This window comes from Drosophila obscura, unplaced genomic scaffold (assembly GCF_018151105.1).
Source record: "Drosophila obscura isolate BZ-5 IFL unplaced genomic scaffold, ASM1815110v1 contig_75, whole genome shotgun sequence".
NCBI classification, from domain to species: domain Eukaryota; kingdom Metazoa; phylum Arthropoda; class Insecta; order Diptera; family Drosophilidae; genus Drosophila; species Drosophila obscura.
The window spans coordinates 338,415-408,757 of record NW_024542867.1 but is presented as its reverse complement, the minus strand read 5'-3'; the positions used below and the strand labels follow the sequence as shown (position 1 = coordinate 408,757).

General features: G+C 45.7%; 6 protein-coding genes across 7 annotated transcripts; 3 read left to right on the top strand and 3 right to left on the bottom strand.

Annotated features, from left to right (window-relative positions):
• Positions 1-7,534: 7,534 nt before the first annotated feature.
• LOC121405093 lies at positions 7,535-8,463 on the top strand. Its single transcript, XM_041595691.1, has 2 exons — positions 7,535-8,074; positions 8,191-8,463. The coding sequence occupies exons 1-2, from the start codon at positions 7,642-7,644 to the stop codon at positions 8,238-8,240; spliced, it is 483 nt and encodes a 160-aa protein (XP_041451625.1). The 5' UTR covers positions 7,535-7,641; the 3' UTR covers positions 8,241-8,463.
• A 28,924-nt stretch (positions 8,464-37,387) lies between these two features.
• LOC121405152 (protein FAM184A-like) lies at positions 37,388-39,219 on the top strand. The gene is made up of 4 exons (XM_041595758.1): positions 37,388-37,422; positions 37,515-37,980; positions 38,263-38,827; positions 38,990-39,219. The coding sequence occupies exons 1-4, from the start codon at positions 37,388-37,390 to the stop codon at positions 39,217-39,219; spliced, it is 1,296 nt and encodes a 431-aa protein (XP_041451692.1).
• A 142-nt stretch (positions 39,220-39,361) lies between these two features.
• On the bottom strand, positions 39,362-40,096 carry LOC121405109. The gene is made up of 2 exons (XM_041595708.1): positions 39,995-40,096; positions 39,362-39,937 (listed from the first exon to the last, which is right to left on the bottom strand). Exon 2 carries the CDS (start codon positions 39,929-39,931, stop codon positions 39,407-39,409), a length of 525 nt encoding a protein of 174 aa, XP_041451642.1. The 5' UTR covers positions 39,932-39,937; positions 39,995-40,096; the 3' UTR covers positions 39,362-39,406.
• LOC121405111 lies at positions 39,362-44,374 on the bottom strand. Its single transcript, XM_041595711.1, has 3 exons — positions 44,300-44,374; positions 43,755-44,242; positions 39,362-39,434 (listed from the first exon to the last, which is right to left on the bottom strand). The coding sequence occupies exon 2, from the start codon at positions 44,234-44,236 to the stop codon at positions 43,757-43,759; it is 480 nt and encodes a 159-aa protein (XP_041451645.1). The 5' UTR covers positions 44,237-44,242; positions 44,300-44,374; the 3' UTR covers positions 39,362-39,434; positions 43,755-43,756.
• On the top strand, positions 41,827-43,539 carry LOC121405151 (putative leucine-rich repeat-containing protein DDB_G0290503). Its single transcript, XM_041595757.1, has 2 exons — positions 41,827-42,303; positions 42,586-43,539. Exons 1-2 carry the CDS (start codon positions 41,827-41,829, stop codon positions 43,537-43,539), a joined length of 1,431 nt encoding a protein of 476 aa, XP_041451691.1.
• LOC121405110 lies at positions 43,114-48,630 on the bottom strand. 2 transcript variants are annotated; one of them, XM_041595710.1, is made up of 2 exons: positions 48,041-48,630; positions 43,114-43,744 (listed from the first exon to the last, which is right to left on the bottom strand). In XM_041595710.1, the coding sequence occupies exons 1-2, from the start codon at positions 48,518-48,520 to the stop codon at positions 43,727-43,729; spliced, it is 498 nt and encodes a 165-aa protein (XP_041451644.1). In that variant the 5' UTR covers positions 48,521-48,630; the 3' UTR covers positions 43,114-43,726. The 2 variants fall into 2 exon arrangements, with proteins under 2 accessions (XP_041451644.1, XP_041451643.1); XM_041595709.1 differs by having other exon boundaries at positions 43,677-43,754; positions 48,051-48,630.
• Positions 48,631-70,343: the final 21,713 nt, after the last annotated feature.

Here is a 70,343-nt window from a genome sequence, read left to right as displayed (position 1 = left end):
TGTTCACAGCCAGCTGAAGTCAACTAATCAGTCGCTTAGGAATGATTGTCCAATGACTGCTAGCAGCGATCGATAAGCCACGGCAGAGAGGTAGCTTTTAGTAGGCGATCAGATACCCTACAGTAATGCAGTCCGTAGCCCAACAAGTTAGACGCTTTGGAAACGCAGGGAGGAAGGCTTTAAATAAGTCTACCCTGACCACGGATAACAAGTTCCAGCAAAGACGCATCCATATTTTTGAATTAGTTAAGCGGCAGAGCTAGTCATCAATTGCTTGGAAATACAGCACAATCTCTTTATAAAGAGTTTGTCTAGCCACAGTTGATGGCAAAAGCAGAACACCTTTTCGCAGAAGTGAGAGTGCGAGGGAGAGACGAGAGAACAAAACTGATTAGTTTTGAATAACTCGCACTTGATCTTCCCGTCGTTGTTGGTGTATTGCAGATTGGCGCAGCTGCGCAGCATCCAATGCAAGAAAGCGTTTGGTTGTAGTGGCGAGCGCTGATCAGCTATGCACATGCAGCGGTACTTTGTTTTTATTGTCTTTTTGTTCATTCTCTCTTTCGGTTTGTCGTAAGATCTCTCTTGGGGAACATAGGCGATGCTTGACGGCAAATAAATGTTTTATAATTTCATTTTAGTTTCGTTTTTCTTAGAAAATATTGGAGTTATAATTTTAGATATTATTTATTCTCATTGTTTATCGGTCATTATTATTATTTTGTTTATTGTTCGCATTGGTATTAATTATTTAGGTTTCGGAAACTTGGCAGGCAAGAAGAAAAGAAAGAAGTGAAAAGCCCAGCCGCTGTTCAAGACCAGGTGTGGGCACGAATTTCACAAATCCTGCATTGTGCCCTACTCAAAGGTAAATGCAAAATGTCCCAGATGTGGTAAAGTTATTTTTGATTTGCAAGGAAGTGCATCCAGCTCAGGTGGGCAGACCCCCAAAAAGCAGGCAGGAGGAATAGAGAAATCTTCAGGCACCCCAGTGGGAGGATCATCCAACGTCAATCCCGGAACCATAACCGTGGAAAGCATAGGTACCATGCCGTCCGACTCATGCAAAACGACATATTGACGCAGTTGTCGGGGCAGATGGCTCAATTGATTCAAACAAATATCGCTGCTCACCTTGAACCCGCAGGTCGAAATCAGCATGTCCGCAATACAGCTCCAGATCAGATATTACAGGATCAGGAATTGGGCGATGGTAGATCATCGGCTGGATTGTTCGGGGAAGGCAGACACACTCCTAGAAGTTAAGCGTCGGATCTTCTCCAACGACCTGACAAGGTCGGTCACATTATGAATGGATGGAAATTGCGTTTTAGCGGTAGCGCTGAGGGAATAAGCGTTGACAATTTCATCTATCGGGTAGAAGCTCTGACCCACTCGACGCTAGAAAGCAATTTTGCGATAGTGTGTAGCAATGCCAGTATCCTCTTTGATGGAAAGGCTCGGGAGTTCTTTTGGAGGTTCCACAAATCAGTGGCACTAGTACGTTGGGACTTGCTTTGCCATGCATTGAGAAAGCAGTTTCGCGACACTCGTACGGATGTGGACATACGAGAGGCCATTAGAGACCGGAAGCAGAAAGAAAAGGAAGGATTCGACAGCTTCTATGACGCCATAGTCCAGCTAATGGACAGTCTAGAGACTCCCTTGTCAGAGACATGGGTCGTGGATATCTTACGACGAAATTTGAGACCCGAAGTTAGGCATGAGTTACTTAATGCTTAAGTTGGCATTAAGTCCGTTGGAGAGCTCAGGGAGATATGTAGACGTAGGGAAAGTTTTCTGGATGACGTAAAACGAAATTATGGCTACCAGAAGAGTGTGCCTTTTCGCAGGCAGGTTGCCGAACTTTTGGAGGAGCACATGTCCGATGACGCCTCGGAGTTTTCCGAAGTGGAGGCAGAAGGGGAAATTGGAGCCCTGGCTTTGGTATGCTGGAACTGCCATAAGGAAGGGCATCGCTACCAAGATTGCGAAACCAAACGAAAAATCTTTTGCTATGGGTGTGGCATTCCAAATGTTTATAATCCAGCTTGTGAGAAATGTCAACAAAAAAACTCCAGGGCGAACACACAGCATCGTCAGCCTCAGTGTGTGCGTCACCAGAAAACCTCGATAAACGTCCGTATGCAGAAGTAAAGATTTTCGATCAAGACGTTCTTGGACTGTTAGATACGGGTGCAGCGATGAGTGTCGTGGGCGGAAATTTGTCCAAACAGATAATTACCAGCAGGAGACCGTTCAAGCGCGGCATATCTATTGCGCATACTGCAGATGGCAGTCGGCAGGAAGTTCTGGGGCGACTGAAAACTCCCGTCACCTACGAGAACGTGGTGAAAGATTTAGATTTACACATCATTCCTTCGCTTAGTCAAGACCTATATCTGGGAATAGACTTTTGGGCGGCATTCAATTTATTACCTCCGGAGATGCAAGTGGCGGAGATTACTCAAGAATCGCATGAGCTGACGCAAAGCCAGAAAGAAGATTTGCAGAAGGTTGTTCATGGATTTCCATCCTTTGCAGTATCTGGGTTAGGGAAGACCTCGGTTTTGTCGCATTCGATTGATGTAGGAGATGCTAAGGCTGTTAAGCAACGGCATTTTCCCGTGTCGCCGGCAGTAGAAAAATTACTATATGCAGAGGTGGACAGGATGCTCCAACTAGGAGTCATTGAGGAATCCGACAGCGCCTGGTTCTCTCCAGTTGTGCTAGTCCAGAAACCGGGAAAGGTTAGACTTTGCTTAGACAGCCGCAAAGTTAACGCTGTCACGCGAAAAGATGCGTATCCATTGCCGCAAATAGATGGGATATTAAGTCGTCTGCCCAGAGAAATGTTTATTTCGAGCCTGGATCTCAAGGATGCCTACTGGCAGATACCTTTGGTCCCAGAGTCTCGAGACAAAACAGCTTTTACCATCCCGGGAAAACCAGTGTATCAGTTCAAGGTCATGCCGTTCGGGCTCACCAACGCCTCGCAAACTATGACCAGGTTGATGGACAAAGTGATCCCAGCCAATCTCCGTAACGAAGTTTTTGTTTATCTTGACGATTTGTTGATTGTATCTGATAGTTTCGAGTCACATTTAAAGGTTTTAAAGACCGTGTCGCAGCATGTTCGATTGGCCGGTTTAACGCTTAACGTAGAAAAGAGCCAATTCTGTATGCGTTCGGTGAAATATCTTGGCCATATTGTTGGAGAAGGTGTCATTCGGACGGATCCAGGGAAAATTTCAGCTATGGAAGAATTTACAGAGCCAAACTCTTTGAAATCTTTACGCAGATTCCTGGGTATGGTCGGATGGTATCGTAAATTCATCGCTAATTTTGCGTCGATAGCCTCTCCTCTCACGGACTTGCTGAAGCCCAGATGTAAGTTCGTCATGGCTCCAGAAGGACGTTTAGCTTTCAAAGAACTTAAGACCAGGTTGTGTTCGGCACCAGTTCTCCGGATTTCAACGAACCCTTTTTTGTGCAGTGCGATGCCAGCAAGTCAGGAGTTGGGGGTGTCTTGGTTCAGAAAACTCCAGAGGGCGACGAGTATCCGATAGCTTTTGTATCAAAGAAACTTAATAAGGCGCAAAGGAACTATTCGGTAACCGAACAAGAGTGCCTGGCGGCGATTGTCTGTATCAATCGATTTAGAGCTTATATCGAAGGGCATGAATTTACGGTTATTACTGACCATGCATCGTTAAAGTGGCTCATGACGCAGACCGATCTACATTCGCGTTTAGACGGTGGGCCTTAAAATTACAAGGTTTCAAGTTTACAATTGAGCACCGTAGTGGTCGCCTGAATGTTGTTCCCGATGCGTTGTCAAGTGTGAACGAAGAGGAAGTGGCTGCCGTGGATTCTTCCTATGGCCAGCTAGTTGATCTCGATTCACCAGCTTTTAAGGCAACCGAGTATACGGAACTCATAAGCCGAATAGAAGCCAATAAGGAAAAATTGCCTGATCTGAAGGTTATTGACGGGTTGGTTTACAGGAAGTGCGGTTACGTCACGGGGGATATTCTCCACGATAATTTTATCTGGAAGTTATGGATCCCTCAGGAGTTGATTCGAGAAGTACTAGCCAATGTCCATGACCATCCGTTAGCCTCACATGGTGGAGTTCACAATACTCTCGAGCGAGTGCGGCAATTTGTATATTGGCCAGGTTTGGTCAAGGATGTGAAAGCCTATGTGCTCGCCTGCGATATTTGCAATACTACAAAAGCACCGAATGCGGTCCAGCGTCCTCCAATGGGAGTGGCACCAGAGTCGCAAAGATTCTTTCAAAGGCTTTACGTAGACTTTCTGGGCCCGTATCCGCGTTCCAAAAGTGGTCATATTGGTATATTTATAGTGCTGGACCACTACTCAAAGTTCGTTTTTCTAAAAGCTGTAAAAAAATTGACGGCTGACATCGTGACTAAGTATCTGCAGCAAGATCTGTTTCACACCTTTGGTGTGTTGTGTCGGATAATGGCTCCCAATTCAAATCGGAAGTCTTTCAGAAGTTTCTGAAGAAGCACAAGATATGTCACACGACTACCGCCGTTTACTCTCCGCAGGCGAATGCATCGGAGTGAGTAAACCGTTCGGTAATCGCAGCTATTCGCTCCTACGTCAGGCCGGATCAAAAAAATTGGGACGAGGAGCTGAGCAGTATTTGCTGCGCCTTGAGAACGGCAGTCCATTCTAGTCTTGGCACGTCGCCCTATTATATGGTGTTTGGGCAGCAGTTCATCAGCTCGGGTGGAACATATAAGGTTCTAAGGGCACTTCAGTTGCTGGAAGATAAATCCCTGGCATTCTCAAAGGAGGATTCCTTAGAGTTGGTGTGTAAGAAGGCTCTAGCAGTAATGGAGAAGCAAAGGGAGAAAAATGAGAGGACGTACAACTTGAGATCGGGGGAGGTTTCTTACCAAGACGGCCAAGAAGTGTTCAGGAAGAACTTTAAGCAGAGCAACTTCCAGAGTGGCTATAGCGCTAAGCTTGGTACAGCCTATGTGAAGGCTCGAATATGCAAGAAAATAGGAAATGCGTATTATGAGTTGGAAGACTTACAAGGACGATCTATTGGCCGATACCATGCTAAAGATCTAAAGCAGTAGGTGATCCGCGTAGTTCGGATCAGGCTTGCGAGTTACCCCCAAGTCTGATCTTGGGCGGGGGGTATTTGTAGCGCTTAGATCAGGTGGATCATTTTTGTTTGTGGCGCCCTCTATGGGGCATTATGGTAGAGCTCCGGCAGATGAACACGCCATCTGGGCCTCAGGTTTGGGGGTCAAAGAAAAGGGCATAGAAAGGAAGGATAGGTTAACAGATGGAAACGTCAAGGCGAATTTCACCTTTTTAGAAGGCTTGAGGGTTCCCGCGGATTTCGCAGCGTGGCTTCGGTCATCCCTTTCGGTCATCGTTCGACCTGGATAGGTGATTGCCGCAGTTCACATTTTTTTGCAAGTGTTTTGTCAGTGAAAAAAATCAAGAGTGCTAAAAGTGAGCAAACCGGAGAAACCACTAGCAGCGAGAGGAAAGAAAAATTGGAAGTGTAAAGTGCCCATTCCCAGCAGAGGTAAGCTCGGGGAGACAAGATTGTGATGCAGCCCGTTAAATGCCACTTTTCGTCCCGCAGAGGGTGCGGCTTTGGAGCAGCTCGAGCTGCGGAAGGAGGAGCGGAAAAAAAACGAGAAGGAACGTGTGAGTCGCAGCTAAAGACGCGACTCTACTTATACCCGTACTCAGTCAGTAGAATTTTTAAGAATTTTAGAATTAAAAAAAAAATTTTACATTTTTTTGCTACATCTGATATCTACATCTACATATACAATGTATATTCTACATCTAACATGTAGATTGTACATGTTCCATTTGGATTCTACATCTCCTCCGCTAGGGGTTGCTCGCGCACTGAACGCGGCAGAGTGTGCGAGCGAGAAGGAAAATGAGTTGCTTTGTCGTTGTCAGGAGGGGGCAGAGGAAGCCACTGAAAATTAATTTGTTCATTCTGGCTATAATTATGATCCGATCTGATTCAAATTTGGCAGTCTGGTAGATATGGACATTCTCTACGATAATGCGTTTTTAGTTTTATAGTATCTTTAAAAATGTGCCTGCCACAGATTTTCGTCCTTTGTGTGGGCGGAAGGAGGCGGGGCGAAATTTTGAAATACACTTGTAGCAGTGGGATATCACATGAGTCTGGAAACCAAATTTGGTTGCCCTAGCTCTTATAGTCTCTGAGATCTAGGCGCTCATCGAGACAGACAGACAGACAGACAGACAGACGGACAGACAGACATAGCTATATCGACTCGGCTATTGATGCTGATCAAGAATATATATACTTTATGGGGTCGGAAACATTTCCTTCTCTGCGTTACACACATCCACTTTTACCACAAATCTAATATACCCCTTAACTCTTTTTTGAGCACGGGTATAAAAAACGGAGATCGGCCATCCGAGTGCATTCAAAGCCCGGCTGGGGGCAACGAGGCCCAAAGGGAGTATCTGGAGGGAAAACATCCTCAACGTAGAGACCCAAAAAGGGGTCAGGGAAGATTGGGAAAAAATGACAGCAAAAATATATAATTATTGGATTGATGCCTTAGCGGGGAAAAAACAGGCGAAGAGTGCGACGATCGCAGCGTCATTTTGGTGCTTTCCTACGTTTTCGTTTTAGTTAAAGTAGTAGAAAATGCAGCAGAAAAGGTAGCAGCAGGGGCCGTAACGAAAGCAGCCAAAGGAGACTCACTCGTAATCGTCGATTTGTGGGATGGAGAAATTCTTGGTTATTGGGGGTGAAAAAATATGAATTAAGGGAGGAAGAAATTTAGGTTTAAAGAAAAATATATTTTAAAGTAGTCTAAGATACGTGAATAAGTGCCGTCTAACCGTTTTGTGTAGAGCGTGAGTGTCGGTGGGCAGGGAAGAAGGAGAGAGAGGAAAAAGTTGACATTTTTTTCTATGGAGATCTTTTGGGTATTTGCGATCATATATGTAAAGTGGTAGTATTGGCGTGAGTCGATAGTCCTCACTCTGATCGCCCACCACCAAGGATTGGTCCATCTCAAAGTCGTCGTCGTTGGTATGTCAGTAGTTGAGTTGGTCGGCAGATGTCAGAAAGTAAAGTTGAATAAGTTGTTTCTAAAGTCGTCAAAATCAGCAGTTCTGTTAATTACATATAACCAAAACCTTTAAACATTATACATTCATATATCCTACTTGTGTACAATACTCAATAAAACACTGATAATATAAAATTATCTTACATGGGGGCTCAACCTACGAAAGTATATCATGTGATTACGCACACAACGATAATGATGATGCGTTCAGCTAAAAAGAACAAAAAGCAAAGCGGACAAAATGAGAAGCAACAAAGAGGACAGCAGAATAAAGAAAGAATAAAGGCTGATGAAGGAAGGGTAAAAACGGACGAAGAGAAGACACCAGAGGCGAAAACAGGAGAAGCTGTCAAAATGGACATAAACAAAACTTTTTTTGTCCCATTTGACGAAAATAGAAGAACCAGAAGAAAAAACAGAGAGCGAACAACATGTTGGGCTTCGTGGCGCACCAACAGAAGTCACGATCCACCACGACGCAAAATACTCAAATATCAGCGCGGAGATGAGCAACAACAACGAATTGAGTGAGGTGCTCAAACTGCTGGCAACAAAAATTACACAAAACGATTCCAGTAAAAATAATATCCCAATCGAGAGCTTTTCTAAGGTTGTTCCTGAGTTTGATGGAGTGTCAATTCCAATTAAGCAGTGGATAAAATGTTTCGATGAAAATGCCGATGCCTACGAATTGACTGACAAGCAGAAATATGTGAACGCTCGTATAAAAATTAAGGGAACAGCAAAGTTATTCCTGGAGACCACCACTGTGTCGGATTATCATACGTTGATTGGATTGCTGTTGGATGAATTTGACAAGACCCTGACCAGCGCTGAGGTACATAAGCAGCTAAGCGAACGAAAGAAACACGAAAACGAGAATTTTCACGAATACGTCTTAAATATGCGAAAGATAGCTGCTCTTGGATGTGTAGATGATGAGTCGGTGATCCGTTATATAGCCGAGGGAGTAAAGCTGCGTGACGATCTAAAATATCCCTTATACAGTGCTTCAACATTCAAGGAACTACGAAGCCGATTCGAAACAATCGAAATTATGACAAAATCAGCAGTGGACCGCAAACAAGCAGCGAAAAAGTATGACGTCGGTAAAGCAGGAACTCTGGGAAAACGATTTGACCAGAATCAAAGGCATTGTTTCAACTGTGGATCAACGCAACATATGAGAGCCGAATGCAAGGAAGATACTAAGTGCTTTAAATGCAACGGCAGTGGACATACATCCCGTGATTGTCTGGGCTTAAAACCAAGCGTCAATATAATCAGCGAGACAAGGGAAAAGGTGCTGTTCATCAATAATAAAACTGTGTCATGTCTAGCCGATACAGGAGCTGACGTGTCTCTTATGCGAATGAAAATATACAAGGAGAAATTTGCTGAATATCCACTGCAGAAAAGTTTTGCTAAATTGTACGGCCTAGGAAACATTGTCACATCTGTGCTGGGTGCGTTAGATGTGCAAGTGCTGGTTGATGGAATTCGTACGGAACATAAATTTCTCATCGTTCCCGATACAAAACTCAATGTCAACATAATTATTGGCTACGACTTTCTCAAAAAATTTATTGTTGTTTTGGAAAATGGAAAGTATGCTTTTACAGAAGGAGATAGCATAGTTGAGGCAGAGGCTGATCATAATGTTTTCAATGTGGTAAGTCAGGACATGGAATTAGACGTTCCTCAAAAATACCAAGCAGCAGTCAAGCAGTTAATTGATAATTACAAGCCGTCTAAAGTTGAGCTAACCTGTCCTATAAAGATGACAATTATCCCTAATTGTAAGAATATGGCATTCAGAGAGCAACCAAGTCGATATGCAGCAGCAGAGAGAGAGATAATTCGCAACCAAGTAGAGGAATGGTTGGAACAGGGCAATATACGAGAATCCTACTCTGACGTGGCGAGTAAAGTTGTTTTAACCAAAAAGAAAGATAAAACGTTGAGGCTATGCATAGACTACCGTGTCTTAAATACGATGGTACTGAAAGATCGATTTCCGGTCCCGCTTATAGACGAAGTTCTCGATAAGATGCAAAGCGCGAAATATTTTTCTGTCTTCGACTTGAGGAATGGATTTTTTCATGTCGAAATCGATGAGCCCAGCCGCAAATATACAGCTTTCGTGACAAAAGAGGGACTGTTCGAATTTAATAGAGCTCCATTTGGCTATTGTAATTCGCCTGCAGTATTCGTAAGGTTTGTCACATATATTTTCCAACAGCTGATAAATGAAGGTATTATGGAAATGTATATCGACGACATAGTTGTTTTTGGGCGAACAGCCGAAGAGTGTCTAAGCAACATCCAGCGCGTATTGAAACAGGCGCAGCAGTATGGACTCGACATAAAATGGTCAAAATGTCACTTTTTGAAGGAGCGTATCACTTTCCTTGGTTACGAGATAGAAAATGGGAAGATATGGCCTGGGAAAGAAAAGGTAAAAGCTGTAAAAAAATTTCCGATGCCAATTAATATCAGAGGTATTCAGGCGTTTCTTGGACTTACTGGCTATTTTCGCAAATTCGTAAAAGACTACGCTTTTATTGCCAAGCCATTAACGGAACTGCTGAAGAAAGATGCCGTTTTTAAGATAGAAGGAGCACAAAAACAAGCAGTAGAACAACTAAAAGCAGCACTAATAGAAGAGCCAGTGTTGAAGATTTGGAGTCAAAGCGCCAAAACACAGTTGCATGTGGATGCATCAAAACATGGCTTTGGTGGAACATTGCTGCAGCAGCACGATGGTAAATGGCACCCCGTTTTCTACTGGAGTAAGAAAACAACACCACAAGAGGAAAAACTTACCAGCTATGTACTTGAGGTAAAGGCAGCATACCTAGCAACAAAGAGACTCCGCCATTACCTGTTAGGAATAGAGTTCGACTTGGTAACAGATTGTGCGGCTTTTAAACAAACGATCTCCAAAAGAGATATTCCCCGAGAAGTAACGCCGTGGCTGATGTACTTGCAAGATTTCACCTTTAAAGCAGAGCATCGTGCTGGAAGCAGAATGCAGCATGTTGACAGCCTGAGTCGTTTTCCGGTGATGATCGTGACTTCCGAAGTTAATGCACGGATCAAAAGAGCACAACAGAGTGATGAACACTTAATGGCAGTTAGCGAAATTCTAAAGCAGAGACCCTATGCAGATTATGTTCTCAGAAATAACCTTATCTTTAAGCAGGTAAAGGGCCAAGATCTGTTGGCAGTACCAAAATGTATGGAAAAGGAGATAATAACAAACTCACACAATTTTGGCCACATGGGAGCGCAGAAAACAATTCACGCAATTCAGCAGGACTTTCATATACCACACTTGGAGAAGAAAACTAAGCAGGTAATTTCCAATTGTATCGAGTGTATCACCCATAATCAGAAATTGGGGAAACAAGAGGATTATTTGCACGCTATCGACAAAGGCGACACACCCCTCTCAACGTTGCATGTGGATCATTTGGGTTCATTGGACAATACATCGAAGAACTACAAGTATATATTTGCTGTCGTAGATGGTTTTTCAAAATATACTTGGCTATTTCCTACAAAGTCGACAAATGCGGAAGAAGCTATCAAACACCTGGAATCATGGGTTTCAATATTTGGCAGCCCGCAGAGAATTATCAGCGATAAGGGAGCGGCGTTCACATCCCATTCATTCAAGGAATTTTGCGCAACGAACAATATTGATCACGTCGAAACAACAGCTGGCGTACCAAGGGGTAACGGACAGATTGAACGGGTTAACAAGGTTATCATTTCAGTACTCTCAAAAATGTCAGCAGCGGAACCAGCAAAATGGTATAAATACACATCGCAGGTGCAACAGGCCATAAACTCTCACATACATGCATCAACTAGATACACGCCGTTCGAAGTCATGTTTGGTGTACGTATGAGAAACAACTCCAGTGCTGAGCTTCTGAGGATCCTTCAAGAGGAGATGCTGTCGAACCTGCAAGAAGAACGTAAGGAAATTTGGCAAGAAACCAGGCGCCAAATCGAAAAAGCCCAAGCTGCTTACAAGGAGAGTCACGACAAGAAGAGAAAGGGGCATCATGGTTATCAGCTAGGCGACCTAGTAGCCATTAAGGTGACGCAGTTTATAACTGGAAGGAAGTTATCCAACAAATATATCGGCCCGTATGAAGTCATTCGAGTGAAACGGAACGGCAGATATGATGTTAAGAAGGCAGCTGAATTTGAGGGTGTACTACAGACCTCTACAAGCGCTGACTTTATGAAGCTGTGGCGCTATGCTTACTGCGAGGAAGAAAATGAAGAGCAGAGTGAAGAGGAGGAGACATCTGGGACAGATGTTTTGCAGGATGGCCGAATGTAAAGTGGTAGTATTGGCGTGAGTCGATAGTCCTCACTCTGATCGCCCACCACCAAGGATTGGTCCATCTCAAAGTCGTCGTCGTTGGTATGTCAGTAGTTGAGTTGGTCGGCAGATGTCAGAAAGTAAAGTTGAATAAGTTGTTTCTAAAGTCGTCAAAATCAGCAGTTCTGTTAATTACATATAATCAAAACCTTTAAACATTATACATTCATATATCCTACTTGTGTACAATACTCAATAAAACACTGATAATATAAAATTATCTTACATATATTTTATCTAAAAAACCCCCTACAGCTCTGGATTTCCGCGAGGAAGCGCTTCATCGTCGAACACGGAAAATAAGGGTGAGTGAAATCGGCAGAATATGCAAATTTAAATTGTGAAAAAGAAAAGCTCAGAGCAGCACCCCAGCACTCTCCGTCGAACTTTTCGGCTCTCTCACATTCTGCCTTGTCCGATGATTCGCAGTGCACGCAAAGAAGATCCATCTCAGTTCATTTTATTAGCCATTTTTTTTAGACATTTAAAATTATTTATTTCTTTTACATAGCTTACGTTAATTTATTTATTATTCTTCTCAATGTTCATTTTCGGAATTAGTTTGTTGGTCGGAATTTTATGTTCAGGTTAATAAATTTTATAATGTTTTAATTTCCCTATTTGTTTTGCCTTCGGCTAGCTGATGTCCCCATAGGAGCTCTCGGAAAGCCATAAATAGAAATTAAAAGCGCAATGCGATGGATATTACACCATTAAATGCGCCATTTAAGTGCAAGACGACGACGAACCACAAACGAACACGAAGCGATTTAATTACAGCAAATTGCAGAGATGTTTTTTTTTTTCTCCTTTGCGTTGTGGCAGGGAGCTGGTAGCTGGGAGCCAGCTATGTGTTAATCCAATTTGTGTGCCATTAGATGGCCCGTTGACCCACATAGCAGGCGGAGCAGGAGGAGAGTTGCAATGCAATGCACACAGATAGCTGGCTGGTTGAATGGATGGATGGCCAAGGTAATTGCCGGTGGACGCACACCGCATTGGCAATGTCAAGGTAACCAGTTTTGATTACAGCTCCCAGTACCCGCACCCCATCTTCAGATATATCTCTGTGCAATGTTCCATCACCATTTGCGTCATGACATAATTGGCAATGACTTCGTGACTGATTTGTTGAGAGGTGGGGTAAGAGGTAAGAGGTAAGGTAGCAGTTTTCACTGCAGGATATCCGTCTCACAGAATTTCATAATTTTTCGAAAACCTACACTCCTGCAGCGTGGCACTTGACTTGATTGATTGCCAACTCAGTGACTGCCATATGAAGCAATTTCCACTCGAGGAGCTGGCTTCACAGGAGAGATGTGCGCACAGCCAACGCTGTTCCCATGACGAGTATGTGGGTCGCTTGTCGATTCGCATTCGCCTGTTCAAATTTACAGAGAGGCAGAGACAGAGAGCTAAAGGCAGAGCTGGAGACACAGGCAGGAACAGCGGCAAGGACAGAGGCTGGAGCTGGAGCTGGAGACAGAGGCAGAGTAAGAGCCAGAGCTATAGGCAGAGTCAGAGTAAGAGCCAGAGACAGAGTAAGAGCCAGAGACAGAGGTGAAGCCTCAGCCTCAACCAGAGTCAGTGCCTCTGGAACATAGATATTTGCATGTGTGTCTGCTGGCAGATTACACTCTTCGAGTGCTGCTACGCTGGCATGACAACATTGGCATGGGGTTTGTCAGACACGGCCCGGCCCGGCCCCAATGATCGATTGGTTTACGTGGTGCGGATTACGTATCGTCTAGGGTGTAACGATTACTGGCAGCCGGGGGGGAAGGAGTTGTTAAGTGATATGACTACACCTTAGACCCCCTGTAGCAGGCAGCAGCAGCAACAGGGGAAAGTCATTATATTATGCAAATATTTGAAATAAAATAAAAATTTTAAATTAAAAGGTGCACCTCAGGAGGTCTGCCATAGCTGAAACTCCCAGCTACATTTTCATAGGGTATGCTCAAACTTCTTTTGTGTGCTGTGTGTTTTTTCCTTCTTGTTTTTCCATTACTTGAGTGAAGCAGATGTGTCGTTGGCATATGAATCTGACATCCAAGCAGCTCCAGCTCCAGAGACAGTTCAGATCAGTTCAGTTTTCCCGGTGCCCCCCCCTTTTCTATTGGTGTCGACGGGTAAATGACTCCAATTTGATTTGTTTGGGTTGGCCCCTGATATTACTTTTGTTACTGGGCTGCTCTGCTGCTGTCTGCTTGTTTTTGGTGTGGAATTAAAATCGCTTTTTGGACGCAGACAGACGCGTCTAGTCGAGGCGCCCCAATCGACTCGGCGTATATTTCTGTGCATTGTATAAATTGTAAATTGTCTTTATCAATTTGAAGTGCTGGGCGGATTACACTACTCGACAAAATCGAACTTTTTTTTTCCTCAAGGATGCAAACCGACTTTTTCTGATAGATATGGGGATTTAAATTTTTTTAAAGAATTATGGTTTTTTTTCTATGGCAGAACTTTTTTTTGAAGAATTTTTGAAGTCTGGTATTTTTTTTTTAAGCTTTTTTCAGAGGTAGCGCTTGTTTTTTTCACATAGTTCTAGTATCTTACGTCTGGTTGTAAAGAACTTTGCTATTTTGAAAAGATAATTAAAACAGCTAGAAGTTAAGCCCAAACACATTGTGATTACAGCTTACCGTCTGGGAAATATAAAGCATTGAAATGCAAAAATGATGATTTTTGTGCGGTATTTTTTACTAAATTTTGACTTTAAAAACTCAGGAAAAGTCGAAAAAAAATTATATCCTGTGTCCTCTATTTTTTTGTGTATAGGTGCATTAATTTGGCGTCGTTCAAGGTATCGCTCATTAAAATCTATGGAGAGACTTTGAAGCTAAAATTCGTTAACTAAACCTAAAAAATGAAAAAAATGAACAAAAAATACCTTTTCGATGGTTGCGGGCCCAACTGCCAATTGGGAACAAAGCAAACGAAAAAGGGTTGTACATTTGGTACCTGATCGCGATCCCAATTCCCAATGGGCAGTTGACCTCGCAACCATCGAAAAGGTATTTTTTGTTCATTTTTTTCATTTTTTAGGTTTAGTTAACGAATTTTAGCTTCAAAGTCTCTCCATAGATTTTAATGAGCGATACCTTGAACGACGCCAAATTAATGCACCTATACACAAAAAAATAGAGAACAGTATAATTTTTTTTCGACTTTTCCTGAGTTTTTAAAGTCAAAATTTAGTAAAAAATACCGCACAAAAATCATCATTTTTGCATTTCAATGCTTTATATTTCCCAGACGGTAAGCTGTAATCACAATGTGTTTGGGCTTAACTTCTAGCTGTTTTAATTACCTTTTCAAAATAGCAAAGTTCTTTACAACCAGACGTAAGATACTAGAACTATGTGAAAAAAACTATCGCTACCTCTGAAAAAAGCTTTAAAAAAAAATACCAGTTTTCAAAAATTTTTCAAAAAAAAGTTCTGCCATAGAAAAAAAAAAATATCATCAAACCATTTCTAAGCCCCAAATCTTTAAGAAAAAGTTCGTTTTGTTCCTTGAGGAAAAATCGTGTTGACTAGTGTTATTTATGCAACTTGCCATGAATATTTTCGTAGATAAAGTGCGTGCAATGGGTTTAACTTTTGCCTGTTCTCAGGCTGCCTCAGTGCCACATAGCCACAGAGTGCCACAGTCGCCGATTGTGGCTCAGTGTCGGTTTTTGGGTCACTTTGAGCTTAAATTACCCACCAGAGACCATGGGCAGAGATTGGCGCGACCGTTGAAATATTTAAATGCTTTTGCTGCTGACAACTTAATTTCGAATGGCAGTGGAAGTGTGGCATGCGGCATATGATTGGCATGGGTGGGAAGTGGCAAATCAAGAGTCTGTCCGGCTTAGAGATGAACTCGTGATAGAGTCTGAAATTAGTGTTTGTTCTGGTCATTTGTCAATTTGTGTGTGTTTGAATGGGGTTTAAATATTTTATGGAAATTAATAAAGTCCGCGATTGAAATATTTTTCTTAAAATATTACTCATTATTTTTCTGTGATATTCTTGCCCATAACTTGGTCAATTTTTGTACATTTATTCACCCGATTCACGGCACTTCTCTAGCCCACAATCTTAGCAGTCAGTCTGAAGCCAAGCAAGCAAATCAGAAGCCAGAGCCGCCTGGTCAAATACAAAATAAAAAGATTAAGCCAAACAATGTAGGGGATTAAAATAGGAAGCTGCCCACACACAATACACACAATGGGCAATCATCGAGGGGTCCGTCCTCTGCGCTCTAATTGCACTTCCTTTGTGCGTGAGTTGGCGGCGGGGCGTGAGACATGGGACAGTAAACAGGATTACCCCGCACTGTCCGTCCATCGGTCACTTTCACCATACAAAATCGCTCCTTTCCACATTAGTGGCAGGCGGAGTAGCAATCGGTATGGCAATCGAACTGCTGGGGTAATCGTAATCGCTTTATAATGCCGCTGCCACCGCAAAAATCTTTGCGCAAAATATCGACAGCTGCTGCAGCACATCCCTGCTGAAACGCACCAGCGATCACCTACCCCCTCCCCCCATTCCCCTCTAATGAAGCGCATCTAAGCCTTTGGGTGAAAATATCTCTCTACGCATTTTTGTGGATTTTAGGTGTATCTTTTTTGTTGGCCGTTTTATGTTCACGCTACGTAATTTGGCACTCACTCGAATTGCTTCATTTTTTTTTTGTTTTTTTGGTTGTGCTCTCCCTATTGAACTTTCACTTTGTTTACGGATCGTTTTTAATTAATTTTTATGATTTTTTATCCCAAAAAAAAGAAGAGAAGAGAAGAGAGGAAATGATTGAGGTATGGGTATCGTATTTTGCCGTTGATTTTGTTACCCCTTTAACAACTTTTGACAGTTTTATGGTTTGAGATTTCTGCGGGTAAATGGCACAAAAGGGTTGCATTGAGGATGGTTTTTTTTTGGGTTGATTTTTGGGATAGTTTTTGGGCTAGTTTTTGGGTCGGGTCGCTAGTTTGCACTTGATAACTCACATTCGGTAGATGTGTTGAAGGGAAATGGATTTAATTTCCCTGATCGATTTACTTTCTCTGCCGAAAATGTTTGCTCTACTTTTTGTGCTCATATTTTTCGGGGGTTGGGCGTTGGGCTGTAGCAATCATAATTTCATATTTACTTAGCGAAATTATATTTGTTTTACTTTTGGGCGTGACTGTGTCTATCTCTCATAAATGAGAGGAGTATATCCAGTGAGTGGCAGTCTGTCTGTGCTGCCGGGTGGCATATCCTTCATGGCATATCCTGCTTGTGTATTTTCTGCAAAAACACTTTCTTTTGAATTAAAATTATTTTTTTTTTTTTGGGGTTGAAATAAACGATGTGGGGGTAGAATTTCAATATCCAATCCATCAGCAATTTGATATTTTTCAAACCAAAATTAATGGAGTGCAAATCTTTAATGGATTAAAGGCATAATAGATTTTTTTTAAGAGCTCAAACACAGCGCTGACTGCTTCTGACATTGAAAATAATTGATTCAAGTTCGATTTAGTTTTTTTTTTTACTATTTGTTAGAATGTAACCCGGCAACTGGGTTAACCATCACTCAAGTATATAAGCCCATATTTTAATCATAAATATTCTTCTGCAGTTTCAGTGGAAAATTGTAAAAAAAAATGTGTAAAAAAATATAAATATATATATGGGGTCATTCTGGCCAGGTTAGGTGATTCGGGAATGACCAAGGAAGGGAGGGTAGATACCCGTCATGAGACCTGAGGGGGGAAGAAAGGCATTCCGAGAGCAACCGAGAGATAGAGTCATACGTTGTGTGTTTTTGATAATGTTAGGTCCCCGTATTATTTCGTCGCAGCACGCACACATTTTAGCTTTCGCAATGAGTAGAATAGGCACACAATGGGGGAGGGCAAGATCACCACCCCACTTGCCGACGAGCCTCCCAGACGGGACTAGAAGCGTGCGCCCTTCTCCCATCTTATTCCATCGTGCCTGAATCGTAACACTGGCCAGAGCTGGTACAACAATCCCCCTTCTCCATGATAAGGAGGATATTCGTATGCCAATGGCCACCTGCAAGCTCAAAATAAAAGAACATTTTAAGAAACTAATAAATGACAGATGGCAAACAGTGCCACTATCTCGCATAACTCGGCAAACATGGCCTAACATTACTAGGAAGCGCACCGATGAGCTTTGCAAACTCAGTAGGAGCAGGTGCAGCTCAGTCATACGCTCCCTTACGGGACATTGGCTAGCAGGCACCCATGCTAACAGGCTGAGTGCCCCCTATAACGACTTCTGTCGGAGCTGTAGAGATGAGGACGAGGAGGAGACTGTGGAACACCTGTTCTTCTCCTGTCCGGCTCTCTGTAGAAGGAGACTTCAATACTTGGGTACACCTTTCCTAATTGACATTTCCGACATGTCTACAATCAGTCCCAGACGGATCGCAGGCTTCATAAGGGCATCCGGATGGGACAACGGATAACATAGTGTCTCACGAGGGAACGATCGATGCGGTATCACAACGGGCCGAAGCCGGCCTAGGTGTGTCGGGTTTCTGACGATCCCGACAGCCGCCTTAACCTAACCTAACCTAAGTGCACAGCCGAGAAATCTCTTAAAAAGGTCCCACGCTGACAGATGTCTGCGATGCGTTAGTCGCCGATGTCACACCAATTGTACACACATGTGTTATCTTATTTTGTTACCAGAGCTCCAGTGTGCTCACACACAGACACATACCACTGCGTTGGCACTAGACCTAAGCCTAGTTTTTGCTTCACAGTAGAGCTACCTAATCTCATACAATGTTAATAAAGATCCAGTTTTAATATTGAACTCAACAAATGTAATGTAGATCCAACTGCGAGGACGAACCACAAAAAGCGAAGCAACACGCATCACCAAAAGGGTCGTGTGCTCAGAATTGGCCCAAATCTTTGACCCACTGGGTCTCTTTGCCCCAGTGATAGTCAAGGCAAAAATATTTATGCAACAGCTGTGGGAGATTAAACTCGATTGGGACGATGAACTGCCATTACAACTCCAAAACGAATGGATGGAGTACCGGGAGGACCTACAATCATTAAACTCAATGGAGATTCCCTGGCACGTATATGATGGAAAAGTGCCAGTCATCCAGGATCTACATACCTTTGTAGACGCATCGGAACGAGCCTATGGCGCGGCAGTGTACGTACGAGAAACCTACAAAAACAATCAGGTCTCTGTACGACTATTATGCTCAAAGTCTCGAGTAGCACCCACCGCCAAACAATCCCTATCACTTCTAGAACTGTGCGCTGCAGTTTTAGGTGCCGAACTCACCAATCGAGTTAGAAGGGATCTCCATATGAATCTTGACACAGTATCAGGAAGCTTCTGGACTGACTCCACCGTTGTACAGTCCTGGATTAACGCATCGGCGTCCGCATACCACACCTTCGTGGCAAATCGAATCGGCAAAATCCAGGCATTGACTAACCAATTACAATGGCGTCATGTTTCATCAGCCAACAACGCAGCAGATGTCCTTTCAAGAGGAATCCTAGCAAGCAAGCTAAGGGATCATAGTCTATGGCTATACGGACCATTATTCTTGCACGGATCAGGAGATAAATGGACAAAACCACCCATCTATGATCCTACGAACGATTCAACAAGTTGAGTTTACAGCGGATTTAAAATAGTTAAAACGCTATAAAACATTGGATAAAAAGATTTCGATCAGTTCGTTATCTCCCTTACTAGGAGATGATGAGCTCAGCCGAGTTGGCGGAAGCCTCGAAGAAGCTCAAATTCCGTTCAACGCAAAACATACAATCCTACTACCGTACAACGACCCAATAGTCAAAATGATTATGCGAGAGCTTCATGAGGAAAATCTGCATTGCGGTGCCCAAGCATTAAGGGCAATCGCAAGACAACAATATTGGATTATCAACGACAAGACGATGGCTAGAAGCATCATACATAGCTGTATTAGATGCACCAGAGCCAGACCAAAGCTGATGCGCCAGATCATGGGCAATCTTCCAGCACAAAGAGTAACGCAAGCACGCCCATTCTTTAATGCAGGCGTTGACTACTGTGGACCAATTATGATCCACCATAAAATCCGAGGAAAACGGCCAGATAAGGCATACATTGCCGTATTCTGCTGCTTCTCCACAAAGGCTGTACATCTGGAGTTAGTAAGTGACTTAACCACAGATGCATTCTTGGCAGCACTCCGGCGATTCCTTAGCAGACGCGGGAAGTGTCAGACTATTCATTGCGACAACGCAACAAATTTCGTCGGCGCAAATAACAAGCTAAAGGAATTGAAAGAAGCAATATTTAGCGAAAGGGCATATGCTCTGATCACAAATCATTGCAACAAAAAACCAGTGGATTTTAAATTCATTCCTCCTCGGGCCCCATCGTTTGGCGGCCTCTGGGAAGCTGCGGTAAAATCAGCGAAAAGGCTGCTAGTTACAACCACAGAAACAGCATCCTTGACGTTTGAGGAGCTGAACACAATCATAATCGAAATTGAAGCAATTCTCAACTCCCGACCCATAACTCCAATGTCAAATGATCCAACGGATACAAGTGCACTTACTCCAGGGCATTTCCTGATCGGTGAACCTTTGACCGCAGCACCTGACGTCAACACCGATCGTCAGGAGAAAACTTTGGTTAAGCGCTGGGAATTGGTTTGACGCTTAAAACATGCATTTTGGAAGCAATGGTCTACGGAATACCTCCACGAACTACAAACTCGGCATAAATGGAAAACCACTGCTCCAAACGGTCCAAACTGGTCGCATCAACAAAACTTATCCTGGGCAAGACAACCATGTACGAGTGGTTGATGTCAAAACATCGTCCGGCGTATACAAACGCCCCATCAGTCGTCTCGCCCCATTATTCTCAGAGGAGGTAGCAACAAAACGCTCCAAAAATGCTATTCAAGATATTGCTGAAACAGAGGAGCCACCAACACAGCGAAAAAGGTTATCATTACCTACACTAACATCCACATTGTTAGTGTTACTTCTCATGCTGCCAATAGCATTTTCACAATCAATAAATGTGACGCAATTTGCAAACAAGCCTGGAATATTCTATGAGAAACTTGGAACCTCAAGAATTACCACTTCCAAATGACTTGGATCCATATTGGAAGGATATGCAAGTCATGTCAGCCGGAATGTCCGAACTAAGACACTTGTGCCCTGAACTTAAAAATGTTCCAGCGTGCAACTCCATATTTCAACACTTTCAACATTTGTACAAAGAACTACAAACAGGAAATATTGTAATGAAGGCCTCTCGACAACGCAGATCACCGCTGGATATAGTAGGAAACGTGGCACACCAGCTTTTCGGTTTACTTGACTCTACATATGCTGAGAAAATGGCCAAAGTAATCGAAAGGGTACAAACCAACGAAGACTTTCTGCTACATCCACTACGAAATCAAACGTCAATTGTCGACTCCACAATGAACGTGATTAGGAAGGATAAGTCAGCCATGGACAACCGCCTAAAGGTATTGGAACAATAAGTGGCAACCATCAGCCAAGAAAGAGGAACATATCACGGCGATCATCTAATTCAGTCATACCTAGGGCTCACAGCACAACTAAGTCTGCTGACAACGAGTCTTCAAGGTATGCAGTCTGAACTAGCAACTAGACCAAATCCGGGATCACTTGCCAGCTGATCAAATGCTGCCTGTCACAACACAAAATGTGATACAATTATACAGGCTCATGCGAGCCGAAGGAACACTGACTGCCACACACGTCATTTTCAAGGTGACACTACCGTTAGTTTCACCAGTTCAGCTCGAAGTTTTCAGTATCATGCCGATTCCGGTCTGGGACTCAACAAGTTGGAGCTTGTTCAATCTCAAAACGACCATAATCACTGTGAACACTCACCGAGATCAATTAATGGGATTTACTCCAGAAGAATTTCGACGATGCTTTAAACTACTCAACGCAGAATACATCTGCTTTGATCATCAAACAGTCTTTAATGTCGACAATCGCTGTGAGTTTCAGTTGTTTAACAATAAAACAGCACCTTTATGTGAAGTGACCCACACGAAGGCGGACATGGTGTGGTCCAAAACTCAGCAAGCAAATAAATGGATTTTTGCAACACACTCTACAATGAGACTTCAGGCAGTTTGCAACGGGTCTCCGTCAACCATACAACTGGAAGGAACTGGCTTGCTCTCATTGTCACCTGGATGCAATGCTCTCAATACAGAAATAAGCATCAGTACCTTCAGCACAACAATCAGTGAAGTTAAATCAACCTACACTCGATTTGGGGACATACGCTTACCAACGACACCCCCTTCGCCAGAAACTGTACAATTGGAGAACCAGACATCAGACTATCTTCAAGAATTGGAAGATTAACGCAAGCAATTAGTGGCAATCAATCAACAAAGGCTGCCACACCATCTCAACACAGTGCAGCATCATCAAATCGCTACTTCTGCTGCCCAAGCAATATCAATGCTATTGATTATTGCGTTCATACTCCGAAAGAAGTATCAATCATAGAACATAAGGCCGTCAACAATCAACCAAGCAGAGCCACGCGGATCATCACCCCCGATCCCCATTCCACACCGCTTTTTAGTCGACTTGGGCGATGGTTGAATACCAGTTCAACGGCCGGGAGAATGTTCAGTCGCATATTTATGCATTAATTAATATTACATAATATACACTTATCGAATAAGTCAGGTCGACCCATGTAACGGGAGACATAATAACAAACAAAAAAACATTGTAGCTGAGTCAACAATAACCGCTTCTGCAGCAATTTCTGGCAACGATGCGATTGCTCTTCAGAGGGCAAAAACACTGTCACACACATTGCTGACTATCACAATTGCCCAATAACATAATATCATATTAAATCCAAATTAATTCAATATTAATTCCAATTCCCTTTTACAATATTCTTACTAGACTCAGCACTTTCTGTACCTTTTGTTACCTATAAATAGAAATTAAGTTTGTTGAATAAAATCAGTATCAGAAACAGTACCATCACTGCCTGTTCACTCATTCTCTACAACTGCAATCAACAGAGGCTGTCGCCGTGTCTTCAGACCCTCATTTGCTCGACGTAGGAAGCCCTCTCCGCAGTCCAACTGGTTCAAGTTCTAGTTGCGACGACAAATTTGTAGACGGTTTATGAACCGTATGCATACCAAAACACACACACATTAACAGATGTAAAATAGACATGGTAGATGTAGATGTGGATAGCAGATGTAGCAAAAAAAATTTAAAATGGGAGTCGCGTCCCCAGAAACGACTCACACGTTCCTTCTCGTTTCTATCTATTATCGTGTGCCTTAAAGAAGTTTGCATGCAAAATTGGTGCCGCTCCATTGCCAATGTCAATTTGCATACCAATTGCAGCCCTCACCCCCCGAATGTCAAAAAATGTGAAAGTTTAATATTGTAGTGAACCCATGTAACATATGTAACACTCTGTTATATATATAAATACATATATAAGCGCGTACATATGAGCAGTGACATAAACAACTTATGTTTATGTTACGCATTCCTTTTGCACAGCAACGATCTACGAATTGAACGCAGATAGGTCAGCTACCAAAACTGCTGAGCAGGCATTTACCCGAACTCAGGCAGAACCCTGTGAGGGTCCTATTTCAGGCTGAGGTAAGCATCAGTCTGTCCAGGGTCCGCTACAAGACAATTTGTAGTTTGTAGGTGACTTCAGGTGTCGGGCTGGCTCGTAAAAGAATGTAGTAGGCAGCGAGAAATGATGAGGCGACGGTTTTGTTGGATTGGAGAAATCGTGGTTGGTTGTTTTTGTTGGTGTTCTTTGCGTTGTTCTTTTATTATTTAATTCTTGTTTGTTTACAATGACTTAACTCGCGGATCTAGTTACTTGGCCTTGGAGCCGGTGGACTGGGTTGTGCAGTGTCTTGTGTTTGGGCTGAGGGACTGCCTAGTGCAGTGTCTTGGGTGTGTGACTGAGGGACTACGTAGTACAGTGTCTTGGGTGTGTGACTGAGGGACTGCCTTGTGCAGTGTCTTGGGTGTGTGACTGAGGGACTGCGTAGTATAGTGTCTTGGGTGTGTGACTGAGGGACTGCCTTGTGCAGTGTCTTGTGTTTGGGCTGATGGACTGCCTGTATCTTGTATTCGGGCTGATGGACTGCCTAGTGCAGTGTCTTGTGTTCGGGCTGATGGACTGCCTACTCTTTCGGCCGATCTTGGCCCTTTTATGCAGCTGGCGATCGCACCTGAGACCCGGAAATAATTAATTCTTGCTGACTTAAGGTTATTGGGTAATAATAATTGTAGGGTGTGGTAACTAGGCCGAAGCTTGGTGCTTCGTTGACAATTTTTAGTGAGTCAGGGTGGTTTTGCTGATGCTGCATCCCGGAAGGTGCAGTTGGGAATTGGGTATTTGGTTTCAAAAGAAATGAGTTTTTGCTAACTCTGCATCGCGGAGGTGATATCTGAATTTGGGTCGATGTTTCGATACTTTTATGCTAGCTTGACTTATTGTGAAATAACGCCAATGATATCTCTTATTGCGAAATTGTGTCGGCTTGGCTTATTGCGACATTGTAGGCTGCTGATTTCACAATTGTCTCAAGAGGTGGGGTGTTGTTGATCGAGAGTTCTTAATTAATTGTGTGCTTAAGACTATTTTATTTCCGGGGTGCTGACACACCGCTATTTGTGGAGAACCGTGGCTAGAGCCATGGTTCGTGCCGAGGTGCTGAGGTTCGCCTTTTTCCTGTCCTTTGGCTTGTGCCGAGTCTCCGGATTCGTCGCTTTTAATCTCGTCGCTTTAGCGTGGAGTCGGTAACGTTATATTTTCTACTGCTGCTGTAATCGTGGCCTTTCTGCTGTGCTGGGTGCTTTGTAGTTGGTGTCTGCTTGGTGTGTAGTAGACAGAGGACAGAAGAACCCGGGTAGTGTAGTACGCTTGGATGTTATAATTGTTATGATTGATTTTTATTTAAATGAAGCTTATATTTATACAAAATCGTTGGGGCGAGTTGCCTCAATGCAGGTGGGAAACAAAGCCCTGTTGCGTAAGGTTCCCACCGTCAATATGCAATATGAGGCGTCAGCTTTCGGTCAGCGGTGGTACCTGCCCAATGCCCGTTACGTAAGGTTCTCACGGTTTAGATGCAGACGCATCACTTTTGGGCAGTGACAATGACCGCCGCCGAAACTGCATCATATTGCAACTTGGCCTTGGGGTGGTGCTTAAATTGGTTAGGCCAAGCACACTGCATGAATACACTACACCTCCCTTTTTATAGGAATAACGTAATATAGTAATGGAGTTATTCTAAGGTGTTACAAGGTTTTACAAAGTGTGTTTGTGTGTGTTTAAATATATTTGTGTATGTATAAGTAATTTTATATAATTATTATTACATTTTTTTTTTTTTTCTATGCCCATGAAATGGTGAAAAAGAACCAATTGTTTATATTTTATTTTCTTTATATACTTTTAATCTATTTTTGTTTACGTTTGTGGTTTTATTTCTATCCTTTAATATGTAGTTATTCCTATCGTCTATTCCTATTACCTTATATGGGCCCCTATATTGGTTATCTAGTTTATGACCTGTGTCATTTTTAACTAATACTAAATCTCCTATATTTATTTGTATGCTATTTAGGTTCCTGTCATAATATGCTTTTTGTTTGGTTTTTGATTTTTCTAATAATAATTTTGATCTATTCGTAGCTATCTGTAATCTATATTTTACTTCCTTATCGTATGCTTCATGGTTGTATACTGGACTAACCTTACCTTCTTCTAGAAAGTCATACGTTTGTGGTTTTTTACCAAAAACCAGTTCAAATGGGCAATACCCATGTACTGTTGATGGTGTTGTATTGTAGCAATATGTAAAGTACTTTAGCCATTCGTCCCAATCATTCTTTTCACTAGAGATGTACGAGCGAACATACTCGTTGAATGTTCGGTGTGTACGTTCTACTGCACCGAGTGTCTGATGGTGATGGGCTGTCGATGTTCTATGTTTAATTTTTAATAACTGGCATAATTCGGAAAAAATGCTGTTTTTATATTCTGTACCCATATCCGTTATGAGCGTCCTCATAGGACCATAGATAAGAATAAAGTTATTAAAGATACTACTGGCTACGACTTTAGCATGCTTGCTAGGGATCGGTATTGTAATAAGGTATTTAGTCAAATCGCATAGAATTGTAACGGCGTATTCATTATTATTTTCTGACCTTGGTAGGGGTCCTATTGTGTCGATCTGAACCGTATCGAATGCTTTCGCTGGCGTTGCAGTTAATTGCATTTCTTCTTTGTTGTGTTTGAGAGTTTTGTTCTTCAAACATTTGTCACAATGTTTGATATACTTTTTTATATCCCTTGTCATGTTTTTCCAGTTGTATTTTTCTCTAATCTTGGTAATTGTACGATTGACTCCCTGGTGGCCTCCAGTAATTGGGTCGTCGTGGAATTGTTTTAATATTTTATCGATCGATTTTTTGTCTTGCAAGTATGTTGTTTTTGGCGTTAACGCAATTGTTATGTCTGTAAGGTTTTTATTTCCCATTTCTTTAAATTCTTCTACCCGGGTATATTTAAATATTCTGTCTTCTAAGGACAGTTGTAATTTAGTGACGCCTAGATTACCGGCTTCTAAAGTAAGCCTCTTGAAGAATTGTCCTAAGTCAATTTTCTCGTTAATAATCAGGTCATTCACTATAAATTGGCTACAAATTCGTTTTCCCTTTTTGAATAGTAAATTCGGAAGGGTCAGAATGAGCTCGACATATCGTTTTACTTCTTTTTTTATATAGCGCTTCATATATTTTTGGGACCTTAAGACTTTCTTTACCAGTCGTATTAAGAGTGTTTTTTGTTTTTACTTTTTCGGCTTCTGACCGTGTTGTTACTTTAAGTATTTGGGCTGCCTTGGCAGTTAAGTTTTTTAAATCTGATATTTCTATGCGGGATAGCGCATCCGCTACATAGTTTTCTTTTCCTGCTATGTACTCCACCACAAAATCATATTCTCCTAAATCTAATCGCATTCGTGTTAACTTAGACGACGGGTTTTTCATTGAAAATAGGTATGTTAATGGGCGATGATCTGTTTTCACCAGGAATTTTGTACCGTATAGGTATGGTCTGAAATATGTTATAGCCCAGTGAATTGCTGCTAATTCTTTTTCTATTGTTGATTTATTGGATTCGCCTTTTGTGAATGCCTTAGATGCATATGCAACTGGTAATTGCTTACCATCGTACTCTTGGCTTAGTACTGCTCCACATGCGAAACCGCTGGCATCTGTTGTTAAGCAAAATGATTTTTTGAAATCTGGGTATTGAGATAGATTTGAGGGCTTATAAGAGCATTTTTAAGAAAATTGAAAGCTGTGTTGCACTCTTTCGTCCATATAAAGGGTGTATTTTTTCTACTTAATCTTGTTAAATTACGAGCTTGCTCTGCAAAATTTGGAATAAATCTTCTATAGTAGTTACAAAATGCAACAAACCTTTTTGTTTCGTCTGCTGATGTTGGTGTTGGGTAGTTTTGAATTAATGTGAACTTAGTGTCGTCTGGCAATATTCCTTTGTCTGTGCATTTATGGCCTAAGTATGTTACTTCGTGACTAAAAAATAAACATTTGTCTGGGTGCAACTTTAGATTGTATTTTCTGCAGATAGTGAACACATCTCTAAGGTTTTTTAACATGTGTTCTTCGGAACAGCCTAATACGACCAAGTCGTCCATGTATAGGAATGCCTGTGCAGGTGATAATCCTGCAAATGCCATGGTCATCATTCTTTGGAATGAGTTTGGGGCTATTTTGAGGCCGTAAGGCAATCTTTTGAATCTATATGTTCCGTTATCTGCCGTAAAAGATGTGACATTTCTTGACTTTTTCTCTAGTTCAATTTGGTGGAAACCAGATGTTAAATCTAAACAGGAGAAATATTTTGATCTTCCCAACTGGTCCAAAATATCATCTATTCTGGGCAGTGGGAACTTATCGGCTATTAGTTTTTTATTTATGCCCCTATAATCAACTACCATTCTCCATCGTTTTTGAGTTTTTCCTGGTAGTGATTTTTTGGTACTAATAGCAATGGGCTGTTGTATGCTGATACTGAGGGCTCTATTATGTCATCTTTTATAAGTTTCTTTATTTGAATATTTATTTCGTCTTTTTGGCTATGGGGTATTCGATAGTTTTTTATGTAAACCGGCTCATCGTTTAATAGTTTTAATTCCTGTTTGTAAAAGTTGTTTACTGTTATTGGTTCACTCTCCAATGCAAATATATCAACGTATTCAGAACAGAGGGTATTCATTTCCTTTTTTATAAATTTCGGAAAATTCGTATTAAGTTTTTCCATAATTTCTTTATTTTTGTTTATTTTTATGTTTTTATTGTTAATTAGTTCATAATCCTCAAGGTTTTCCGTTTGAATATTTGCATCGGATACTGTGCAATTATTATCAGTTGTATTGATGATTCGGACAAAAGCTTGTTTGCTTGTGGTAATTGTATTTGCAATGAAGATGCCTTTGTGAATTTCCTGGTTCGGTATGAGAACTTCTTTGTGTTCTGAGCATATTTTCATTAAACGGACAACTTCGGACCTAGCTGGAATTGTTATTGTATTTATATGTTGTGAATTTCGCATAGGAATGGCTATGTCTTCGTGAAAGTCGTGTGGTCTCAAAGTTAACCAATCTTGATTATCTTCGTAATCTAGAATGCAATTATATTTTTTAATGAAGTCTAAACCAATAATTCCAGTACAATTGATTGGAAAGTCATCTTTGACAAGATGAAAAGTATGTTTTATTAAAATATTGCCGCATATCAAGTCCGCCTCCACTATTCCTAGCGTATTAATTGTTCCTTTCCCTATACCATTGAGGTTCGTTGTAATTGAATTATTTATTTGTAATTTCGCCAATTTTGAAAATTGAAATATCAGCCCCTGTGTCTACCAAAAACGTTGATACCGCATTGTTTAGTGAAGTTTTTGTTGATATAAAACTATTGAAATGTAAATTGAACACGAATATGGATTTTTTAGCGCTATTTATTTTTGTGGGGGAGTTTATGCGTTTTCCGCATTTTCTGTACTATCTACAACGCGGACATTTTGGTGGCCTCCTCGTCTATTATTTTGTTGATTATTTCCGTTTCGGTAATAGCCACCGTTATTGTACCGACCGTTGTAGTTTCCGCGGAACTGGTTATTACCACGACCTCGGGTACCCTGGAAACGGCCTCTGTTTCCACGATACCCCCTATTTGAATAGTACATTACGGTATCTGCTCGTCCAGTTGCTTCGGTGCAACTGGTAACGAATTTTGCTACCGCTTCGCTCATGGTCGAGAAAGTTCCAGCCTGCATGATAAGTTTGACCTTATCATTGGTGCAGTTTTGAATCATTGCCTTGACCGCCTGCTGGGTACTATATTTTTCTGCCTGCTCATGTGTCATTCCGTCAGAAATAAAAGCGCATTCCAGAGTTTTTGTTAATTGCTCAATTTCTTTTGTGTACTGGTTAGCGGTCTTACTCATCTGACGGATGTTCATTATTTTGGCAGTTATTGAATCTATTGATTCGCCTTTTACGTTTGTTTTAAGTCTATTTATAATGGATACAAGTGTGCATTCTGTACTAATTAAATTCCTAACAGCACCTTTAAGTTTGGTTTTTACCAATGACACTGCTGTGGCGTCATGTTCACCTTTGATGGTGTTAACCAAAGATAAGGCATCCAGAAAACTTTGTAGGTTTTCTGCCCTACCGTCAAACTCTGGGATGAGTTTGCTGGCTGTATTAAGAAATTCTATTATAGTTTGAGGCATATTTGAACCTGAAGGTTTTTCACCTTCTGAACTATCGTCGCTATCTGAACTATTTTGCAGAAGTTCTCGTGTGAAAACTGCTGGGTTATTTAGCGCGATTGGTATCACTAAATGCAAATGGTGTCTTTTGTTAATGTTCTCAAGGCACTCTGTTAGCCGTTTGAGAACATCTGTGACCTGGCCGTTATGGAGTTCAGAAAGGTTATGGTGGGCTGCTTTTATTAAGCATTTGATTTCGTTGTAATTGTGAACAACGATCTCAGTATGCTTAATTAGCGTTTGTCGCTTAATGCGCTTTGTCTTATTTAGACATTTATATGATTTATCAAATTCCACCCTGAAGTCTCTAATTTTTTGTCTTAATGTTTCCCATTCCATTCCGAGTGGTAGCTGGGTTGCAGAATTTTTATCAAGAGTTAAACTAGATTTTATCTAGTGCATCAGCGCTAGACATATACCTTTTTTTCAGGCTTCTATGATGCATGTTGTAAATTTTGATTATTAGATTTATTGCTGCCATGATTACTAATATTAACAGAAGAAACCACAATTCATTGATGCTATTTGTGTGATCGACAATTTGTATCTTGTTCACCACATTGGCATTGGGGTTTTCTAGTTTTGATTGCGTTTTCCCCATTGTAATTATTAATATTTAGTATTTAAGAAAAAATATTTTTTTTTTCTTAATTAAAATTTTTTTTTTTATTTGTTTAATTGTTTAATTTTAGAAATATTTTTATTTTATCATTTTATTTAATACTTATACATATAAAAAGGAAAAATATTATATATATATATATAAATTTAAGAATTAATTTAGGGTGCTGGTTTGTTTGGCCAGCAGCCGTTTTCTTCGCATCGCGAAGCGCCAGTTTGGTGGCGTCCAGCAGCTCTTTGTAGCGCCTCTGGTCATCCGGTGATCCTCGTGCGGCCTTTTCGCACTCGATTAGTAGGCGACGAGTGCGGATCAGGCGAGCCTGTTTTCCTCCTCTCCTTGCCTTCGGAACTGTTTTACTCGGGGTTGCTTCCTCGCTCCTTTGCTGCTTGGCTGTCTTCTGCCTTGCTTTGTATTCCTCGATGGTGAGTCTTTTTGGTCCTGACTCCGGGTACTGCTCCAGTACCTCCTCTATTCCTGGTGGGTCCTTCTGGATAGAAGGCTCCCCTGTCAAGAATTGTATCTCTCCTTCCGATGTCATGAATTTTTATTTATTGGTTAGACCTCGAGTCTTTTTAAGCAAAATGTAGAATGTAACCAAATTCCACCAAGGAGACTATGGACTCGTCTGTGAAGAGCTGCAGCTCCTTGAAGCGGCACAAAATATCCTTCAGGTAGAGGGTTTATGACTTCTTGTCGCCGTAGACGATGGTTCAGCACCTCATCGACACAGGACTCCACATTGATTTTTCTGCTGTTATCGACCTCCCCGGCAGATGCATTGGCACCCTTGAGATTGGTTTCTATATCTGTTATAAACGGTTTGGCTGATATTATTATATTATATATTATTATATTATATATCTGGCGCTATAACGCCGCTGATATATATATAATAATGGCAGGATCGCCATGTAGTAGACAGAGCAGAAGAACCCGGGTAGTGTAGTACGCTTGGATGTTATAATTGTTATGATTGATTTTTATTTAAATGAAGCTTATATTTATACAAAATCATTGGGGCGAGTTGCCTCCATGCAGGTGGGAAACAAAGCCCTGTTGCGTAAGGTTCCCACCGTCAATATGCAATATGAGGCGTCAGCTTTCGGTCAGCGGTGGTACCTGCCCAATGCCCGTTACGTAAGGTTCTCACGGTTTAGATGCAGACGCATCACTTTTGGGCAGTGACAATGACCGCCGCCGAAACTGCATCATATTGCAACTTGGCCTTGGGGTGGTGCTTAAATTGGTTAGGCCAAGCACACTGCATGAATACACTACAGGTGGGTCGATTATCCATATGACGATGGTTTTCTCGGCGGTCTTCTTCGGTCGTTCTTTGTGGCCAAGGATCCGTCGGTAGTTCTGGGTCGTCTTCGGTGGGTTCGGTGGCTCCGGGGTCAAAGGTTTGATTCGGGTGATTCGGTAGGATGGGTCTGTCAAATGTAAATGCTTGGATCTGCGGGGCCAAGTCCGGCGGCCACGGCTCCGGGACTGGTTCGGGCTCATTTTCTGTTGGATCGGCTGCTTCGGAGTCAAATGGCTGACTGGGGTCTTCGGGTAAGAGGGTTGTATCGAAGGCGCTGGGCGGTTCGATCCTCCGTTGGTAGTCGCTTATGTGGGCGACGATGGGTGTGGTGTCGACCATGGGTATGATGTTTTGGTACGCTGGGTGTAGTACTCGTGTTATACTACAGCCAGACTGGTACGTGAACAGGTGAGTCGCGATGACCCCTCTGGTATCGCAGCAACGACTTGTGTGGGCGACGAAGATCTCGGACAAGGGTCTAGGCATGGCTCGCTGCATGGCGCTAAGAATCATGTCAGTACGCGGAAGGTACTCCATTGTGTTGGCGAGGATCGGTGTGGCGTCGGCCGTGGGTCGGACAGGACGGCTGTCTGGGCATCGTGGGGGCATCGTGCTGGTTTCCGGGCCCTCGTTGAGGGGCTCTGTGGAGATCAGTTCGATTATGGGCCCCGTCCAGCGTGGGGTTAGCGTGGCTGTTTCCCGTGTGGCTGGGCTGTCGGATGGTGGTGGCCGTTGTCCTTTTTCGCTGCTGGCGGTCGGTTTTGAGGGTGTCCGTGCGTTCCCTGCTTCCGATGCGGTTTCTCTGCGTGCTTGCTCTGTTGCTTGTCTTGGACCTGGGCTTCCTGTGTCGAGCGCCGGGTTCAAGTGTGTTTGTCTCGTGTGTGAGATCCTCGTGGTTTGTTTGGGGTGTGTGTCCCCTGTGGTTGGCCTAGGACGCGGTTGCTCCGTAGTGACCGTGGGACTCGTTTTCCCGATTGCTTGGTTGTGGTTGGCTTGTGTTGGCCTCGGATTCGTGTTCTCCGTTGTGGGCCGGCGTTTCGTATTCGTTGCGATTGGTTTGGGTGTCAAGTGCTGCGTTGCATTATTGGGTGCCGTGTGCGTTGTGGTAGGTCGTGGACGTAGGTTCGTTGCGATTTGTTGGGATTTCTGGTATCGGGGTTCGGCGTCTTGTACTTGGATAGTAGTAAGCACGGGTTCAGTGGGCATGGGGTGACGGTCTCGTAGCTGTAGCAGCGTGGATCCGCATTGGATCGTCGTTTCGGTGGCACCTAGGAAGTCCATGCCGACAATGACTTGTCCCAACATGTTTGGCAGGACCAGGAGCGGGATTTGAACCTCTCGTTGATCCAGCTTGATGTGCGCCAGTAGAACTTGTGAGATCTCTCTGACCGAGCCATCGGCCAGGCGTATGCGGACGCATGCATCTTGCAGGTTGGTGTTGTTGTCTAGTTGTCGGGCGAGGTTTGCGCTGATGAAGCTTCTGGATGCCCCGGTGTCGATTGTGGCTTCCGTTGCGTGTCCTCCGATGGTCACCATCGCCACTATCCGGCCGTTGCTTACGTGTAGAGAGTTATTTAGTCGCGGGTTGGAGGAGGCGTCGTTCCCGGCTGATCCCGTGTCAGTTGGGGACGCATGTCGTTTCCCCGACGTGTTTTGGCGGCAGCAATTTACGGTCCGTGTGCCGCGTTTGCCACATTCCCAGCAGAATAGGATGGAGGGATTATGGCAGTCGTATGCCGCATGCCCCGCTTCACCACACCGGCTACAGGCTGCGCGTGGGTTGATGATGGGGGTCGTGATCATGTGATGGGCTGCTTCGGGATTCGCCGTACTGTTTGGATGAGCTGGTGGTCTCCCTGGTGTGTCTGTCGATTCCCAATGGGGACTCAGAAATGGCGTCTGGTGCGAGTCGCATTTCCTCGGCTCTGAAGCCGGCCTTGCGTATCTTGGAGTGTTACGCGGGGGTGCGAAAGTGGTCGGGATGGTCCGCTCTTGGATGCTCTCGAACTCGGTGGCCAACATTGTGAGCTGTGCTAAGCTTTGTAGTTCGTGTCGCCGCACGTACATCTGGTATGCTGGCAGGGCGTTATCGTAGATCCTGTTCAGTCCCTTGGCTGCGTCGTACCTGGCGTGGTGCATGAGTAGACGTATCTCGATGAGGTAATCCTTGAACAATTCTCCTACCGCTTGCTTGCGGGCTCGGATCTGGTCTTCCAATTGTTCAAAATACCGTGGCGGCAAGAAGAAAGTCAAGAATTCTTGGCGGAAATATGCCCATGAGCTGCCTTGTAGTTGGCTAGTGCGGTACCAGCGACTGGCCCGATCGGTGAGAAGCTCTGTCATGGCCCGAGGTAGCTGATTTGTGTCCACCCCATATGAGAGAGCACGTTCTTCGAGTAGTTCCAGAAATGTAAGTGGGTCGTCCTGTCCGTCGAAACTGATTCCCCATTTCCGAATCTGTTCCGCGATGTGGGCGGTGTGGCTGTGGTGGCGTCCATCTATGGAAGAGTCCATGGCTGGCACGATCCTCTGTGTGGGCGAGCGGCTGGTCTCCGTAACTGGAGGTCTGGGCAAATCGGCTGGCGTTACGATGCGTGGTGGGCCAGGTGTGCTGTATTCGGCCGCTGTGGGGACTTGTAACCCGGCTTTTGGGTCGGTTTTCCGCTGGTCAGACGGCCCAGGAGTGGTGGGCATGGGCGACCTGGAGCGTCCTGCTGGTTTGGCGCATTGCCGTTCAAGGTCTCCTAGTCGAACCCAGGCGTCCTTCGAGAGTGTTCCGGCGACTAATGCGGCGAATCTCTTTCGTCGTTCCTCGACTGTTCCTTCGTTGCCAAATCCGAATTCCTCGGCCAGGGTTTCCAGCTCGTCCCGCCGGAGTTTGTAGATCCAGCCGGTGGTGACTCCTGGATTGGTATGGTGTCCCTCCGGATAAAATTCGTCGGGTTGACCGGCTCCGTGGGCTTCCATGGTGTATTTCTGCGGTTAGTAGCACTGACTTACGTTTTGTTTGTGGTACTTCTGTACTGTAGCACTTTTGCTTGCGACCGGATTTTGCGAGGGTGCCGGTTTTGTGCTGGACGGGTATTGATCCTTGCTAGCCTAGTCTCTTTCAGTGGCCGTGGGTCTTTACTCCACAAAGCTCCGTATTAAGGTGTTAGTCTCCTTAAAGTCACCAAAAAGTCCCTGCTCGGGCGCCACTTGTGAGGGTCCTATTTCAGGCTGAGGTAAGCATCAGTCTGTCCAGGGTCCACTACAAGACAATTTGTAGATCGCAGGTGACTTTTAGGTTCGGAACGGCCGCAAGAGAGGTAGGGCGCAGGGGGAGCGTTTTGTTGCTGACGAAGAAGAATTCAAGAAAATCGTGGTTGTCGGTTTTGCTGGTGTTTATTATTTTTATTACTTAATTCTTTGTGGGTTTGTGTACGATGGATTACTTGCGGATCTTGTTACTTGGCCTTGGAGCCGTTGGACTGGGGTGGTGCAGTGTCTTGTGTTTGGGCTGAGGGACTGCGTAGTACAGTGTCTTGGGTGTGTGACTGAGGGACTGCGTAGTACAGTGTCTTGGGTGTGTGACTGAGGGACTGCCTTGTGCAGTGTCTTGTGTTTGGGCTGATGGACTGCCTATAACTTGTATTCGGGCTGATGGACTGCCTACTCTTTCGGCCGATCTTGGCCCTTTTATGCAGCTGGCGATCGCACCTGAGACCCGGAAATAATTAATTCTTGCTGACTTAAGGTTATTGGGTAATAATAATTGTAGGGTGTGGTAACTAGGCCGAAGCTTGGTGCTTCGTTGACAATTTTTAGTGAGTCAGGGTGGTTTTGCTGATGCTGCATCCCGGAAGGTGCAGTTGGGAATTGGGTATTTGGTTTCAAAAGAAATGAGTTTTTGCTAACTCTGCATCGCGGAGGTGATATCTGAATTTGGGTCGATGTTTCGATACTTTTATACTAGCTTGACTTATTGTGAAATAACGCCAATGATATCTCTTATTGCGAAATTGTGTCGGCTTGGCTTATTGCGACATTGTAGGCTGCTGATTTCACAATTGTCTCAAGAGGTGGGGTGTTGTTGATCGAGAGTTCTTAATTAATTGTGTGCTTAAGACTATTTTATTTCCGGGGTGCTGACACACCGCTATTTGTGGAGAACCGTGGCTAGAGCCATGGTTCGTTAGCTCGGTGTATATCATTTTGGTTATTGTCTCCCGCCAGCGTGGATGCGCTGGCCCTTCGCCGTTTGTGACGAGCCATGGCTAGAACCATGGTTCGTTACAACCCAAACGACTTAACACTGAGGCCATGGGTATCCCTCTCAAAAGCCCCTTAGCTCTCCGTTATACATAAGAACGATTGTAACCTAGGATAAGAACCAAATTATATTCAATTAACATTCTCAATCAATCAACCAAATGAAGCAGTCGTGCTTGCTCTGTATACTTCTTATATAACAATGGAAAACTAACATAACATGGCGACCGTGACAAATTCGACACTGCTCGATTAAAACAACTTAATAATTTTAACATCTTAACCAAATCATATTAAAGGCTGTGGTGTGACTGCTGCATAAATACAATGATGAATAACTGGCCCCAAAATATTGTGTTGACCTCGTCATTTGAGAGCTTTGGTTACTTGGTTTTGCTGTGGTGGGGGCCGGTTATATAATTTTGGCCCGCGCTTTTCCGTCGATTGGCCGCGCGTGGGCTGAGTTCTCGGTTTTCTTTCTTTCTTCGGTCGATGTCTTTCGATCCGTGCTGCGTCTTCGGATTTGTTGGTGTTGATATATTCTCCTTGGTGTATCGTTGGTGGCTCCGACTGCTTGTGACGAACCATGGGATCCAACGTTCGTTACAACATGCATATGTGAAGAGGGTCTAATGTGTGTGTTAAACTTTGTTATGCCTTTCAGGCCTTGTTTAATAATTAAACAATAAAGACACACACACACTTATATACATACATATGTACATGCATAAATTGTTAATTCTGTGCACAAGTTTAATGAGTCGTTGGCATGAAAATTTCAAATTTATTGCAGGCCCAGCACCCAGTCTCAGCGCCAGTCCCAGTCTGCGTCCCCAGCTCAATAAATTTTGGGGGCTTGCGTGCCCGAACTTGAGAGCCTCAGGAAGTTTTTGCCTCTTTGGCCAACCCACACTAAACCCAACCCATCCCACCCCTGGATGAGAAATTGATTCATGAAATTGATTCATGTTAATTAAATGTGACAAAAGTTGAGAAACTTTTACTGGCTTTTTGCCTCTGGCTCTGGCTGTGGCGGTGGCTGAGTGGCTCTCCTTTGTGTCCTCCGCTGCACACAATTTTCATTTGGCCATGTTGGGGTTAATTTATTGCCACTTTCCCTTCCACCTCCTCCACCACTATAATGTGCGATATTTTCGATTGCGATCATCAGGCCAAAATGTTGCATAGCAAAACTTTGTTCACTTTTAATTAGAAATAGAATCGAATCCGCAATGTGTCGAAATTTTATCTATGCCCTGATATCCCTGTCTACAGCGGGCATGGGGGCCCCCATATGGGGGGCTACAGATGGGGGCTCCAGTGGGTGGCTCCAGTGGGTGGATCCAGTGGGTGGCTCCAGTGGGTGGTTCCAGTGGATGGCCTGCTGCACTGTAAGCACAGAGCCCAGAGCCCATCCCTAGCATGTCGACTTGGATATGGACTTCCTGCTCCTGCTGCTGCTCCCCACCAGGGAAAAGTTTATGCAACGTTTGGCCGTCGGCAAGTGGATGAGGGTGGTGGGAAGTGAGTGAGAGTCGGAAGCGGAAAGCTGAGAGTTGCAGCTCGTAATGCTTCCGGTCCGTTGCCTTATATCTTTTGCCATCAAGTTATCATTCTCAAACTTTATCGATAACGATAACGATGCTGCAATGAGCTGTCACCTGCTCCTGCCACCATACCAGACTTCAAGTCCACTCTACACTGCAAGATCTGCAAGACTGCAGGATGAGAATGAAGACTGTTGAGGCCGCAGAGGTGTATAGCGGGTGGGCGTGGCATCACTACTGGCGCCCTGCTTCTCCTGCTGCTTGATAAACGCCTTGAATTGCTCGGCATTCCCCTTGAGCCCCGTGAGCAGACTCTGCTGCGTGGTGGAAATGTCCACAGTGAGGCAGAAAATTAATCCGTTGATAGCCGAACGGGATGCGCTGCGGGATCGCCGCCAGAAGGCCGACAGCCAGCTGAAGAGTATTCAACTGGACATGCTGCAATTGAGCGAGGACAAGAATCTCAAACAGGAATGTGATCGGCTGAAGGAGGACAACTGGTGCATGTCCACGAAACGGGAGACAGCGGATGCGATCCGCCTGGAGCTGGATCGGCACCAAGGCCTCTTGGTGGCTGCCCAAACGGAGGTGGATCGACTGACCCAACCGCACGCAGAGACCTCACACGAGAAGGATGTGCTCAGCTACGAACTGCAGCAGCAGCGCGAACAATTCGCCAAGCTCAAGCAAAGTCTACAGAGCGTCCAGTTCAATGCAGAGCAGCAGGCCAAAAGGCTGGCGTCGGAGAAGAACAGTCCTTGTTCACATCCACATAGTGTTCCTTTAGGATTTTCGCCTGCCTCTTATTGATCTTCTGCAGCCTGCTCATTTGAATCTCAGCACTGCGAATTTCAGCCAACTTCTCCGCACAGCTACTGCAGTTCTCTGGCTCACATTTCGCCTGCAACTGCTGCAGCTCGCTCTGCAACTGAGAGGGCCTCTTCTTCTTAGAGCTGAGAGGGTCAACTAGCTAGTAATATTAAACTGAGTATCAAAATCATGGATTACGATTTCAATCAATAAAATAGAACGTAATTTAACATATTTTACGCATTACAGGTGATGGATGTCGGCAGCAATCGAAGGATCTACCGGACACTGCGCGAGGAGAAGAAGTGGGCGGAGCAGTGGAATTCCCATCTGGAGTCTAAGCTGAAGCAGCTGCTCCAGTGCAAGCAGCTCAATGAAAAATGCGCCCATAGCGGCGAGCTGCTGTATAGGAAACAGATCGACTTCGACAAAATCACAAAGCGATACAACGCCCTGGAGTCGGACTTTGAGGTCATGCTGCTGGAGAAGGAGGTCAAGATACATGAGCTGAAGGGCTCGCTCGAACTGGCCCAGAGTCAGTACATCAAGCTGCCGGAGGCCAGGCGGGCGACCTTGGAGCACAGCAATGCCCAGCTGAATAGGCACATGGAGGGGACCCTGGCTGAGCTCAGTTCGCTCGATGATCTTTTGCTCAAGATTAATATGACTCGCGTGGGCCTCAGTCGCGCTGATCGCAATGGCCAACTCAATGAGGAGCTGCCTCGGGCTATGGGCAGTCCCCAAAGCCAGACAGATGATTTTATCAATCTGCAGAAGCAACTGGACGAGCGGAAGAAGGAACTGCTCCTGCTGCGTGAGCAGTAGCAGGAGGCACTACGTACCGTGGCTACATTGAGTGAGGAGAAAACGCGACTGCAGCTGCGCCTTGTGCAAATAGAACAGAAATGGGGCGCAGTGAAACAAAATTTGGCCACAAGCTATTCGCAGCTACAGCTGAAAATTAATCTGTTGATAGCCGAACGGGATGCGCTGCGGGATCGCCGCCAGAAGGCCGACAGCCAGCTGAAGAACTGGACTGAACTGGACATGCTGCAATTGAGCGAGGACAAGAATCTCAAACAGGAATGTGATCGGCTGAAGGAGGACAACTGGCGAATGTCCACGAAGTGGGAGACAGCGGATGCGCTCCGCCTGGAGCTGGATCGGCACCAAGGCCTCTTGGTGGCAGCGCGAACAATTCGCTAAGCTCAAGCAAAGTCTACAGAGCGTCCAGTTCAATGCAGAGCAGCAGGCCAAAAAGCTGGCGTCGGAGAAGAACAGTCTGCAGAGCGAGCTGCAGCAGCTACAGTCTACTTTCATACGAAGTAAACTAAACAACTTGAAAAACTCGAAAAAGCGTAAAATATAATCTAAAACCTGCAACAAGATGAAGTTACGCTACAACAAAAACCTGACTGTATCTCCATTCTCGCAATCCTCTGTGTTCACTGTTCAAGTGGTGTCGGATATCAAGCATCCAGCCTCCATCGAAGAAATTTTTTATGTGATTAACTTGAAGTATAAGCACATGACTAACGATTTTCACTTTTCGCGCAGTGTCCGGTAGATCCTTCGATTGCTGCTTCTCCTGACAGGCTCGCTTCAGCTGCTGCTCCATGCTGACGCACGTTTCTGCTCCTCCTCCAGCTTCTTGCGTGTTTCTGCGGCCTGCTGGGCCATGTTGTCCTGCTCGGGCGACTTCGATTTTACCATCTTCTTGAACTTGTGTATCTGTGCCTGCTGCTGGAATCCCTGGAATATCCGACAGCGAATTGCTTATCGAATAGCTGGTGGTCCCCTCTTCTTCATCCTCCAAGTCAAAGAAAACGGCCTTGAACCACTCATCCAGCAACTCGCTGCCTTCTGACTTAGCCTTGGGCGCCGCACTCTTGTCCGGTTGTCCGCTCGTGTCGCTCATTTGCTACTAAAGTGTTAAAATTATTTAGTACGAATTTAATCTTATTTTAAATTTATTTCGTACCGCTTCAATTTTGTAGAGTGTAGTTGACTCTAGGTTGTGGATTCGGTCACGAATCTGACTAACTGAATATTCTCAGTCGAATTTGTTGCTCAAGGCTACTGGCCAGCCTGCTGGGTTTCCTCTGCTAAACGTATAAAAAGTGTAGCCAAGTAAGTCGTTGATGTGGATATTTTTTTTTTTTTAGGTTCCTTATGTAGGTTTATTGTAAAAAATTATCACAGACAATAAAGTACAATTACTTAACGTACTGTTACTGTTGATTAGCAACTTTTGGTAAGGGTCAAGGATTTCTTTTACTATTTGAAAAATCCGGAATGGTTTTCCCGGAACGATATTGTGGGAATGACGCCGGTCCAGCAGCTCTAGGTGTGGTGCTTCGAAAACGGTGGTATGCGGTGTCAGCGAAAGAGACGAGAAAAAGACAGCCATTCAATTTAAATCCGTTTAATGCACTGGTCGCAGCCAGCGATGCCTACGTTCGCCCCAGTTCAGAAGGGAGCCGATCGAACGATCGTAACAGCGACTGAGCGTAACATTCCAATAACTCTTATACTATGCTATTCTATGCTATACTATGCTATGCTATGCTATTTTGCTGCTGCTGCTCCAACATTCCGGCCCCGTTGAAGGCCTCCGGCGCTTCAACCATCCATTGGCAATTTTGCCAGTTTTTGTATTGCGCGTTTAATAACGCCTGCGGAAGTCCGCACCTCTGCCACGTGCACTCTCCTACCACCGCCGTCGTTGCCACCACTCCCCATGTGGTCCACTTCTGAGGCGGTGTGTTGTCCTCGTGGACGAGCACTAGGCATCCTGCCTCGAGGTTCGGTCCTTCGGTAGACCTCTGCTGCCGCTGCTGCAGGCTGGCCAGGTAGTCCTTGCACCAGCCCTGCAGTGTCTTCCAAGCGGAAGTCATAGCGACCAGGGAAGCCTTGAGCTGCCTTCAGGAACGTGCCCCTACGGCAACTTATATAAATATCTATAGTGATAGCCAAGCTGCGATCAAATCACTGAATGCGATAACAACAAGCTCGGCTACCGTGGCAAACTGTCGCAAATCTATCCATGAAATGGCTTATCAGTTTGTCATCAGTCTAATATGGGTCCCGGGCCACCAGGACATTGAAGGCAACTGTATAGCAGACGAGCTGGCCAGAGCTGGTACAAAAATCCCACTTCTCCATGATAAGGAGGATAATCGTATGCCAATGGCCACCTGCAAGCTCAAAATAAAATAACATTTTAAGAAACTAATAAATGACAGATGGCAAACAGTGCCACTATGTCGCATAACTCGGCAAATATGGCCTTACATTACTAGGAAGCGCACCGATGAGCTTTGCAAACTCAGTACGAGCAGGTGCAGCTCAGTCATACGCTCCCTTACGGGACATTGGCTAATAGGCACCCATGCTAACAGGTTGGGTGCCCCCTATAACGACTTCTGTCGGAGCTGTGGAGATGAGGACGAGGAGGAGACTGTGGAACACCTGTTCTGCTCCTGTGCGGCTCTCTGTAGAAGGAGACTTCAATACTTGGGTGCACCTTTCCTAATTGACATTTCGGACATGTCTACAATCAGTCCCAGACGGATCGCAGGCTTCATAAGGGCATCCGGATGGGACAACGGATAACATAGTGTCTCACGAGGGAACGATCGATGCGGTATCACAACGGGCCGAAGCCAGCCTAGGTGTGTCGGGTTTCTGACGATCCCGACAGCCGCCTTAACCTAACCTAACCTAAGTGCTGCTTGCTGCTGCTTGATAAACGCCTTGAATTGCTCGGCAATCCCCTTGAGCCCCGTGAGCAGACTCTGCTGCGTGGTGGAAATGTCCACAGTTGGGGTGCGGGCGCAGAGGCTTTGCAGCGTGAGGCAGAAAATTAATCCGTTGATAGCCGAACGGGATGCGCTGCGGGATCGCCGCCAGAAGGCCGACAGACAGCTGAAGAGTATTCAATTGGACATGCTGCAATTGAGCGAGGACAAGAATCTCAAACAGGAATGTGATCGGCTGAAGGAGGACAACTGGTGCATGTCCACGAAACGGGAGACAGCGGATGCGATCCGCCTGGAGCTGGATCGGCACCAAGGCCTCTTGGTGGCTGCCCAAATGGAGGTGGATCGACTGACCCAACCGCACGCAGAGACCTCACACGAGAAGGATGTGCTCAGCTACGAACTGCAGCAGCAGCGCGAACAATTCGCCAAGCTCAAGCAAAGTCTACAGAGCGTCCAGTTCAATACAGAGCAGCAGGCCAAAAGGCTGGCGTCGGAGAAGAATAGTCCTTGTTCACATCCACATAGTGTTCCTTTAGGATTTTCGCCTGCCTCTTATTGATCTTCTGCAGCCTGCTCATTTGAATCTCAGCACTGCGAATTTCAGCCAACTTCTCCGCACAGCTACTGCAGTTCTCTGGCTCACATTTCGCCTGCAACTGCTGCAGCGTGCTCTGCAACTGAGAAGGCCTCTTCTTCTTAGAGCTGAGAGGGTCAACCAGCTAGTAATATTAAACTGAGTATCAAAATCATGGATTACGATTTCAATCAATAAAATAGAACGTAATTTAACATATTTTACGCATTACAGGTGATGGATGTCGGCAGCAATCGAAGGATCTACCGGACACTGCGCGAGGAGAAGAAGTGGGCGGAGCAGTGGAATTCCCAGCTGGAGTCCAAGCTGAAGCAGCTGCTCCAGTGCAAGCAGCTCAATGAAAAATGCGCCCATAGCGGCGAGCTGCTGTATAGGAAACAGATCGACTTCGACAAAATCACAAAGCGATACAACGCCCTGGAGTCGGACTTTGAGGTCATGCTGCTGGAGAAGGAGGTCAAGATACATGAGCTGAAGGGCTCGGTCGAACTGGCCCAGAGTCAGTACATCAAGCTGCCGGAGGCCAGGCGGGCGACTTTGGAGCACAGCAATGCCCAGCTGAATAGCCACATGGAGGGGACCCTGGCTAAGCTCAGTTCGATCGATGATCTTTTGCTCAAGATTAATATGACTCGCGTGGGCCTCAGTCGCGCTGATCGCAATGGCCAACTCAATGAGGAGCTGCCTCGGGCTATGGGCAGTCCCCAAAGCCAGACAGATGATTTTGTCAATCTGCAGAAGCAACTGGACGAGCGGAAGAAGGAACTGCTCCTGCTGCGTGAGCAGGAGCAGGAGGCACTACGTACCGTGGCTACATTGAGTGAGGAGAAAACGCGACTGCAGCTGCGCCTTGTGCAAATAGAACAGAAATGGGGCGCAGTGAAACAAAATTTGGCCACAAGCTATTCGCAGCTACAGCTGAAAATTAATCTGTTGATAGCCGAACGGGATGCGCTGCGGGATCGCCGCCAGAAGGCCGACAGCCAGCTGAAGAGTATTCAACTGGACATGCTGCAATTGAGCGAGGACAAGAATCTCAAACAGGAATGTGATCGGCTGAAGGAGGACAACTGGCGAATGTCCACGAAGTGGGAGACAGCGGATGCGCTCCGCCTGGAGCTGGATCGGCACCAAGGCCTCTTGGTGGCAGCGCGAACAATTCGCTAAGCTCAAGCAAAGTCTACAGAGCGTCCAGTTCAATGCAGAGCAGCAGGCCAAAAGGCTGGCGTCGGAGAAGAACAGTCTGCAGAGCGAGCTGCAGCAGCTACAGTCTACTTTCAAACGAAGTAAACTAAACAGCTTGAAAAACTCGAAAAAGCGTAAAATATAATCTAAAACCTGCAACAAGATGAAGTTACGCTACAACAAAAACCTGACTGTATCTCTATTCTCGCAATCCTCTGTGGTGTCGGATATCAGGCATCCAGCCTCCATCGAAGAAATTTTTGATGTGATTAACTTGAAGTATAAGCACATGACTAACGATTTTCACTTTTCGCGCAGTGTCCGGTAGATCCTTCGATTGCTGCTTCTCCTGACAGGCTCGCTTCAGCTGCTGCTCCATGCTGACGCACGTTTCTGCTCCTCCTCCAGCTTCTTGCGTGTTTCTGCGGCCTGCTGGGCCATGTTGTCCTGCTCGGGCGACTTCGATTTTACCATATTCTTGAGCTTGTGTATCTGTGCCTGCTGCTGGAATCCCTGGAATATCCGACAGCGAATTGCTTATCGAATAGCTGGTGGTCCCCTCTTCTTCATCCTCCAAGTCAAAGAAAACGTTCTTGAACCCCTCATCCAGCAACTCGCTGCCTTCTGACTTAGCCTTGGGCGCCGCACTCTTGTCCGGTTGTCCGCTCGTGTCGCTCATTTGCTACTAAAGTGTTAAAATTATTTAGTACGAATTTAATCTTATTTTAAATTTATTTCGTACCGCTTCAATTTTGTAGAGTGTAGGTGACTCTAGGTTGTGGATTCGGTCACGAATCTGACTAACTGAATATTCTCAGTCGAATTTGTTGCTCAAGGCTACTGGCCAGCCTGCTGGGTTTCGTCTGCTAAACGTATAAAAAGTGTAGCCAAGTAAGTCGTTGATGTGGATATTTTTTTTTTTTTTTTAGGTTCCTTATGTAGGTTTATTGTAAACAATTATCACAGACATTAAAGTACAATTACTTAACGTACTGTTACTGTTGATTAGCAACTTTTGGTAAGGGTCAAGGATTTCTTTTACTATTTGAAAAATCCGGAATGGTTTTCCCGGAACGATATTGTGGGAATGACGCCGGTCCAGCAGTTCTAGGTGTGGTGCTTCGAAAACGGTGGTATGCGGAGTCAACGAAAGAGACGAGAAAAAGACAGCCATTCAATTTAAATCCGTTTAATGCACTGGTCGCAGCCAGCGATGCCTACGTTCGCCCCAGTTCAGAAGGGAGCCGATCGAACGATCGACTGAGCGTAACAATCCAATAACTCTTATACTATGCTATTCTATGCTATACTATGCTATGCTATGCTATTTTGCTGCTGCTGCTCTAACATTCCGGCCCCGTTGAAGGCCTCCGGCGCTTCAACCATCCATTGGCAAATTTGCCAGTTTTTGTATTGCGCGTTTAATAACGCCTGCGGAAGTCCGCACCTCTGCCACGCGCACTCTCCTACCACCGCCGTCGTTGCCACCACTCCCCCTGTGGTCCACTTCTGAGGCGGTGTGTTGTCCTCGTGGACGAGCACTAGGCATCCTGCCTCGAGGTTCGGTCCTTCGGTAGACCTCTGCTGCCGCTGCTGTAGGCTGGCCAGGTAGTCCTTGGACCAGCCCTGCAGTGTCTTCCAAGCGGAAGTCATAGCGATCAGGGAAGCCTTGAGCGGAACGTGCCCCTACGGCAACTTATATAAATATCTATAGTGATAGCCAAGCTGCGATCAAATCACTGAATGCGATAACAACAAGCTCGGCTACCGTGGCAAACTGTCGCAAATCTCTCCATGAGATGGCTTATCAGTTTGTCATCAGCCTAATATGGGTCCCGGGCCACCAGGACATTGAAGGCAACTGTATAGCAGACGAGCTGGCCAGAGCTGGTACAACAATCCCCCTTCTCCATGATAAGGAGGATATTCGTATGCCAATGGCCACCTGCAAGCTCAAAATAAAAGAACATTTTAAGAAACTAATAAATGACAGATGGCAAACAGTGCCACTATGTCGCATAACTCGGCAAATATGGCCTAACATTACTAGGAAGCGCACCGATGAGCTTTGCAAACTCAGTAGGAGCCGGTGCAGCTCAGTCATACGCTCCCTTACGGGACATTGGCTAATAGGCACCCATGCTAATAGGCTGGGTGCCCCTATAACGACTTCTCTCGGAGCTGTAGAGATGAGGACGAGGAGGAGACTGTGGAACACCTGTTCTGCTCCTGTCCGGCTCTCTGTAGAAGGAGACTTCAATACTTGGGTGCACCTTTCCTAATTGACATTTCGGACATGTCTACAATCAGTCCCAGACGGATCGCAGGCTTCATAAGGGCATCCGGATGGGACAACGGATAACATAGTGTCTCACGAGGGAACGATCGATGCGGTATCACAACGGGCCGAAGCCGGCCTAGGTGTGTCGGGTTTCTGACGATCCCGACAGCCGCCTAAACCTAACCTAACCTAACCTAAGTGCTGCTTGCTGCTGCTTGATAAACGCCTTGAATTGCTCGGCATTCCCATTGAGCCCCGTGAGCAGACTCTGCTGCGTGGTGGAAATGTCCACAGTTGGGGTGCGGGCGCAGAGGCTTTGCAGCGTGAGGCAGAAAATTAATCCGTTGATAGCCGAACGGGATGCGCTGCGGGATCGCCGCCAGAAGGCCGACAGACAGCTGAAGAGTATTCAATTGGACATGCTGCAATTGAGCGAGGACAAGAATCTCAAACAGGAATGTGATCGGCTGAAGGAGGACAACTGGTGCATGTCCACGAAACGGGAGACAGCGGATGCGATCCGCCTGGAGCTGGATCGGCACCAAGGCCTCTTGGTGGCTGCCCAAATGGAGGTGGATCGACTGACCCAACCGCACGCAGAGACCTCACACGAGAAGGATGTGCTCAGCTACGAGCTGCAGCAGCAGCGCGAACAATTCGCCAAGCTCAAGCAAAGTCTACAGAGCGTCCAGTTCAATGCAGAGCAGCAGGCCAAAAGGCTGGCGTCGGAGAAGAACAGTCCTTGTTCACATCCACATAGTGTTCCTTTAGGATTTTCGCCTGCCTCTTATTGATCTTCTGCAGCCTGCTCATTTGAATCTCAGCATTGCGAATTTCAGCAAACTTCTCCGCACAGCTACTGCAGTTCTCTGGCTCACATTTCGCCTGCAACTGCTGCAGCTCGCTCTGCAACTGAGAGGGCCTCTTCTTCTTAGAGCTGAGAGGGTCAACTAGCTAGTAATATTAAACTGAGTATCAAAATCATGGATTACGATTTAAATCAATAAAATAGAACGTAATTTAACATATTTTACGCATTACAGGTGATGGATGTCGGCAGCAATCGAAGGATCTACCGGACACTGCGCGAGGAGAAGAAGTGGGCGGAGCAGTGGAATTCCCAGCTGGAGTCCAAGCTGAAGCAGCTGCTCCAGTGCAAGCAGCTCAATGAAAAATGCGCCCATAGCGGCGAGCTGCTGTATAGGAAACAGATCGACTTCGACAAAATCACAAAGCGATACAACGCCCTGGAGTCGGACTTTGAGGTCATGCTGCTGGAGAAGCAGGTCAAGATACATGAGCTGAAGGGCTCGCTCGAACTGGCCCAGAGTCAGTACATCAAGCTGCCGGAGGCCAGGCGGGCGAGCTTGGAGCACAGTAATGCCCAGCTGAATAGCCACATGGAGGGGACCCTGGCTGAGCTCAGTTCGCTCGATGATCTTTTGCTCAAGATTAATATGACTCGCGTGGGCCTCAGTCGCGCTGATCGCAATGGCCAACTCAATGAGGAGCTGCCTCGGGCTTAGGGCAGTCCCCAAAGCCAGACAGATGATTTTATCAATCTGCAGAAGCAACTGGACGAGCGGAAGAAGGAACTGCTCCTGCTGCGTGAGCAGGAGCAGGAGGCACTACGTACCGTGGCTACATTGAGTGAGGAGAAAACGCGACTGCAGCTGCGCCTTGTGCAAATAGAACAGAAATGGGGCGCAGTGAAACAAAATTTGGCCACAAGCTATTCGCAGCTACAGCTGAAAATTAATCTGTTGATAGCCGAACGGGATGCGCTGCGGGATCGCCGCCAGAAGGCCGACAGCCAGCTGAAGAGTATTCAACTGGACATGCTGCAATTGAGCGAGGACAAGAATCTCAAACAGGAATGTGATCGGCTGAAGGAGGACAACTGGCGAATGTCCACGAAGTGGGAGACAGCGGATGCGCTCCGCCTGGAGCTGGATCGGCACCAAGGCCTCTTGGTGGCAGCGCGAACAATTCGCTAAGCTCAAGCAAAGTCTACAGAGCGTCCAGTTCAATGCAGAGCAGCAGGCCAAAAGGCTGGCATCGGAGAAGAACAGTCTGCAGAGCGAGCTGCAGCAGCTACAGTCTACTTTCAAACGAAGTAAACTAAACAACTTGAAAAACTCGAAAAAGCGTAAAATATAATCTAAAACCTGCAACAAGATGAAGTTACGCTAGAACAAAAACCTGACTGTATCTCCATTCTCGCAATCCTCTGTGCCCATTGTTCAAGTGGTGTCGGATATCAAGCATCCAGCCTCCATCGAATAAATTTTTTATGTGATTAACTTGAAGTATAAGCACATGACTAACGATTTTCACTTTTCGCGCAGTGTCCGGTAGATCCTCTGATTGCTGCTTCTCCTGACAGGCTCGCTTCAGCTGCTGCTCCATGCTGACGCACGTTTCTGCTCCTCCTCCAGCTTCTTGCGTGTTTTTGCGGCCTGCTGGGCCATGTTGTCCTGCTCGGGCGACTTCGATTTTACCATCTTCTTGAGCTTGTGTATCTGTGCCTGCTGCTGGAATCCCTGGAATATCCGACAGCGAATTGCTTATCGAATAGCTGGTGGTCCCCTCTTCTTCATCCTCCAAGTCAAAGAAAACGGCCTTGAACCCCTCATCCAGCAACTCGCTGCCTTCTGACTTAGCCTTGAGCGCCGCACTCATGTCCCGTTGTCGTGTAGTTGACTCTAGGTTGTGGATTCGGTCACGAATCTGACTAACTGAATATTCTCAGTCGAATTTGTTGCTCAAGGCTACTGGCCAGCCTGCTGGGTTTCCTCTGCTAAACGTATAAAAAGTGTAGCCAAGTAAGTCGTTGATGTGAATATTTTTTTTATACCCGTACTCAAAAAAGAGTTAAGGGGTATATTAGATTTGTGGTAAAAGTGGATGTGTGTAACGCAGAGAAGGAAACGTTTCCGACCCCACAAAGTATATATATTCTTGATCAGCATCAATAGCCGAGTCGATATAGCTATGTCTGTCTGTCCGTCTGTCTGTCTGTCTGTCTGTCTGTCTGTCTGTCTCGATGGGCGCCTAGATCTCAAAGACTATAAGAGCTAGGGCAACCAAATTTGGTTTCCAGACTCATGTGATATCCCACTGTTACAAGTGTATTTCAAAATTTCGCCCCGCCCCCTTCCGCCCGCACAAAGAACGAAAATCTGTGGCAGGCACATTTTTAAAGATACGATAAAACTAAAAACGCAGTATCGTAGAGAGATGTAAAATATACATTGTAGATGTAGATGTAGATAACAGATGTAGCTAAAAATGTAATATGTAAAATTTTTTTTTTTAATTCTAAAATTCTAATAAAAAATCATATGCTCAAAAATGTAAATACTGACTGAGTACGGGTATAAGTAGAGTCGCGTCTTTGGAAGCGACTCACACGTTCCTTCTCGTTTTTTTTTAGGTTCCTTATGTAGGTTTATTGTAAACAATTATCACAGACAATAAAGTACAATTACTTAACGTACTGTTACTGTTGATTAGCAACTTTTGGTAAGGGTCAAGGATTTCTTTTACTATTTGAAAAATACGGAATGGTTTTCCCGGAACGATATTGTGGGAATGACGCCGGTCCAGCAGTTCTAGGTGTGGTGCTTCGAAAACGGTGGTATGCGGTGTCAGCGAAAGAGACGAGAAAAAGACAGCCATTCAATTTAAATCCGTTTAATGCACTGGTCGCAGCCAGCGATGCCTACGTTCGCCCCAGTTCAGAAGGGAGCCGATCGAACGATCGTAACAGCGACTGAGCGTAACAATCCAATAACTCTTATACTATGCTATTCTATGCTATACTATTGCTTGCTGCTGCTGCTCTAACATTCCGGCCCCGTTGAAGGCCTCCGGCGCTTCATCCATCCATTGGCAATTTTGCCAGTTTTTGTATTGCGCGTTTAATAACGCCTGCGGAAGTCCGCACCTCTGCCACGCGCACTCTCCTACCACCGCCGTCGTTGCCACCACTCCCCCTGTGGTCCACTTCTGAGGCGGTGTGTTGTCCTCGTGGACGAGCACTAGGCATCCTGCCTCGAGGTTCGGTCCTTCGGTAGACCTCTGCTGCCGCTGCTGCAGGCTGGCCAGGTAGTCCTTGGACCAGCCCTGCAGTGTCTTCCAAGCGGAAGTCATAGCGATCAGGGAAGCCTTGAGCTGCCTTCAGGAACGTGCCCCTACGGCAACTTATATAAATATCTATAGTGATAGCCAAGCTGCGATCAAATCACTGAATGCGATAACAACAAGCTCGGCTACCGTGGCAAACTGTCGCAAATCTCTCCATGAGATGGCTTATCAGTTTGTCATCAGCCTAATATGGGTCCCGGGCCACCAGGACATTGAAGGCAACAGTATAGCAGACGAGCTGGTGTAGCGCTTGGATCAGGTGGATCATTTTTGTTTGTGGCGCCCTCTATGGGGCATTATGGTAGAGCTCCGGCAGATGAACACGCCATCTGGGCCTCAGGTTTGGGGGCCAAAGAAAAGGGCATAGAAAGGAAGGATAGGTTAACAGATGGAAACGTCAAGGCGAATTTCACCTTTTTAGAAGGCTTGAGGGTTCCCGCGGATTTCGCAGCGTGGCTTCGGTCATCCCGTTTTCATCGTTCGACCTGGATAGGTGATTGCCGCAGTTCACATTTTTTTGCAAGTGCTTTGTCAGTGAAAAAAATCAAGAGTGCTAAAAGTGAGCAAACCGGAGAAACCACTAGCAGCGAGAGGAAAGAAAAATTGGAAGTGTAAAGTGACAATTCCCAGTAGATGTAAGCTCGGGGAGACAAGATTGTGATGCAGCCCGTTAAATGCCACTTTTCGTCCCGCAGAGGGTGCGGCTTTGGAGCAGCTCGAGCTGCGGAAGGAGGAGCTGAAAAAAAAAAACGGAGATCGGCCATCCGAGTGCATTCAAAGCCCGGCTGGGGGCAACGAGGCCCAAAAGGAGTATCTGGAGGGAAAACAGCCTCAACGTAGAGACCCAAAAAGGGGTCAGGGAAGATTGGGAAAAAATAACAGCAAAAATATAGAATTATTGGATTGATGCCTTAGCGAAGAAAAAACAGGCGAAGAGTGCGACGATCGCAGCGTCATTTTGGTGCTTTCCTACGTTTTCGTTTTATGTCTGGACGTTGATATGCAATGACTGCACCATCAAGTGGCCCATGCGACACCAAGCCGAAGCCTGTTACGCGCGGAACCCAGGCAGAAACGCAGCCCTCCTCCCGCCCAACCGACCGAGAGGCGCTGCCGCATGACGCGCGACGCGTGTTACCGAACCGATCGCGAGCATGCAGGAAAGATAGGTGTTAGACTAAAATTCGAGGAAAATTAGAGCTAAACACAACTCTAAGCGCTAAACATGCAAAGATAGCTAAAAAATATAACTAATTACGGGAAAGGTATGTTAGTATTAGTGATTTAAGAAGAGGAAGGGAATTAGTAGTTGATATTATGTGGTAGAGGGAATTGGAATCCGAGCAAAGTACCCTAAATGGTTCGTGCAAGGAATAATTCGATCTACAAAGCGGAAGGAAAAGAGGAATGAAGTTTCTAGTAGATCTAATAGGAATCGTAAAGTTTATGCGGCTCAACAAGTCAGGGCTATCTACATTACCCTTGATCAGGTTGTGCATAAAAATCACACCAAGCATTTTTCTACGACTAACTAAGGTTGGAAGGTTTATTAAAAGCAATCTACGAGGATAAGATGGCAGTCTCACACCTGCATCCCAGTTAAGGCCACGCAGAGCAAAAAGTAAAAAGTTTTTCTGCACTGATTCTATACGGTCCTGGTGTACTTTGTACTGGGGGCACCATACACAAGAGCCGTTTCTAAAATCGGACGAACAAGCGAGATATAGAGAGTCTTCGTTATATAGGGGTCGTCAAATTCCTTTGACCACCTCTTTATAAACCCAAGCACACCCATGGCCTTATTTACCATGGTAGAAATGTGTTCAGAAAACTTTAACTTTGAGTCTAATTTAACACCAAGATCATCAACCAAGGTAATTCTCTCAAGAGAACCACCGCAGAGGCTATAAGGAGCCAATAGGGGGCTGGAGCGATGAAATGTAACATATTTGCACAACACCATGATTGAAAGTTATTGAGATCGGATTGCAAGCGAGAGTGAAATGAAATGTCCTTATACTGGACACAAAGTTTAACATCATCCGCATACATGAGTACTCGAGAGTTTGTTAATACTGAAGGCAGATCATTAATAAAGAGTGTGAATAGTAGGGGGCCTAGATGGCTGCATTGTGGTACTCCAGAAGTAACAGGTGAAGAGAAGGAGTTTTTGAAGAGGACTCTTTGAGACCTAGAACAAAGGTAGCTAGAAATCCATCTCAAAAGATTAGGCGGAAACCCTAAAAGGTCAAGTTTTTGTGCTAAAAGAGAATGGTTTACAGAATCAAATGCTTTACTAAAATCAGTGTAAATGACATCCGTCTGCAAGTTACCTTGAAAGCCTTTAATGATAAAAGAGGTAAACTCTAATAAATTTGTGGTTGTTGATCGTCGCCTTATAAATCCGTGCTGGGACGGAGATATAAGTGATTTGCAGAGATGTTGCAAGTGCGGAGTTAAAATTTTGTCAAACATCATGTCGGACAAGAAAGTGGGACACAAGAATCAAAAAATGTGTCAAGTACATTGTAAAAAATGTGTGTGCCTTTCATAACGTCAGTGCACAAGTACAGAGCGGACCAATCAAAATCCCTAATAAGGTTATTAAGCTTCATAAACTCGGCTTTACGAAAGCAGCGGACACGTTCAGATAGCCTACCCATTCGATCCAATACAGTAGGGCCAATATCGACTGACACTTCGAATGTAGGATGGTAGGAGTCTTCAGGTATACTGAGCGGAAGGGCTCGGGTTAACAACGCTATGGTCGGATCCGAGACAAAGCACAGATCAAGCAATCGACCCAAGGAATTTTTCACATGGTTGACTTGAGACAGGGATAGGTCTAGCAAGCCGTCGATAAAGTCGTGTCGTGACATGGGCACAAGGTTATTAGACTCGTTTACCGAAGACCAAACAGCACCTGGCAAATTAAAATCACCAAGAACTATCATATGGTCTTTATCTGATAGCGAGGAAGAAACAGTTTTTAAAGCGGACAGGTAATGCTCGTATATTAAGATATCCGAGGAAGGTGGAATATACGAGCAAGTAATGAAAATGGAAAAGCCTGGGAGAATCAGTTTTACGCACAGGAATTCCAGGCGCCTGCTCGGGCGCCACTTGTGAGGTCCTATTTCAGGCTGAGGTGAGCATTCAGTCTGTCCAGGGTCCACTACAAGAAAATTTGTAGTTTGCAGGAGAACTTCAGGTTTCGAGCTGGCCTTGAAAAGCAGTAGGCAAGGGAAGAAATTATGATGTAGTGGTTTTTGCTTTTGTGGTTTTTGTTTTATTTATTACTCTTTCATTCACTTAATTGTTGACATTTGAGACTTGTTGTACGGTGATTGACTGTGAGGTGCGCTGGTGGACTGCGTTGTGCAGTGTCTTGTGTTTGGGCTGAGGGACTGCCTAGTGCAGTGTCTTGGGTGTGTGACTGAGGGACTGCGTAGTACAGTGTCTTGGGTGTGTGACTGAGGGACTGCCTTGTGCAGTGTCTTGTGTTTGGGCTGATGGACTGCCTGTAACTTGTATTCGGGCTGATGGACTGCCTACTCTTTCGGCCGATCTTGGCCCTTTTATGCAGCTGGCGATCGCACCTGAGACCCGGAAATAATTAATTCTTGCTGACTTAAGGTTATTGGGTAATAATAATTGTAGGGTGTGGTAACTAGGCCGAAGCTTGGTGCTTCGTTGACAATTTTTAGTGAGTCAGGGTGGTTTTGCTGATGCTGCATCCCGGAAGGTGCAGTTGGGAATTGGGTATTTGGTTTCAAAAGAAATGAGTTTTTGCTAACTCTGCATCGCGGAGGTGATATCTGAATTTGGGTCGATGTTTCGATACTTTTATGCTAGCTTGACTTATTGTGAAATAACGCCAATGATATCTTTTATTGCGAAATTGTGTCGGCTTGGCTTATTGCGACATTGTAGGCTGCTGATTTCACAATTGTCTCAAGAGGTGGGGTGTTGTTGATCGAGAGTTCTTAATTAATTGTGTGCTTAAGACTATTTTATTTCCGGGGTGCTGACACACCGCTATTTGTGGAGAACCGTGGCTAGAGCCATGGTTCGCTAGCTCTGTGTATATCAGTTAGATTACTGTCTCCCGCCAGCGTGGATGCGCCGACCCTTCGCCGTTTGTGACGAGCCATGGCTAGAACCATGGTTCCGGGGCTCCGGGGTCAAAGGTTTGATTCGGGTGATTCGGTAGGATGGGTCTGTCAAATGTAAATGCTTGGATCTGCGGGGCCAAGTCCGGCGGCCACGGCTCCGGCACTGGTTCGGGCTCATTTTCTGTTGGATCGGCGGCTTCGGAGTCAAATGGCTGGCTGGGGTCTTCGGGTGAGAGGGTTGTGTCGAAGGCGCTGGGCGTTTCGATCCTCCGTTGGTAGTCGCTTATGTGGGCGACGATGGGTGTGGTGTCGACCATGGGTATGATGTTTTGGTACGCCGGGTGTAGTACTCGTGTTATACTACAGCCAGACTGGTACGTGAACAGGTGAGTCGCGATGACCCCTCTGGTATCGCAGCAACGACTTGTGTGGGCGACGAAGATCTCGGACAAGGCTCTAGGCATGGCTCGCTGCATGGCGCTAAGAATCATGTCAGTACGCGGAAGGTACTCCATTGTGTTGGCGAGGATCGGTGTGGCGTCGGCCGTGGGTCGGACAGGACGGCTGTCTAGGCATCGTGGGGGCATCGTGCTGGTTTCCGGGCCCTCGTTGAGGTGCTCTGTGGAGATCAGTTCGATTATGGGCCCCGTCCAGCGTGGGGTTAGCGTGGCTGTTTCCCGTGTGGCTGGGCTGTCGGATGGTGGTGGCCGTTGTCCTTTTTCGCTGCTGGCGGTCGGTTTTGAGGGTGTCCGTGCGTTCCCTGCTTCCGATGCGGTTTCTCTGCGTGCTTGCTCTGTTGCTTGTCTTGGACCTGGGCTTCCTGTGTCGAGCGCCGGGTTCAAGTGTGTTTGTCTCGTGTGTGAGATCCTCGTGGTTTGTTTGGGGTGTGTGTCCCCTGTGGTTGGCCTAGGACGCGGTTGCTCCGTAGTGACCGTGGGACTCGTTTTCCCGATTGCTTGGTTGTGGTTGGCTTGTGTTGGCCTCGGATTCGTGTTCTCCGTTGTGGGCCGGCGTTTCGTATTCGTTGCGATTGGTTTGGGTGTCAAGTGCTGCGTTGCGTTATTGGGTGCCGTGTGCGTTGTGGTAGGTCGTGGACGTAGGTTCGTTGCGATTTGTTGGGGTTCCTGGTATCGGGGTTCGGCGTCTTGTACGTGGATGGTAGTAAGCACGGGTTCAGTGGGCATGGGGTGACGGTCTCGTAGCTGTAGCAGCGTGGATCCGCATTGGATCGTCGTTTCGGTGGCACCTAGGAAGTCCATGCCAACAATAACTTGTCCCAACATGTTTGGCAGGACCAGGAGCGGGATTTGAACCTCTCGTTGATCCAGCTTGATGTGCGTCAGTAGAACTTGTGAGATCTCTCTGACCGAGCCATCGGCCAGGCGTATGCGGACGCATGCATCTTGCAGGTTGGTGTTGTTGTCTCAGTTGTCGGGCGAGGTTTGCGCTGATGAAGCTTCTGGATGCCCCGGTGTCGATTGTGGCTTCCGTTGCGTGTCCTCCTATGGTCACCATCACCACTATCCGGCCGTTGCTTACGTGTAGAGAGTTATTTAGTCGCGGGTGGAGGAGGCGTCGTTCCCGGCTGATCCCGTGTCAGTTGGGGACGCATGTCGTTTCCCGACGTGTTTTGGCGGCAGCAATTTACGGTCCGTGTGCCGCGTTTGCCACATTCCCAGCAGAATAGGATGGAGGGATTATGGCAGTCGTATGCCGCATGCCCCGCTTCACCACACCGGCGACAGGCTGCGCGTGGGTTGGTGATGGGGGTCGTGATCATGTGATGGGCTACGTCGGGATTCGCCGTACTGTTTGGATGAGCTGGTGGTCTCCCTGGTGTGTCTGTCGATTCCCAATGGGGACTCAGAAATGGCGTCTGGTGCGAGTCGCATTTCCTCGGCTCTGAAGCCGGCCTTGCGTATCTTGGAGTGTTACGCGGGGGTGCGAAAGTGGTCGGGATGGTCCGCTCTTGGATGCTCTCGAACTCGGTGGCCAACATTGTGAGCTGTGCTAAGCTTTGTAGTTCGTGTCGCCGCACGTACATCTGGTATGCTGGCAGGGCGTTATCGTAGATCCTGTTCAGTCCCTTGGCTGCGTCGTACCTGGTGCATGAGTAGACGTATCTCGATGAGGTAATCCTTGAACAATTCTCCTACCGCTTGCTTGCGGGCTCGGATCTGGTCTTCCAATTGTTCAAAATACCGTTGCGGCAAGAAGAAAGTCAAGAATTCTTGGCGGAAATATGCCCAGGAGCTGCCTTGTAGTTGGCTGGTGCGGTACCAGCGACTGGCCCGATCGGTGAGAAGTTCGGTCATGGCTCGAGGTAGCTGATTTGTGTCCACCCCATATGAGAGGGCACGTTCCTCTAGTAGTTCCAGAAACGCGAGTGGGTCGTCCTGTCCGTCGAACCTGATCCCCCAATTCCGAATCTGTTCCGCGATGTGGGCGGTGGAAGAGTCCATGGCTGGCACGATCCTCTGGGTGGGCGAGCGGCTGGTCTCCGTAACTGGAGGTCTGGGCAGATCGGCTGGCGTTACGATGCGTGGTGGGCCAGGTGTGCTGTATTCGGCCGCTGTGGGGACTTGTAACCCGGCTTTTGGGTCGGTTTTCCGCTGGTCAGACGGCCCAGGAGTGGTGGGCAGGGGCGACTTGGAGCGTCCTGCTGTTCTGGCGTATTGCCGTTCGAGGTCGGCCAATCGAACCCAGGCGTCCTGCGAGAGTATTCCGGCGACTAGTGTGGCGAATCTCTTTCGTCGTTCCTCGACTGTTCCGTCGTTGTCAAATCCGAATTCCTCGGCAAGGGCTTCCTGCTCGTCCCGCCGGAGTTTGTAGATCCAGCCGGTTGTGACTCCTGGATTGGTATGGAGTCCCTCCGGGTAAAATTTGTCGGGTTGACCGGCTCCGTGGGCTTCCATGGTGTGTTTCGGCGGTTAGTAGCACTGACTTACGTGTTGTTTGTGGTATTTCTGCTTGTAGCACTTTTGCTCGCGACTGGATTTTGCGTTTTGGGCTGGACGGTTATTGATCCTTGCTAGCCTAGTCTCTTTCAGTGGCCGTGGGTCTTTACTCCACAAAGCTCCGTATTAAGGTGTTAGTCTCCTTAAAGTCACCAAAAAGTCCCTGCTCGGGCGCCACTTGTGAGGTCCTATTTCAGGCTGAGGTATGCTTCAGTCTGTCCAGGGTCCACTACAAGACAATTTGTAGATCGCAGGTGACTTTTAGGTTCGGAACGGCCGCAAGAGAGGTAGGGCGCAGGGGGAGCGTTTTGTTGCTGACGAAGAAGACTTCAAGAAAATCGTGGTATTCGGTTTTGCTGGTGTTTATTATTTTTATTACTTAATTCTTTGTGGGTTTGTGTACGATGGATTACTTGCGGATCTTGTTACTTGGACTTGGAGCCGTTGGACTGGGGTGGTGCAGTGTCTTGTGTTTGGGCTGAGGGACTGCGTAGTACAGTGTCTTGGGTGTGTGACTGAGGTGACTGCCTTGTGCAGTGTCTTGTGTTTGGGCTGATGGACTGCCTATAACTTGTATTCGGGCTGATGGCTGACTGCCTACTCTTTCGGCCGATCTTGGCCCTTTTATGCAGCTGGCGATCGCACCTGAGACCCGGAAATAATTAATTCTTGCTAACTTAAGGTTATTGGGTAATAATAATTGTAGGGTGTGGTAACAAGGCCGAAGCTTGGTGCTTCGGTGACAATTTTTAGTGAGTCAGGGTGGTTTTGCTGATGCTGCATCCCGGAAGGTGCAGTTGGGAATTGACTGACACACCGCTATTTGTGGAGAACCGTGGCTAGAGCCATGGTTCGCTAGCTCTGTGTATATCAGTTAGATTACTGTCTCCCGCCAGCGTGGATGCGCCGACCCTTCGCCGTTTGTGACGAGCCATGGCTAGAACCATGGTTCGTTACACCCCCCCCCCCCCCCCCCCCCTTTCTTCCGGGTGGGTGATGGAGAGATTAGTGGCGTCGCTTGGCGGGTGCTGAGGTTCGCCTTTTTCCTGTCCTTTGTTGTCCGGTCTTTGGATTCGTCGCTTTTAATCTCGTCACTTTAGCGTGGCGTCGGTAACGTTATATTTTCTACTGCTGCTGTGATCGTGGCCTTTCTGCTGTTCTGGGTGCCTTGTAGTTGGTGTCTGCTTGGTGGGTCGATTATCCCATATGACGATGGTTTTCTCGGCGGTTTTCTTCGGTCGTTCTTTGTCCAGGCATTTTGAATCGGCGGTGCTATGTCGGGTGGCCAAGGATCCGTCGGTAGTTCTGGGTTGTCTTCGGTGGGTTCGGTGGCACCGGGGTCAAACGTTTGATTCGGGTCTTTCGGTAGGATGGGTCTGTCGAATGTAAATGCTTGGATCTGCGGGGCCAAGTCCGGCGGCCACGGCTCCGGGACTGGTTCGGGCTCATGTCCGGTTGGATCGGCGGCTTCGGAGTCAAATGGCTGGCTGGAGTCTTCGGGTGAGAGGGTTGTGTCGAAGGCGCTGGGCGTTTCGATCTTCCGATGGGTGTGGTGTCGACCATTGGGGTGGACAGGCACGGCTGTCTGGGCAATCGGGGGGCATTGTGGTGGTTTGCGGGCCCTCGAAGAGGGGCTCTGTGGAGATCAGTCTCTATTATGGGCCCCACACTGGTTCGGGGTTAGCGTGGCTGTTTCCCGTGTGGCTGGGCTGTCGGATGGTGGTACGCCGTTGTCCTTTTTCGCTGCTGGCGGTCGGTTTTGAGGGTGTCGGCCGCGTTCCACTGCTTCCGATGCGGTTTCTGTGGCGTGCTTCCTGGTTTCCTGGCCTTGGACCTGGGCTTCCTGTGTGAGCGCCGGGTTCCCCACAGTGTGTTTGTCTCGTGTGTGATATCCTCGTGGTTTGTTTGGGGTGTCGTGTCCCTGCCGTTGGCCTTGCGATCTGGTTGCTCCGTAGTGACCGTGGGCCAATTCTTTGTTCCCGATTGCTTGGTTGTGGTTGGCTTGTGTTGGACCTCCGATTTCCTGTTCTCCGTTGGGTTCCAGCGTGTTTGTATTCGTTGCGATTGGTCTTGGGTGTTAAGTGCTGCGTTGCGTTATTGGGTGCCGTGTGCGTTGTGGTAGGTCGTGGACCGTAGGTTACTTGTTGCGATTTGTTGGGGTTCCCTGGATTCGGGTTCCGTGCGTCTTGTACGTGGATTGGTTGTAAGCACGGGTTCAGTGGGCATGGGGTGACGGTCTCGTAGCTGGTAGGATCGTGGATCCGGCATTGGATCGTCGTTGTCGGTGGCACCTAGGAAGTCCATGCCGACAATGACTTGTGCCAACATGTTTGGCAGGACCAGGAGCGGGATTTGAACCTCTCGGTGATCCAGCTTGATGTGCGCCAGTAGAACTTGTGAGATCTCTCTGACCGAGCCATCGGCCAGGCGTATGCGGACGCATGCATCTTGCAGGTTGGTGTTGTTGTCTAGTTGTCGGGCGAGGTTTGCGCTGATAAAGCTTCTGGATGCCCCGGTGTCGATTGTGGCTTCCGTTGCGTGTCCTCCTATGGTCACCATCGCCACTATCCGGCCGTTGCTTACGTGTAGAGAGTTATTTAGTCGGGGGTTGAGGAGGCGTCGTTCCCGGCTGATCCCGTGTCAGTTGGGGACGCATGTCGTTTTCCCGACGTGTTTTGGCGGCAGCAATTTACGGTCCGTGTGCCGCGTTTGCCACATTCCCAGCAGAATAGGATGGAGGGATTATGGCAGTCGTATGCCGCATGCCCCGCTTCACCACACCAGCCACAGGCTGCGCGTGGGTTGGTGATGGGGGTCGTGATCATGTGATGGGCTACGTCGGGATTCGCCGTACTGTTTGGATGAGCTGGTGGTCTCCCTGGTGTGTCTGTCGATTCCCAATGGGGACTCAGAAATGGCGTGTTACGCGGGGGTGCGAAAGTGGTCGGGATGGTCCGCTCTTGGATGCTCTCGAACTCGGTGGCCAACATTGTAAGCTGTGCTAAGCTTTGTAGTTCGTGTCGCCGCACGTACATCTGGTATGCTGGCAGGGCGTTATCGTAGATCCTGTTCAGTTCCTTGGCTGCGTCGTACCGGGCGTGGTGCATGAGTAGACGTATCTCGATGAGGTAATCCTTGAACAATTCCCCTACCGCTTGCTTGCGGGCCCGGATTTGGTCTTCAAATTGTTCAAAATACCGTGGCGGCAAGAAGAAAGTCAAGAATTCTTGGCGGAAATATGCCCATGAGCTGCCTTGTAGTTGGCTGGTGCGGTACCAGCGACTGGCCCGATCGGTGAGAAGTTCGGTCATGGCTCGAGGTAGCTGATTTGTGTCCACCCCATATGAGAGGGCACGTTCCTCAAGTAGTTCCAGAAATGCAAGTGGGTCGTCCTGTCCGTCGAACCTGATCCCCCATTTCCGAATCTGTTCCGCGATGTGGGCGGTGGAAGAGTCCATGGCTGGCACGATCCTCTGTGTGGGCGAGCGGCTGGTCTCCGTAACTGGAGGTCTGGGCAAATCGGCTGGCGTTACGATGCGTGGTGGGCCAGGTGTGCTGTATTCGGCCGCTGTGGGGACTTGTAACCCGGCTTTTGGGTCGGTTTTCCGCTGGTCAGACGGCCCAGGAGTGGTGGGCAAGGGCGACTTGGAGCGTCCTTCTGGTTTGGTGTATTGCCGTTCGAGGTCGGCCAGTCGAACCCAGGCATCCTGCGAGAGTGTTCCCGGCGACTAGTGCCTTCGTTCTCTCTTCCCCCTTTCGTCGTTCCTCGACTGTTCCTTCGTTTCCGAATCCGAATTCCTCGGCCAGGGTTTCCAGCTCGTCCCGCCGGAGTTTGTAGATCCAGCCGGTGGTGACTCCTGGATTGGTATGGAGTCCCTCCGGGTAAAATTCGTCGGGTTGACCGGCTCCGTGGGCTTCCATGGTGTGTTTCGGAGGCTAGTAGCACTGACTTACGTTTGGTTTGGTGGTACTTCTTGACACTCGTAGCACGGCACTACTTGTTCGTGACCGGATTTTGCGTGGGCGTGGTTTTTGTGCTTGACGGGTATTAGTCCTCGCTAGCCTAGTCTCTTTTAGTGGCCGTGGGTCTTTACTCCATAAAGCTCCGTATTAAGGTGTTTGTCTCCTTAAAGTCACCAAAAAGTCCCTGCTCGGGCGCCACTTGTGAGGTCCTATTTCAGGCTGAGGTATGCATCAGTCTGTCCAGGGTCCACTACAAGAAAATTTGTAGAATGTAGGTGACTTTTAGGTGTCGGGCTGGCTTGAAAACGTAGTAGGGCGCAGGGGGAAGGTTTTGTTGATGACGAAGAGAGTTTTATTGTTTTGTTGGTTCTTGGTTTTATTGTATTTTTTCATTAACTTAGTTCTTTTACGTTGTACCTGGCTTGTAGAGGGGGGGGTGTTTTGCGTTTGTGACTGCCAGGCAGTGTCTTGTTACTTGGCCTTTTTATACCCGTACTCAAAAGACTGAGGGGTATATGCAGTGTCGTGGATGTGTGGGCTGAGGGGAACGTTTCCGACCCCATAAGTAGTATCTTCTTGATCAGCATCAATAGGGAGCGATATAGCCATGTCTGTCTGTCCGTCTGTCTGTCTGTCTGTCTGTCTTGTCCGTCTTGTTGATGGACGCCTATAAGACTATATGGGCTAGGGCAACCAAATTTGGTTTCCACACCATTGATACACTTGGCCCTGTTTATTTCAAAATTTGGCCCCGCCCCCTTCCGCCCACACAAAGGACGAAATCTGTGGCAGGCACTTTTTAAAGATACGATAGAACTAAAAACGCAGTATCGTAGAGAGTGACCATATCTACCAGACTGCCGAATCTGACTATTCGACCATTTTTAGTAGTCAGGGCGAATCCCGGAAGGAATTGGGAATTTGGTCTGTTGGTTCCCTAAGAAATCCGTTCTCCAGCGCTGCTGACGCTACTGATATCTGTTTCTCGCTCGCACACTCTGCCGCGTTCAGTGCGCGTTTAACCCCTAGCGGAGGATTGTGAAATATACGCCAATGGTATCTCTTATGTAGAAATTCGGCTTGGCTTATGATGTAAAACTATATTATTTTCGGGGTAGCTGTAGATAACAGATGTAGCAAAAAAATGTAAAATGTAAAATTTTTTTTTTTTAATTCTAAAATTCTATATAATCATAAGCTCAAAAATGTATATACTGACCCAGTTCGCGGTATAAGTGACGAGCCATCCCCAGAAGCGACTCACACGTTCCTTCTACGTTTGTTTTCGCGTGTAGTGTCTAGTGGAGTGTCTTAGGATGGTGACTGAGGGAAAACCAGTTGACATTTCTTGTTCGGGCTGATGGACTGCCTGCTCTTTTGGGCCTATTTACGACAATTTTTTATCGAACCCCACAGCTGCGGATCGCCCAGACCCGGAAATAATTGCTTATTTCGAACTTATGAATACTGGGGACAATAATTGGGGGCGTGGTAAGTGGGCGAAGCTTGGCGCATCATTGACAATTGTTAGTGGGTCAGTATGTTTTGATGAGCGTTTTGCTGAGACTGCATCGCAATAGGTGCGGGCTGCAGTGGAACTGGGTGTTTGGCTACCTCCGCATCGCGGGTGATATCTGAATTTGGGTCCGATGTTTCGAGGCCGAGTGGTTGCGAAACGTCGCCAAGTAGTGGGTGACCGAGAATTACGTGCCGTTTTTTTTAGACATCTAAAATTATTTATTTCTTTTACACGCTTACACGCCGCTATTTATGGAGAACCGTGATTAGAGCCATGGTTCGAATTAGCTCCGTGTTGGTCTTAGTTTGGTTATTGTGGCCCGCCAGCGTGGATGCTCTAATGTTTTACTTTCCCCATTTGTGGCGTGCCATGGCTAGAACCATGGTTCCCTTACAAGTATATTGCAACGCCCCGGCATGCCCTACACGATCAGGTTAGGTGATTACGATTGACCAATGAAGGAGGGGTCACCCTCAAGCCTAGGGGGGAAACCAAGGCTTCCGACACAAATATAACATCCACACCAGAGTCGATAAACATATGTCTGAATTCGTCAATTTTTTTTTGTCGAGCTTTGTGCTTTGACATGGCAGATTTGCCTACCCGATTTTTACTTCACCAGAATTCTGAGGACCTGAGATGTATTCACATAGGTTATTTCTAATGAATCGTCCATATCAAGTGTGTTTTAACACAACAAAGAATTTCATTACAATAAGTAAGGTTAAGGGCCCACCTAAAAATAAAATACAGGAAGGTGTTTAGATTGATAATACTTATAGCTAAAATGAAAAATTTGCCTATAGTGCTATTATTGACGAAACCAATTATTCTCGTTTCTGCTGCGACTCTTAGTAGCAGCTTGCATCTCCTCAGGTCCTCAATTTCGAGAACCGCCCAGATCTCACTTTTTTGGGTCACTTTGACGTGAACCGTACTACCTGCGCGTAAACACGGATTGCAGCTTTCGATGCTCATTCATTTTCAGAGCTTCTTTAAGGGATCTGATAGTTTTCCCTGGTAGGCTGCTCGTTGACATATACTGGGGCTTAGACTACCCTAACTGGGGCCAGTGTTCGGGGCTGCTTGGTGTCCCGCCTGTACATACCGATGTACTTCGCAGTAGTCTCCAGCCGCTTTGTCGCAGCACCCGTTCCAGCTTGACAATGATGATGGGGCTCAAGGATGAACTAAGTCGCTTAGGAAAATTTTTGTTCGTGCCTGATACGATAAATATCCCTAAGCCAGGCGCAGAGCGTGTAGATTTCGGCTGAGGCACAAGTTGTCGAAGATGCTTCAGCTTTTCACCTTCGACGTAGGGAACCCAGGATCCTAGGGCGCATGCGATTCTTGGCCTTAGCCTAGTGCATCTTGCTTACGTAAGCTGGGCTTCCAGATCCTCTACCTTTAGTCGAAGGTAGAGCTCACCCAGCCTAGTTTCTAGTTTCTCTTTCGGGGTGGGGTGGGTTTGCTAGGACTTTGACTCTCGCCTACATAATCTTATTTAAGGATCCCTACTGAAACTAAAAAAGGAGCTTTACTCCCAAAAAAAATATAATCTGATTCGACGAAGAAAGCCTAAACAAACTTCGGGCAACAAAACGAAAGAATTTCCCGATCAATAATCACGAGGGCGTGGTCTAAAGGTGTTAGTTGACCAACGGGCTCTTTACCCTCCCTACCTGGATATTCAATATACGGTTTTTCTGAATATCCCCTATTTCCATGCTATCTCTCAGTCCACCAGGTCAACGCTTATGAAACTTTTAGTCACTCATTCCAAATTAATATTCTTTTTATTCATATGAATTCTATGTAATGCATTTCAAACATGCTTTTCTGAATTAATCGTTTCGAGGTTATTCTATATATGTGTGCTAATGCTAAAGAAAATATTTAATTCAAATTTACATGGCTAACGAAAATGAATAATTTTATGATAAAAAAACAATACGAAAAAAAGATATATATGTTTATGATACAGGAAAAATGTAGAAAAAAATATTTTATAAGTGGTTAATATGCTTTCTCATAGCATTTCCCGGATCATTTTTATAAGATCGGTCGAAATTACCAGAGTGTTTTTTTTTTGTAGTTTGTTCTATCTCGGCTAAGGCAAATGCATCAAATAAATACGGCAACAACTACCAGCCAATATCTACTTTTATTGCAAACTCACGCACAAAACTCTCCAGCGGTGAAAGGCCTTCCAACGGTGTTGATGTAGCGGCTAAACATGGGCAAAAAGGGTTATAAATGTGCAAGCCAATTGATTTTATGCATTAGCTATGTTAACATTTACTTTTTGTTGATTTTTTTTCTTTTTCCTTTTCTTCACTTTTAAGACAAATTCTTGTATCAAAACATTTTAAAGAAATTTGCACGCAGGCAGAATGAGTTAATGGAATTGATTTGATTCAAAATTTAATTTAAAAAAATAATCTAAGAAAAAAAAATGACGAGAAGATCCGTTTTGTTTGTGGAGCGCCACTTAGCGATCGAGTGCAGCAATTGGCCGTTGTGTTTGTGGAGCGCCACTGTGCGTCTGCCTCGCAGGTGTCCGGCGAGCTATGATGTGGACTGTTGAGGCTCTGCACCGGACACTTGTAAAAGGCTGCACTAGCGGCTGGCGGTGGCCACACCGGCAAAGGGGTTGATTTGCGCAGCTGTGTGGTGGTGTTGGTGTGAATCCGGTGGACAGCAAGCTGGTTATGAGTGTGGATGCTGTGCTGTCCACGCGAAAAAACCCAGGGATGAAAAATCGGCCCACGTCAGAGGATCCGCAATTGCACTAGCAAGATGCGTATTGATGAAATGGCAATGCTGAGGCACACTGCCGAGGAAATAATCCCGTTTACTATACCGAAAACCACCAAAATACGGTGTGGCACACGTACCTTTGTTTGTGTTGAATCCAATTAGACAATGTAGTGATCGTTTGGATCAGGTTAAATGCTGGATGCCACAAGATAGAGATTTTGCACACACGTGATGGACTTTCGATTTTGCACACACAAAAAAATAGCAGACGCCGCAACAAAAGAATTTTTGAGAAAGAGAGTGGAATACAGCTGCAATTTTCTTTTATAGACCGGCATTCCAGAGCTTTCTCTCTGCAGCCTCTCGGAAAGAGAGAGTGACAGATGAGTGACAGGTGCATCCAGACGCACTGAGAGAGCTTTCCCAAGCTGCACTGCTAATCACAGCTGGTAGGGCTCGATCAGTCAGCGCCCTCTATGTTTCAAAAAAACCATTTTGCATTTCCAACGCAGCGACAAAAATGTCGCCACCGAAATGCGATGGAAATTAAACATTATTTTTTTAAAACTAAAAACAGACCGCCAGGCGCCCGTTACACCACCCAATAATCTGACACTGTTAGTCGACAGATTAGGGGGAATTAGCTCCTAATATCTTTTGCGTGAAATGTACCAATCTCCCGTCCATTCAGATCCTCTAGAATATAATAATGATTCCCCAGCTTTTTCTTAATGCGACTCTTCAAAAACTTTGGTGCTAGTTTCGCATTGAAATTCTGGGTGAACTTGCTTTGATTCTGGATTCTGTAGTACAGGGGCAGACGTTAAGGTATGCTTCAAGGTATTCATTGCAGCATGCGCCTCCGGAGTCCAGGCAAATTTCTTTTTCGCCGACAAGACATCGGTGCTCGGACAAGTTAGGTCAGAAAATTTCTGAATAAATCGCCGATACCACCCACAAACTCCCAGAAATCCACGAACTTGTTTGAGGTTCCTTGGCGGAGGCCAGTTTAAAACGCAAGAGATCTTTTCTGGATCCGTACAAATCCCTCCACTTCCTATAACGTAACCCAGGTAGTTTACTCTAGTTACACAAAAGTGGCTCCTCTCAACATTAATTGTTAAGTTGGCTTTCCGGAATTCTTCCGCCAATCGTACGAGTATGGCTAGATGCGAGGAAAAATCTTCAGAAATAATGCACAGATCATCAAGATAGCCAAAAACACAATATCTTAAATCGGGCGGGATAATGCTATCCATTAACCGACACATTGTCGAGGGGGCGTTACATAAACCAAAGGGCATGACCTTAAATTGGTACAGTGGTCTCCCGGGAACAGTAAATGCGGTTAACGGTTTGGCTTCGTCACTTAGTTCAATTTGCCAGAAGGCATCCTTTAAGTCTAGTTTGGAAATGAGGTTGGCTTTCGGCAAACGAGCGAAAATACCGTCGATGCTTGGAAGTGGGTAAGCATCCTTTTTTGTTACTGCATTTAACTTCCTAGCATCCAAGCATAATCTAACTTTATTTGGCTTGATTACCAATCTCATCAGTGAGCTCCAAGCGCTTGTCGAAGGCTCTATTACATCAAGCGATAACATTCTATCACTCTCTGCAAAAACCAATTTCTCGACCGCTGGACTCACTGAATAAAAACGCTGTTTGAGTGGCTGCGCGTTGTCAATGTCTATGTGGTGCTGAACTAATCTTGTTCGACCTAGTCCTTGGGCGAAACTAGGGAAAAGTTGTTTGACAAGGTCCAGCTGCTGAAGCTGATCATTTTTGTACTTAACTAATATATTCAAAACTCCTATAACTTCATGGCCCTTACCATCTGCTGTATTTACCTTAGACTTTATTGGCTTAAATTCCTGATAGTTATCTAACTTATCTGTAGCAAGCGAAGCTCCCACACAGCTAACATTAGCTCCGGTATCCAAAAGACCAAGTTCATCGCGTCCGAGAAAAGATACTTCCACATAGCTACGCATATCGCTTTTATTACTAAAAATAGCTGACATTAACATTCTGTGATTCTTTTTACGATTATTGAAATATTCTCTAACTCTTGAACTGCTTCTTTGTCTCACAGGTTGTGCATTCAAAATTCTCTTTCGGGCGTCCTGATAGTTCTGCAACCGCTCATGATACGGGATAAGATGACGGGCTGAATTTATTTGTTGGACATCTTTCCGGGGCTTAGGATCGTTTACAGGAAGATCTACAGTTTCTAGGTCCTCGGGGGCATCCCGCTGTTGTTGGGTGTCGCCTTTAATCGGTTTTCCGAATGACGGCTTAGGCATGTTTTGCATTGTGGCTTATATACTTGAGGGGCGCCACATCCATAACAAAAGATACGACGCTCAGCCATACAGTTTTCCCATAAGTGGCCTGTTGTCTCGCAATTCCAACAGGTCAATTTTGACTGGGATCTGCGTATTGCGGCAACCTCAATTTCCGATTCTGACTCTTCTTCTGCCACGGTTTCTCTAGTCGGCTTTTCCACGGATAATACTTGGCGGTGATACCCGATCGATTTCATTTTTGCTGAGAATTCAGCGCGATCACCTATTTCGCATCCCATAGATTCCTGCATCTGCACCAAACGACGAAGATGACTTACAGTGTGTATGGGTTGATACAGCCGCTGCTGACGTATGGCTGGCAACAGGTTATGCTTAAGGATTTCAAGAACTTCTTCTTCTTCCATGCGTACTGAGAACCTATCAATCAGGGTCGCTACAGCGTCGTAAAAATCAGAAAAAGTCTCTCCAGACTTTTGCTTCCGAGAACGGATCTGTTCTTTACAGCGAAAGTCTGAGCGATAATCTCGGTACTGCTGTCGTAGAGACGAACAAAACGCAGACCAGCTTATTTGAGCCACCTGCTTATGATATCTCCAAAACCAGTCTCTTGCTTTCCCGGTAAAGAGGACATGCAAATGCTTACATAAAGCTGCGAAGTCGCTATCTAACGTTTCATCTGTTAGCGCCTTTACCCTATACATAAATTCATCTACTCCTAGCCCATCGTCGGACCCATCAAACTTTAGATTCCATTTCTGCATTATGTCGGCAACCTTTCCTGGCTTTATGTTCGTGCTGATACTCGAATGGACTTGTGATCCTAGCGCAGGAGCTGCTTGATTATGCGAGACACTATCATTTGGTTGGGGACTCACATTTAAGCTTGCCAGACGACGTGACAATGCTAGCTCAACCATGTTTTCGAGATGATCATTGTCTATCCTACTTCTATCCTGACGGTTGCTTTGATTATTCGGTCGTCCACGACATATTTTATTTTAAGTTTCTTTTAACGATAAACTAAACGGTGACACTGGTTTCCAAGAGATAGCAATTTAATTTCTCATGATCAATTGTGGGCTATAAATTGGGCTATAAATTGGGAATAAATTGGGCTATTATAATTAATTTAGTGAAGATGGGTCGTTTTGTGTGCTTGCTACTCAAGCCTACCATGTGCATGAGTGCAACATCGATCATATCCAGACATACCAACGTAAGCGTTTCTAATAGCCTGCGGCACAAATCTTCCTCACCTAGTAAGTGATCGGAACAGAAAGTATTTTTCATGAACTACTACATAAATCTAATACAGAGACCATTGGCTGGGTGTTCGATCTGAGCCAAACACACAAGAATTCCGAATGACATGGATGTAAGAGTATTCACACTTTTATTCTTATTTAAAAGTACTATTCCGAGTATAAAATGAGCTAGAATTTGGACGGCTTTGGTAGCTGATGTTCTGCTGCTACCCTGTTACTTCGTTACTTCTTCGTTGGGCATTCGACGGCCATAGTACTTGCTATCTATCACAATCCCATGCCGGAGATACCTCAACTATCTTTATCCACTTCTGGAACATAGTGCCTATGTGCCTATTATTTTCTACAGAACGGAACCAGATAAAAATAAAGAAACATTCTGCTCGTCTTAATCCTGGGGGCGTGTGACTGCTAATTCCAAACTCTGATCGGTATGATGTTATTTTACTAACAGCCCCACGTTGGGCGCCAAAAATTATGTAACCATCTAGGGAGAATAAGGGGACGATTCTTGAGGCTAGTGCTCTTGCACTCAGGCCTTCATCCATATTCCTCAAGCGAGTCGAAGGTATCCGAGCGGGGCGGGACCCTATGTTTCCGTTAGCTCTTTCGGGGTGGGGTGGGTTTGCTAGGACCTTGACTCTCGCCTACATAATCTTATTTAAGGATCCCTACTGAAACTAAAAAAGGAGCTTTACTCCCAAAAAAAATATAATCTGATTCGACGAAGAAAGCCTAAACAAACTTCGGGCAACAAAACGAAAGAATTTCCCGATCAATAATCACGAGGTATGGGCGTGGTCGAAAGGTGTTAGTTGACCAACGCGTTCTTTACCCTCCCTACCTGGATATTCAATATACGGTTTTTCTGAATATCCCCTATTTTCATGCTATCTCTCAGTCCTCCAGGTCACCGCTTATGAAACTTTTAGTCACTCATTCCAAATTAATATTCTTTTTATTCATATGAATTCTAGGTAATGCATTTCAAACATGCTTTTCTAAATTAATCGTTTCGAGGTTATTCTATATATGTTTGCTAATGCTAAAGAAAATATTTAATTCAAATTTACATGGCTAACGAAAATGAATAATTTTATGATAACAAAAACAATACGAAAAAAAGATATATATGTTAATGATACAGGAAAATTGTAGGAAAATATTTTATAAGTGGTTAATATGCTTTCTCATAGCATTTCCCGGATCATTTTTATAAGATCGGTCGAAATTACCAGAGTGTTTTTTTTTTTTGTTTTTTCTATCTCGGCTAAGGCAAATGCATCAAATCAATACGGCAACAACTACCAGCCAATATCTACTTTTATTGCAAACTCACGCACAAAACTCTCCAGCGGTGAAAGGCCTTCCAACGGTGTTGATGTAGCGGCTAAACATGGGCAAAAAGGGTTATAAATGTGCAAACCAATTGATTTTATGCATTAGCTATGTTAACATTTACTTTTTGTTG

Coding starts and splice junctions, on each gene's coding strand:
- LOC121405093 (XM_041595691.1), top strand. CDS start 7,642: ATGAGCAACAACAACGAATTGAGTGAGGTGCTCAAACTGCTGGCAACA. Junction 8,075..8,190: donor TGCTCTTGGATGTGTAGATG/ATGAGTCGGTGA, acceptor GAAACAATCGAA/ATTATGACAAAATCAGCAGT.
- LOC121405152 (XM_041595758.1), top strand. CDS start 37,388: ATGAAGACTGTTGAGGCCGCAGAGGTGTATAGCGG. Junction 37,423..37,514: donor GCCGCAGAGGTGTATAGCGG/GTGGGCGTGGCA, acceptor CCCCGTGAGCAG/ACTCTGCTGCGTGGTGGAAA. Junction 38,828..38,989: donor GAAGGAACTGCTCCTGCTGC/GTGAGCAGTAGC, acceptor ATCTGTTGATAG/CCGAACGGGATGCGCTGCGG.
- LOC121405109 (XM_041595708.1), bottom strand. CDS start 39,931: ATGAGCGACACGAGCGGACAACCGGACAAGAGTGCGGCGCCCAAGGCT.
- LOC121405151 (XM_041595757.1), top strand. CDS start 41,827: ATGTCCACAGTTGGGGTGCGGGCGCAGAGGCTTTGCAGCGTGAGGCAG. Junction 42,304..42,585: donor CTTGTTCACATCCACATAGT/GTTCCTTTAGGA, acceptor TACGCATTACAG/GTGATGGATGTCGGCAGCAA.
- LOC121405111 (XM_041595711.1), bottom strand. CDS start 44,236: ATGAGCGACACGAGCGGACAACCGGACAAGAGTGCGGCGCCCAAGGCT.
- LOC121405110 (XM_041595710.1), bottom strand. CDS start 48,520: ATGAGTGCGGCGCTCAAGGCTAAGTCAGAAGGCAGCGAGTTGCTGGAT.